The following is a 72,089-nucleotide window of genomic DNA, read 5'->3' as shown; positions in this document are numbered from 1 at the left end:
TGTTGTTAACCTCTTTCATTACTGCATCAAATTTGTCGGTGATGAATGTTCTGAGTTCTTTCATTGCTTGTGCCAAGTTTTGCTCCCCTTCGTGCTTATTGGTTTGTTGATTGGATTCAGTCATGTTTTCCTGATTATTGGTTTGGTTTGTAGATTTTTGTTGCTTTCTGGTCATCTCTTTATTTTGACGAATTTAATCAGTTCCTTAGCTTCTTTGTCTGCTTTTTGAGGTTAATTAGTTGTTATTTTTGCATAGGTGTTATATCTTCTCTTTGTCACTTTTTTCTTCTTACTCAAGTTACTTGTTGTTGGTTAAGTTCACTTTAGAAGAAAGTATTAGTGTTGGGAAAAGGCAATTGTGTCAGCAAGGGTAAAGTGTAAAGTGGTATTGGTAATGTATGTTAACAAAGCAAGAATATGGGATCTGGGAGGATGGAGGTTAGATTCATGTAGATTGTATAGAGTTATAGCTGTAGGTAGAGTATCTTTTATGAAGTAGATGACTGAATATAGGCGGAATATGGTATGAAATACAAAGCTATTGTTTTCATGAGAGAAGGATAAAGAAAAGAAAGGTAATAGTTTCAAGAGTGGATAACAGACAGAAAACAGAACAAAGGTATTAGAAATTAAGAGTTAGACACTTTGTGGATCAAAGAATGGGAGGTGGGGCGTGGAATATAGGAGAGTCAGTAGATGATAGTGGTTATCAAGATGCAGGGGAAGAGGGATAGTGTAGGTAGCCTAAATCAGTTCACACAGAAATGAGGCAGTGGAGGATGGGAAAACCCAGCAAATGTGAGGTGTTCCCTGTAGCAAATATTGTGTACTTGAATTAAAATAAAATAAGTGGAAAATGAGGGACAAGAGGGAAAGAGAGAACCGAAAAAAAAAAACACTAATTATAATAAAGAAAAAAAGAAAGACAAGAAGAAAGGAAGAAAGAAAAAGAGGATAGGCAAGCGGTGGGGAACAGATGGGGGGAGAGAGATACAGGTATACACGTGTCACAATTGCAACACTATCTAAAACAACAACCAAAAAAAAACCCCTAAATATCTGTATAAAAAAAAAAAAGGACTTTGGGGGAGACGCTAGGAGAAAAGACTAGGGGATAATGCAATATTAGCAATCAGGGTGTCAAAAAGAGTAAAAAATAAGATAAAGTGAAAATAAAAACAAAACAATATGAACCATTAAAGATAAAACGCAAACGTTGAGGTCCAGGGCACTCAAGGACCCCAGGTAGACCCCAGAGCGTGATGGATTCAGGGGTGGAAATTCTGAGACACTGAAGACTCAAGAGGTGTGAGTCTGGGGTGTGGACCGCCAGAGTTCAGGGGACCCAGACCTGACAAGCTCAAATCTGGTCCACAGAAAGCTTAGGAGCCCCACAGTGCAACACAGCCCTCAGGGATCCCCGTAGCTGGGTGCCAGCCCTGTGGGGGAAGCCAGATCCGCGAATTTTATATTGAATTTCTGATCCCTGAAATTCACCTAACTCCTCAGGGTATCAGCCTTTGGACAGCTCCCTCCCTGTGCTCCCTCGCAACGGCCACTTGAGGGCGCCTCTACACCACGGCCAGTTCAATGACCCAGATCCCAAGTCCCGCCGGGTGGGGTGGGCTTCAGCTGGAAACGCGGAAAACAGACTCTAAGATCCGAAATCCCAAACTTCGCAAAATATCCTCCAATCAGCTTCCAGACGTGTCCTCCTCCCTCACTGCACCCTACAACAGTCTCCCAATTGTGTCCCCTTATTGTCCAAAATCCAATTCCGTTGCAGATCGGCAGCCGGACCTGTGGGGATGGGGCTCCAGGCGGAAGCACAGCGCCCCCTGTCCGGCGACCAAAAACGTCCCCCGCTTCACAAGAAAACACCGTCTGTCTCCCCAAATCAATCTGCAAAGGAGTCTTGTCCCAACAATCCCTCACCAGCCAGCCCAGTATCCGCGAATTTCTCAGCACCGCAAAGCCTCTAGTAAAAGGAAAAAAAAAACAAAAACCCTGGCCGCCGTGGCTCCGGAGCTGCAGGAGCGCCTGCTACCGCGGCTCCGCCCACCCAAGGAGGGAACTTTCCGAGCCCAGCTGGGACCTCCGTTTATATATTATAGATGTATCCTCTCTGTTACCTTCCCACCTTATTGACGTCCAGACACCTTCCAACCAGCAAAAATCCCCGAAACAGCGCGGTCTCAAAGAGCCTTCAACGCTGCCCAGCCGCCCCCTGCAGAGACACTACCAGGCAAGCTCACGCAGCCACCATCTTGCCCTCCATTTTACTTTATTAACAATGTTTTTTGAAGAACAAAAGAGTTTAATTTTGAGGAGGTCCCATTTATTATTTTTTTCTTTCATAACTCATGCTTTGCGTATAAGAGTTAAGAAACTACTTGGAGTTGTCCTGGGTGGTGCTTCATGGACAATTACAGGACATTGTAGATCCCCCCAGGGCCCACTGGATGGAACATGGTAGAGTGTGGGCTATGATGTGGACCATTAACTATGAGGTGCAATGATGCCCAGAGATGTACTTACCAAATGCAATGGATGTGTCATGATGATGGGAGAGAGTGTTGCTGTGGGGGGAATGAGGGGTCTATTTCCAAACTTCCAATTTGATTCAAATGGTCAATCTCTACATTTTTAAGCAATACTATGCTGTTTATATTACTGTAGTTAAATAATATGCTTCAAAGTAGGGAAATGAGAATGCTCAAACTCTGCTTTTCTTTTTTTAAGATATTTAAGGCTACTCATGGTCATATGACCTTCCAGATAAATTTTATAATTTCATTTTCCATTTCTGCTAAAAGGCTGCTAGGACTTTTATCGATATTGGATTGAACTTTTGATCCATTTGTGTATAATTGACATCTTAATGATATTTAGTCTTCCCAGCCTTGAAAACCAATGCCCATCCATTAATTTAGGTCTTTTGTTGTTTCTTTTAACAATGTTTTGTTTTCTGAACACAGGTCATTTATGCCCTAGGAGAAGTTTATCCCTAAATATTTGATTTGTTTAGTCACTTTCATAAATGGATTTTTTTTTTCCTGAATTCCTTCTCAGATTGCTCATCAGTAGTGTTTGGAAATGTTACTGATTTTTTCATTTTAATCTTCTATCCCTCCACTGTCTTGAATTTGTCTATGAGTTCTAATAGCTTTGTTCTGGATTTTATATATATATATATATATATATATATATATATACATTTTTTCTACATATAGAATCATATCAGTGAATAGTGAAAGTTTTATTTCTTCCTTTTACATTTGGTTCCATTTAATTTCATTCTCTTGCATAAACTGCTCTAGCCAGAACATCTAGCAAAATACTGAAAAACGGTTGTGATCATGTGCATCCTTATCTTGGTTCGGATCTCAGCAGGAAGTTTTCAGTCTTTCACTGTTGAGTACAATGTTAGCTGTGGGTTTTTAAGATATTCCCTTTATCATGTTGAGGAAACTTTCTACATTCCTATTTTTGGAGTGGCTTTATCAATAAAGTATATTGTATTTTGTCAAATACCTTTTCTTCATTAGTTGATAGAACCAAGTGATTTTTCTTCTTCTATTTATTAATATGGTGTATTACACAAATGGATTTTCTTGAGCAGAGCCACCTTTGCATACCTGGGATGAAATCCATCTGATCACGTTGTATAATTCTGCCAATATGCTTTCGGATACAGTTTGCAAGTATTTTGTTCAGAATTTTTGCTTCCATATTCATTTGAGAAATTGATCTCTAATTTTCTTTTTTCCTATTATATTTATCAGGTTTGGTATTAGGGTGATGTTAGTTTCATAGAATACGTTTGGTAGCATTCCTTCCTTACTAATGGTCTTCATTGTTGACTCTTCTTCATGTCTCTTGCCCTTGTCTTTTCCTTTCAGACTATAGCACTCCCTTTAGTATCTCTTATACATCTCATCTCTTGGTAACATACTCTCTCAGTTTTTGTCTCTGAAGACTTTATGGTCACCTTTATTTTTAAAGGACAGTTTTCCCAGATAAAAAAATATTGGCTGGCAGTCCTTCTCCTTCAGTATCTTAAATACATTATACAATTTTCTTGTTGCCTTCATGGTCCTTGATGAGAGAATGGAGCTTAGTCTTATTGTGATCCCTTGAATGTGATACTTTGCTTTTCTCTGTCTGTTTTAGAATCCACTCTTTATGTCTGGTATTTGCTGTTCTGAAGAGTAGGTGTCTTAGAGTAGGTTTATTCAGATTTATTCTGTCTGGGGTGTGATATAAGAATTTCTTTCTTTCATAAGGATTGGGAAGTTTTTAGTAATTATTTCCTCTAATATTCTTTCTGCCCCTTTTAAGATTTTTTCTCCTTCTGGGATACCAATAACACATATATTTGTGTGTTTCTCTTTGTCATTAAATTCCCTGAGACCCTTTTCAATTTTCTCCATTCTTTTCTCTTTATGCTCTTCAGTCTTTTTGAGTTCAGATGCTAAGTCCTACAAGTCATTAATTCTGTCTTCCATAAATTCAAGTTTGCTATTATACGATTATGATGAAATTTTGTTTTTTGTTAACATTCCAAACATGTATAATGAGTGAAAATTCATCACTTGATGAATAATCATCAAAATTATCCCTTCTAAAGTACCTGATTTTCTTCCCAGTCACCCCTAGTACTCTGTATCATGCTTCCCATGTAGCAGCTCTCCCATTTCTACCATAACTCAATGTAGGGCTTTTTCAGTTCTCCTCCTCCTAAGTTGTAGAAGGATTTGGGGCAAATTCTCAGGAGTAATCTTGTCTTCTGGATAATGACTCGATGCATCTACATTTCTAGCAGACAGACCAAAGCTGGCCAAATATTACTGCTCTTCTCTGTATCTCCATGCTGTTAAGAAGTCAAAGGGAGTGGAACTATAATTCCATTCTTAAGTACAGTTTGCAAGTCATGGGAAGAAACACTAAGAGAGGACAGTGCTTTTTGTTGATTCAATGAAGAAATCATTCCAAGGTTCATTAAACTATCAATGCATGCTGTACTTTGGTTTATCCTTCCAAAGAATGCTGGAATACCTAAAGACTGGGTAGCAGCAGCAAGAAGTCCAATTCCTGTTGCAGACAGGTCATATCCATGACCTTTGAGTCCCCACCAAAAGATGACTGCTGAAATGACTTGGACCTTGTAGATCTATGTCTTTTCTAGTTCTTGGATTTGAAAAAAAAAATTCTTGAAATTATTCAAAAAGAAAGTTCACACTAGAAAGCTAGGTTAACTTTGCTTCAAAAAATAGTAGTGCCAAGGAAAAGGATTAATGAAGACTATAGAATCTTCTTCAAGCAGAGAATCAGTGGACAATTGAAACCTGAAGGGAAGCCAGATCAGAAATTTGGAACAAAAACAATAGCTTGGACATGTGATATACCTCAGCAGTTTACCCCATTCTGGCTATTCTGACATTGCTGCCCTTAAACTTGATGAGCCCTATGGGGAAATAAAGAATTATACACTATGGAATGAAAAGTCAGGTCTTTATTGAGAAGGAGACTACAGAAGATGCAATGGCAATGGATGGTCCTTGTTTGAAAAAGGGCCTTTGGTTTCAGGGGAGATGTATGAAAGATGATCTGTCTAAAAAATAAGAAAAGCTGGTACTAAGAATTATATCAGTTGGTGCGGTCCCACATAATGAGCAGCATGTTGAGTTCCCATCCTGGGGAGGCTGGCTATATTCTCTAATAGAGGGATGGGAGGCTCTCAAGAGAATGGATGATGTATATAGAAGAGGAGGGGCCAGAGTGTCAAGCCCTCAGTGCTGATACAAGTAACTATGAATCTTGTCCTTCAAGAACTGAAGCCTGGTGTTTGCCTTGAGTCCCAAGGGAAGGGGGAGGGGGGAATAGAATAGATGGAACAGGGGGCATTTTGGGGGTAATGGAAGTGGTGTAAGATCTTGCAATGATAGATGCAGGCCATGTTAAATCTAATAAAAATGTATAAAAGTGAAGCAGACTTGGTCAAATGGATAGAGTATCTGCCTACCATGTGAGAGGTCCATGCTTCAAACCCCGGGCCTCCTTGACCCATTTGGAACTGGCCCACGTGCTGTGCTGATGCGTGCAAAGAGTACTGAGCCAAGCAGGGGTGTCCCCCACATAGGGGAGCCCCACGCACAAGGAGTGCACCCCATAAGGAGAAACTCCCATAATGAAAGAAAGTGCAGCCTGCCCAGAAATGGCACTGCACACACGGAGAGCTGACACAACAAGCAGATGCAACAAAAAGAAACACAGATTCCTGTGCTGCTGACAACAACAGAAGCAGACAAAGAAGAACAAGCAACAAATAGACCCTGAAAACAGAAAACTGGGGTGGGGGGAGGGGAGAGAAATAAATAAATAAAAACAAATCCTTTTAAAAAAAGAACAGAAAGGGGGCAAAAACTCATAGACTCCTAATCAGAAGAAATCTACAAATAGTCAACCTGCCCTAAGGAAAGTGACTGGTATAGCTGTCTAGTGATCTGACCCATTGAGAAACTTTAGCTCAGTGGAGGAGTCTCCACTTTGAATATCCAAGTTCCCAGGTTGAATCCCCAGGTCTCATTAGAGTAGTGATCCACTGGTTTATCCAACACCCAGCGGATACTTTAGAATAGGGAACACGCTGATGTTAATTTTGCATTAGCTTCTCTTAAGTCCCTTTTTTTCTGAAAAATGTTCTGTTTTAAAATTTAACTTTGCTTATTCATTAAACTTCATTCAAAACCTGCAGATAGCAAACTTCAGGGTAATTGATTAAAGAACACTGATAATCTTAGAAGCTCTTCAGGGGCTAAGAAGGAAGGCAGTTTTTCCTGTGTTTTTGTTTGCTTGCTTAAGTGTTTGTTTTTTTGTTCTTTTTTCATGTCTTTCTCCCTCCTCCCACCTGTTTTTTAATTAGGTGTCACCGACTTGTTTCTTGTTTACTGTTTATCTCATCCTATTTTGTTTCCCCTTTTCTCATATAAAATTTTTGTTTACCTACATTATTCATTTTATTTTCTTCATCTTTGTATATTCTACATTCTATTTTGTTCTTACATTCCAACTCTTTTTGTTTAGTCTTCAATTTTTCTTATTTTAATTTTTATCTCTCCTGTTTTCTTTTTAAACTTTTTTCATACCTTATGTTCTTTTCTCTTTTCCTCTCTACTTATTATTCTATCATTTTAATTCATTCTAGATATGTTTATCAAATTAGTTTTTCATTTCATTGTTTGAACCCCAAATTTTTATTCTTATTCTTCTGCAGTTCTTATATGAGTTAATTATATATTTTCTTAGGTCTTCTATAGTTCATCTTCTACATATTTATTGTTACTACTATCCTTTTTCTCTTCATACCGCTTTCCTTTCTCTGGCCCTAATTATTTTTCAAGGGAACATAGAAAACAGTAAGGACATAGAGTATAAAGAACAAAGTTATATAGAGAAAAATTACCACAAACACAAAACAGCTACAAAATAAAACCCTAGAGTAGTGAGTAAAACTAATCAAATTGATTACCCCATAGAGATAGAGATGCCTAAACACCAACAAATATTATAAACCATACTAAGAAAGAGAAGCACATAGCCAAGTCCAATGAACAAACTAAAAACCAGGAGTAGATGCAGAACATGGAAAAACTACTCAGAGTTCTCCAAACAAATTTCAGGAACCAACTTAGTGAAGTAAAGGAAGACATTAAAGATATTGAGAAGACACTGGGAGAACATACAAAAGAAATTGAAAACAAGCATAAAAAGATAATGGATATCATGGTGATGACAGGCATATTCCAAGAAATTAAAAATACCCTTGAAGCACATAACAGCAGACTTGAACAGGTGAAGGAAAGAATTAGTGATGTAGAGGACAGTACATTTGAAATCAAGCATATAAGTGAGCAGATAGATAAAAAGGGGGAAAAATCATCAGGGACATAGGGATCTGAACAACAACACAAAACACATAAGCATATACATTATAGACATCTTAGAGGAAGAAGAGAAGGGAAAGGGGACAGAAGATGTGTTGGAGGAAATAACAGCTGAACACTTTGCAATCATACCGAGGGAAATGGATGTACCTGTTCAGAAAGGGCAATCCAACCCAAAAAGTATAAATTCAAATAGTCTTACTCCAAGACATATAATTGTCAAATTTTTCAATGCTTAAGACAAAGAAAAAATACTGAAAGCAGCAAGAGAAAAGAGAACAATCACATACAAGGGAAGCTAAATAAGATTAAGTACTCATTTCTCATCTGAAACCATGCAGGCAAGAAGATAGTGGTATAATATAATTAAGGCACTGAAAGAAAAAAAAATAAACTCCCAGCCAAGAACTCTCTATCCAGAAAAATTGGCATTCAAAAATGATAGAAAATTCAAAATATTTACAAGTAAAGAGAATTTAAGAAATTATGCCAATAAGAAAACTTTACTTCATGAAATTAATAAAGGGAGTGCTGAAGATTGAATGGGAGAAACAGGAGAGACAGAGTTGGAGGAGAGTGTAAGAAAAAAAATTAAAAAGGAAAAAAGAAATAACAATATGTTACATACATAAATCCCCAAAATAAGTGTAATGTAAGCAATTCCTTGAACAGTAATAATGCTGAATGTTAATGGAGTAAACTTACCAGTCAAGAGACCTCGATTGGTAGAATGGATAAGGAAATACAACTCATCTATACATTGTCTACAAGAAACTCACATTAGACGGAGGGATTTATGGATGCTGAAAGTGAATGGATGGAATACAATTTTACAAGCAGGCAACAACAAAAAAGGGAAGGGGTAGCTAGAGCAATATCCAGCAAAATAGACTTTAAATGAAAAACTATTTTAAGAGTCAAAGAAGGGCACTATTTTTACTAAAATGGGTAATCCTACAAGACAAAAGAACAACCATAAACATTTATGCATCTAACCTGGGCAACTCAAAGTACATGAGGCAAACACTGGAAAAACTAAGTGGAGAAATAGATACTTCAAAAATTATAGTGAGGGACATTAAAAAACTTTTTCACCACTAGGCAGATCATCTTGACAGAGAATCAATAAAGAAACAAAGACTCTGAATAATACATTAGAGGATATGGACCTAATCACCATATAAAGAACATGACAGCTAAGTACAATGGGATATAGTTTCTTCTCAAGTGTACATGGATCATTCACCAAGATAGAAAACATGCTGGTCCCCAGTAAACTTTCAATGAATTCACAGAGATTGGAATTATGCAAAATAATTTCTCTGTACACAGTGGAAAGAAGATGGAAATCAGCAAGGGCCAGAGAATGAGAATTGGCACAAAGATATGGAATTCAAGCAACAATCATAGGCAAACACTGGGTAAAGGGGAAATTTTTTTAAAAAATTCAGCAACTGCCTTGAAATGAATACAAATGACAACACAACATATCAAAACCTATGGGTAGCAGCAAAAAGTACACTGAAAGGAAAATTCATAGCCTTAAACACATATATCCAAAAAATGCAAAAGTTAAAATCAAAGACTTAATTGCACACCTAGAAGAATTGGAGAAAAAACAATAAAATAACCTCACAGGAAGTAGAAAACTGGAAATACCAAAGATTATAGCAGAAGTAAATGAAATAGAAAATTTAAAAGGCACTAGAGGAAAAAACAACAACAAAAGTTGGTTGTTGATAAGCTCAATTTTTGGAGATTTGGACCCAAAGGGTATCAGGAATGAAAGAAAGAGAAAAGGGAGAAGGAAACAAAGAGAAAGAATGAGCAAGCTGGGATCAGGGGGTCTTTGAGTAGAGACTCCTCAGACAACTTTATTGTTTACAAGGGGCTCTCTATATACCCCAGTCTACGTGACAATAAGCAGCAACATGCAGTCTAAGTGACAACAAGCAGCAACATGCACTTAACTATCAGCATTACTCATAGTCTAAGGAATTTAAAAATCTTATCTCAAGGTACAAAGTCTAAGTGTTCTATTTACTACAAAAGGTATGTGCTCATCTTTTCTTTCAGCCTTTAACAGCTTCATCTCCTTTGCTGGGAACTTAATTACAGCATTCTTTAGGTTGCAAGTATAGCCATGGAGACAGCACATCTCTCCTTGTGAGGCCACTGTGCCTCAGTTTCCAACACGCAATTTAATTGAAAAACCCTTGCCTACACCCAAAAAGAAAGGAAGAGAGAAGATACAAATACACAAAACAAGAAAAGAGGAAGGTGATGTCACTACTGACCCCAGAGTAATAAAGAATACTGTATGAGGATACTTTGAAAAATTATATGCCAACAAGAAAGAATTTAGAAGAAAGGGAAGAATTCATAGAAACACACCAGTAAACTACACTGAGAACAGAATAAATTGGTGAACTCAACAGATTAATCAAATGTAATGAGATTGAATTAGTCATTAAAAACCTCTCAACTAAGAAGAGCTCAGGACAGATAGCTCCACAGTTGAATTCTACCAAGAATTCCAGAAAGAACTAACACAAATCTTGTCTAAAATTTTCTGAAAAATTGAAATAGAAAGAACATTGTCTAACTCATTCTATGATGGCAATACTACCCTAATACCAATGTGAAACAGACACCACAAGAAAAGAAAGTTACTGATCAATCTCTCTAATCAACTTAGATGCTAAAATCATCAACAAAATACTTGCTAATCATATTCAACAACACATCAAATGAATTAAACACCGTAATCAAGTGGGTTTCATTTCTGTTATGCAAGGACGGTTACATATAAGAAAATCAAACAATGCAATACACCACATAAACAGACCAAAAAGAAAAAGAAATCACGATCATCTCTATAAATGCAGAAAAAACATTTGATAAAATGCAGCACGCTTTCCTGATAAAAACACTTCAAAGGATAGAAAGAGAAGGACACATCCTCAACATGATAAAGAGTACATTTGATAAACCCACAGCTGGCATCAAATGAAATGGCAAAATCCTAAAATCTTTCACTGTAAGATCAGGAAAAGACAAGGATACCCACTATGTCCTCTCCTATTTAACATTGTGAAAGAAGAACTTGCCTGGACACTAAGGCAAGAAAAAAATATAAAACACATCCAAATTGGAAAGGAAGAAGGTGAAATTTCACCATTTGCAGATGACATGATTCTATATATAGAAAGCCCTGAGGAATCTACATCAAAGATTCTAGAGCTAATAAATGAGTTCGGTAAAGTTGCAGGTTATAAGATCAAAGCACAAAATTCAGTAGCTTTTCTGTACACTAACAATGAGCAATCTTGGAAGTAAATCAAGAAAAATGCCTGTTTACAATAGTAAATGAAGGAATCAAATACTCAGGAATAAATTTTACTACAGATGTAAATGACTTATACACAGAAAACAACACAATACTGTTAAAGCAAATCAAGGAAGACTTAAGTAAATGGAAGAATATTCCCTGTTCATGGATGGGAAAACTAACCATCATTAATATGCATATATTATTCAAATGTATCTGCAGATTTAATACAATCACAATAAAAATCAACACAGCATTTTTTTACTAAATTGGAAAAACCATGAAATTTATTTGGAAGGGCAAGAGGTCCTGAATAGTCATACACATATTGAAAAAAAAATTAAATTCGAGGAATTACACTATCTGAATTTGAAACATACAACAAATCTACTGTGGCCAAAGCTGCATGGTATTGGGACAAGGATAGAAATACCTACCAAGGGAACTCAATTTAGAGTTCTGATATAGATTCTTGCATATAATGTCATCTGATATTTGACAAGACCACCAGGTCCACTCAACTGGGAGAGTATAGCCTCTTCAACAAATAGTCCTAGGAAAAGTGTAGATCCATTTCTGAAAGAATGAGGGAGGAACATCAACTAACACCTTATACAAAAATCAACTTGAGATGGAACAAAGACCTAAATATAAAAGCCAAGACCATAAAGACCTTGGAAGATAATGTAGGGGGGCATGTACAGGACCTTGTAATAGAAAACGGTTTCATGAACTTCACAAACACAGCAAAGGCAGTGAAAGAATAAAAATAGAAATGGGACCTTCTCAAAATTAATAACTTTTGCACCTCAAAGTAGTCTTTCAAGAAATGGAAAAGACAGCCTACCCAATGGGAGGAAATATTAGATAAAATATATTTGATAGGAGCCTAATATCCAGCATATGCAATAAAAACCTATTTCTTGAAAATAAAAAGACAAAAATCACATTTAAAAACTGGGCAAGTGATTTGAACAGACACTTTTCCAAAGAAGAAATACAACTGGCTAAAAAAACACATGAAAAGATGTGCAACATCACTAGCTACTAGGGAAATGCTAATCAAAACTTCAGTGAGATACCATCTTACACACATTAGACTGGTGGCCATTTGAACAAACATAGGACTACCAGTGTTGGAGAGGATGTGGAGTAATGGAACTCTAATCCACTGCTGGTGGGAATGAAGAGTTGTCTGGCCATTGTGGAGGACAGTTTGGCAGTTCCTCAAAAATCTAAGTATACAGTTGCCATTTGATCCAGCAATTCCACTGCAGGGTGTTTCCCAGAAGAATTGAAAGCAAGAATACAAAGAGATATGCACACAAATGTTCATAGCAGCATTATTCTCTAGTGCCAAAGGTTGGAATCAACTCAAATGCCCATCAACAGTTGAATGGATAAACAAAATGTGGTATATACATACATATTGGCTGTAAGGAGGTATACAGTACTAACACACAATATAAAATGGATGAATCTTGAAGACCATATTTTGAGTGATGCAAGCCAAACATTGAAGTGCAAATATTACATGACCGCACTGATATGAATTAAGGAAATCAAATAGACTCAGAAAGTTAGAGTCTGTTATATAGGTTTTAGAGGTAATAGAAAGTGATAAGAAGGTTTTAAGCTATCACCCACACAGGCAAAATCTATGGTAAGTTGTAAGTAAGTAGTTGTACAGTGAAGGGATATGACAGGGGTATAGTGATACTATTGGTATGAGCAGTACAAGTTTGACAGTGCAGTAGGATGTGGAGGGTACATTGGATTGGCCATGGAATTTAGAGAGGTTTGGGTGAGGGAGCAGTTGAACACTTGGGATTGATGGCTATGAGGTTGAAACCTCAATATTGGAAAAGTTCTTTGGGAAAAATATCAAGGAAGGGTTACTGGTTTTTGGTGTTGGGTGGGGGTATATTTGGAACAGGTAGCACCTGGGGCAGTCTCTTAGAGGATGTATGGGTGACCATTTTGTCATAGTATGTTTTACAGTGGCTAGAGACCCACATGAGCAGTAAGGAGTTAAACTCTCATCCTGGGGAAGTCTGATATATTATCAAGCAAAGGGTTCTCTCTTGAGAACATGGGCAGTTCTTAATAGGGGTGGACAGACAAGTATGTCAAGCTCTCAGTTTTTTGCAAGTAATTTTTAATTTCATCCTTCAAGGAGTGAAACCTGGTGGTCACCATAGGTACTGAGGGGAGTGGGAGAGGGGAAAGGAATAGATGGAAAGGGTGTAATTATGGTGCAATGAAAGTGTTCTTCTTGATCTTGCAATGATGGATACAGACCATGTTAAATTTAATCAAAATTTATAAATGTATATGGTCTAAAATGTAAATCATAATGTAAAGCATTGATCATGATTGGTAGCTATGTTCCTATATGTGTGCATCAGTTGTAACAAATGTAACATCCACATATAAAAAGGTTGTTAATATGGGAAGGGAGAGGATTTTGGGTACATGGGAGGCCCTATCTCCTTTATGTGACTTCCCTGTTACCTAAAACTTCTTTGGAGACAAAACAAAAAAAATTAAGGCACTGGGAAAGAAATGGAAGAAAATTCACTGTACCTACAGGAAAACAGATATTATTTTGATGACAGGAAAAGTGTCAAATTTTTGAAAAATATTTTTAAATTATTTTTAGTATCCCAATTTTTTAATTTTATTTTTAGTTTTTTTTCTAAATTATGTATTTTATTTCTTATGTTTAAACCTATCATTATATCATTTTCCTATTAATGGTGTTTGGTGATATACTTGGCTTCATTACTTAAAATGTTTTGTATCACACAACGTTTACAACTGTGGCAGGGGAGGAGCAAATGTGTGGTGTGTCAGTGATTATGGATACATGGGAGAATGTATGTACACCTGGGCATACATATAAGGTATATAAATGTGTTCAAATATTCATGGGGCATTGTCACAATGGGTAGAGAGTCACACAATAGCCAAAAAAGTACTGAATTCCCGTCCTGGGGAGCTCTACCACATCCTCTAATGGAACAGCAACAATCTTCCAAGTACAGGGGCACTGACTAGTGAAAGAAAATGGTTCATTGATGGGCCCTTGATATTGACAAGTATCCTTATGAACCTTTGCTCTTGAAATTGCAACTTAGCCTGGTTGCCTGAGAGTTATCTCCCAAGAGCTTCCGTGTTGCTCAAAAGTGGTACTCTTTAAGCCAAACTCAGGATATAAACGCATTCCCTTCTCCCCATCATGGGACATGACTCTTGGGGATGAGTCTCCTTGGCACTGAGGTATTACTACCAAGCACCAACTAGTAATGTATGTTTAAACGGGATTTCATAGACTTCAAAAGTAGATATTGCCCCAAATAGTGGGGCTCCTAAGAGCTCTGGGGACCCCCAGGTCCTATAGTCATGGCAGATAGCTCCAGAGTCTGGTGCCCTCCCAGTTGACCCTACTTTGGAGATTGTGCTCTCAAGTGTGACAGAGATAAACTCAGTCATGACTCCTGACATGCCTCTTCTGACCCTTATATTGAACATATATTTGATGCTGGAGTTTGTGGGTGTATATCCAAGAGGTGTGAATCTGTGGGCTGTCCATGTGTTAGCTGGGCCTTGAACCTCAGCAGAGTTGCAACACCTTCTCTATAGTTCATGGAAGTCACCCAGGACAACTAATGAGGATAAGGAGGTGAAGATGGACAACCAACATGACAAGGAACTGTGAAAGCCTACAATTCCATGTAAGAGATTCCCTTCCACTGGCCATATGGGATCAAAACCCACTCTTACTTAAAGGTGGAGCAGGCATTCCCATCCCAGAATCCTCAGGATTGGGGAATAAATTATGGACTGGACTGGACTTACTGGTATTCTACTGTAGGCTTATTGTGATACTAGCAGTGCAAGAACGTTTATCACTTATGTGGATGCAGTGGCCACTGGACAAGTTCCTAGAAACACAAAGCAGCTTCCATTGTCAAAAGAAGAAACTGATCTCAACAAACCAATCACATGGAAAGAGATAGAATCAGTCATTGAAAACCTCCAAAATAAGAAGACCATAGCTATGGCCAGACCATTTCACAGGAGAATTCTACCAAACATTCCAGAAAGAACTAACACCAATCTTGCTTAAACTCTTCCAAAAAATTGAAATAGAAGGAACATTGCCTAACTCATTCTATGATGGCAACATAACCCTTATCCCAAAGCCAAACAAAGATGCCACAAGAAAGGAAAATTACAGACCAATCTCTCTAATGAACCTAGAGGCTAAAATCTTCAACAAAATACTTGCTAACCATATTCAACAACACATCTCATGAATTATACAACATGACTAAGTGGGTTTCAGCCCTTGTATGCAAGGATGAAACAACATAAAAAAATCAATCAATGTAATGAACCATATAAAGAAATCAAAAGAAAAAATATTCATGTTCATAACTATAGATGCAGAAAAATCATTCAACAAAATGCAGCACACTTTCCTGATAAAAACACTGCAAAAGATGCTCAGAACATGATAAAGGGCATATATGAAAACCCCACAACTAACATCATATACAATGGCGAAATCCTAAAGAATTTCGTTCTAAATTTGGGAAAAGACAAGGATACCCACTAACACCCCTCCTATTTAACATTGTGCTAAAAGTACTTGCTGAAATACTGAGTTAAGAAACAGACATAAATGGCATCCAAATTGGAAAGGAGGAAGTCAAAATTTCGCTATTTTCAAGTGACATGATCTTATACATAGAAAGTCCTGAAAAATCTACAACAAAGCTTCTAAAACTTATAAAAGTTCAGTAAGGTCGCAGGTTATCAGATCAAAGTGCAAAAAATCAGTAGCATTTCTGCACACCAATAATGAGCAATCTGAGTAGGAAATCAAGAAAAAAAATACCATTTACAATAGTAAATTAAAAAACCAAATACACAGGCATAAATATAACTAAAGATGTAAATGACTTGTTCACAGAAAAATACACAACACAGAGGAAATCAAAGAAGACTTAAATGAATGGAAGAATATTTCATGTTCATGGATAGGAAGACTAAAATTCACAGAGATATCTAACCTATCCAAACTGATCTACAGATTTAATACAATCCCAATGAAAATCAACACAGCATTTTTTCATGAAATGATAAAAACTAACTGTGAAATTTATTTAGAAGGGAAAAAGGCCCCAAATAGCCAAAGACACACTGAAAAAGAAAAATTAAATTGGAGAAATTACACTACCTGACTTTAAAACATATATGCAAAGCTATAATGGTCAAAATGGAATGGTATTGGTACAAGGGTAGGCATACTGAACAATGGAACCGAATTGAGAGTTTGGATAAAGATCCTTGCATGTACAGTCATCTGATATTTGAGAAGGTCTCCAAGCCCACTCAACTGGGAGAGAATGTCCTCTTCAACAAATGGTGCTTGGAGAACTGCATATCCATAGGCAAAAGAATTAGAGAGTAATTCCATCTCACACCTTATACAAAAATTAACTCAAAATGGATCAAAGACCTAAATATATGGGCCAAGACCATAAAGACCTTGGAAGACATTGTAGGGAAGCATCTACAGGACCCTGTAATATGAAATGGCTTCATGAAATTCAAACCCAAACCACAACCAGCAAAAGGAAAAATAGATAAATGGCACCTCCTCAAAATTAAAGCCTTTTGTACCTCAAAGGAGTTTATCAAGAAAGTTAAAAGCAGCCTAACCAATGGGAGAAAGTATTTGGTAAACATGTATCTGATAGGAGCCTGATATATAAAGAAATCCTGTATCTCAAAAGTAAAAACACAAACAACCCATTTACAAAATGAGCAAGAGATTCGAAGAGTTGCTTTTACAAAGTAGAAATACAAATGGCTCAAAAGCACATGAAGAGATGCTCAACATAACTAGCTATTAGGGAAATGGAAACCAAAACTACAATGAGATACCATCTTACACCCATTAGACTGGTGACTATTAAAAAACAAAAAGAACAGCGGGCTGCAAGTGTTGGAGAGGATGTGGAGGAATGGGAACCCTCATTGACTCCTGGTGGGAATGTAGAAGTAACCAGGAATTGTGGAGGAGAGTTTGGAGGTTCCTCAAAAAATTAGCTATAGATTTGCCATATGACCCAGCAATTCCACTGCTGGTTACATATCCAGAAGAACTGAAAGAAATCAAGGACACAAACTGATATACGCACACCAGTGTTAATAGTGGCATTATTCATTATTACCAAAATTTGGAACCAACCCAAATGCCCTTCAACAGATGAAAGGTTAAACAAAATGTGGCATATACATACAATGGAATACTACTCAGCTCTAAGAAGGAATACAGTACTAACCCACATGACAACATGGATGAATCTTGAGGACCTTACTTTGAGTGAAGAAGCTAGACATTGAAGGCCAAATAATACATGACCGCTCTGATATGAATAAAGCAAACCAAGCTATCTCAGAAAAATAGAGACTCGATGATAGGCTTACAGGAAATGGGGTGGGAGGCAGGTTGTGAGCCAATGCACACACATGCGAAATCTATGATAAAGTGGAAATAAGTAGTTGTGCAGTGAAGGGATAACACGGGGGTATTGGGCTACTTTGGGATGGGTTTTCAGGCTTTATTGGGCTAGGGTTGGGAGGATGGGTCATACTGTTCATGGAATTGGGGGGAGGGCTGGGCGGGAGCACTTTACTGTAGGAGATCATCAGGTACGTGTTTGAAACTATAATGTTGTGAAATCTTTGTGGAAAATACAATAAAGGAGGGTGGCTGGTTTAAGGTGTTTGATGGGATACAACTGGCACAGGGTGCACCTGGAGCAGGTTTCTAGGGAGTGTGTGAATGCACATGTTGTCATAGTGTGCTATATCAGTGGATGAAGATCCATACAATGAATGGGAAGGTGTTGTACCTCCATCCAGGGAGGCCTGATATTATCAGAGTGGAGGGTGTCTCTCAAGAGCATGAATGACTTCCATTGGAGGGGGGCATACTAGTGTGTCAAGCCCTCAGCATTGTTGCAGGTTATCTATGGATCCTGCCCTTCAGGCAGTGGAGACTGGTTGCTACTGTGGGCCCTTGGGCAGGAAGACAGGAATAGAGTAGATGGAAGAGGAAGTAACTGGTGGGCAATGGAGTTGTTCTGCAGGATTGTGCAGTGATTGATACAGGCCATCTTAAATTTGACCAAAATTTGTAGAGCTGCATGGTCTAAAATGTAAACCATAATGTAAATCATAATGAAACCAAAATTCTATAAAATTGTACACTCTAAACTGTAAAATATAATGTAAACCATAATATAAACATGGTTGGTGGCTATGTTTCAATATTTTTACATTAGTTTTAGCAAATGTAACATCTGCATGTAAAATGATCATTGCTGGGGAGGGGGATGAGGGGAAGGATTTTGGGTATGTGGAAGACCCGCATTCTCTATATGACTTTACTGTGACCTAAAACCTTTTTGAAGACATAATTAAAAAAAAGATGTAAGACACTGAGGAGGAAATGGAAGAGATTGCCTTGGCACTGTATATACACATCAACACATATTACAATGTAGAAAGGAAAAACATCAGACATATTTTTATGATATTTTTAATTTTTTAGTACCCCAATTTATTTTTTACTTTATTTTAGTTTTTCTCAATTATTACATATTTTATTTCTTACCTTTAAAACTATCATTACTATTTCATTTTCCTAGTAATTGAATTTGGCAATATATTAGACTTCATCTTTGAAGAAGTTTTGGATCACAGAGGGGTTCAACTATGTCAGGGAGGATCATTAGTGTGGGGTGTCATTGATTGGAGATATATGGGTGGGAGGAAATTTTCCAGGGTATGCATATAAGGTATATAGATATGTTCAGAAGTTTGTTGGGTATTCACATAGTGGGTAGAGTTTCACATGACAACTCAGGGAGTGCTGAGTTCCCATCCTGGGGAGCTCTGTTGCATTCCCCAATGGTAGAGCAACAATCTCCTTTGAAAGGAAAAAGACCAGTGAGGAATGTTGGTCCAATATTGCACACCTGATACTGATGACTATATTTAAAATATGAACTAGGCCTAGAACTGCAGGCTACCTAAGTGTTACCTCCTGAGAGCTTCCATGTTGCTCAAATGTGGCCACATTTTAAACCAAACTATCATGTAAATGCATTACCTTCCCCCCCAGCATGGGACATGACTCCTGAGGATGAATCTTCCTGGTGCCAAAAGATTACTATCAGGTACCAGCTGGTGATGCAACTAGAAGGAGATCTTGAATAAAAGGGTGAAATGGTAAAACAAATGCATTTACATGGCTAAGAGACTGCAAAATGAGTCCTTAGATCATCAGAAGGGTCACAATTATGCACATCTCAGCAGGATCTCTGAGACAGCCAAAGTAGAAATAACCCCAGTTAGTGGTGCTCCTGTGGGCTATGGAAACATCCAGGTCCTACGGTCATAACAGATGGCTCTGGAGTTCAGTGCCTTGCCAGTGGACCCTACTTTGGAATTGGTGCTCCGTAGTGTGATGGAGTTGTACTTATATGTGTCCTCTCTAACCATGCCTCTTCTGTCACTTTTACTGACACTTTTTTGTCACTTTTTATTGTCACATTTAATAGCTGGCATTGGGGTTGTTGTATGCTCAAGATAATTTAATTTCTGGACTGTGTATGTGCAAACTGGGCCCTGAGCCTCAGCAGAGTTCTAATACCTACTCTCTGATTCATTGTACTTACCCAGATCAGCTAACAGGGAGGTGAGGATGGTCAACCACCACACCAGGGAACCAAGAGTGTCTACAGCTGCAGGCAGGAGAATCCCATCCATCAGCCATGTGGGATATAAGCCCCCTCTCGATTTAGAGGTAGAGTGGACATCACCATCCCAAGGTTCTCAGGATGGAGAACTAAAATATGGATTAGAGTGGACTTAATGGTATTTAACCATAGAATTATTTTGACTTTAGCAATGGAAGAATTTTTATATCATTGAGTTGGAGGCAGTGGCCACAGGAGTTGATGAAGGCAGGGATAGGGAAAAAGAGGTGTGATTTGGGGGCATTTTTGAGACTTGGAGTTTTCCTCAATGACATTGCAGGGACAGATGCAGGACATTATATATCTTGTCATAACCCACTGAATGGACTGGGAGTTAGAGTAAACTACAATATAAACTATAATCAATGCTGTGTAGTAATGCTCCAAAATGCACTCATCAAATTTAATTACTCTATTACACTAATGAAAGAAGTTGTCAATGTGGGAGGAGTGGGGGAGTGTGGAGAAGGGTTATTTGGGAATCTCTTATATTTTTAAAGGTTACATTTTGTGTGATCTATGTATCTTTTAAAAAGATAATGAATAAAGTTTATTTCATCTAAAAAACTTATTGGGAGTGATTCTCAGAAAGTGCCTTAAAAAGAGGTCAAATAGGGAAAGCAACCTTCTCCCTGCTTTAAAACAAAAATTTGCTTTTACCTCTTTGACTGTGGATGCAATTTCTGGTGTTCCATTAGCCACATCAGAATATGAAATGACTTTGGTGTTAAACCATGCATGAACGTTTGTGAAGCAGAAATAGATAGGAATTGTATACTCAGTGCTTTTGTATAAATCAATATTTCTCTAAGTGTGGCTCTTCGGCATCTCCTAAATCAGAATCTCTAGGAATCTAGTCCTGGAAACTGCTTTGACAAGCTTTTGAGGTAATTTTTATGCACCGTAAAATATGAGAACCACTGATATGAGAGAAACTTTATCTCCCAAAGGAACTTTTGTTTCCCAATTGTTATTTGGGTCACATAATCATTAACAGTTGCGAAGGATTTAGTCGTTCACAACTCAGGCTGAATACTTAAATCACTAGAGGATCATTTTATGTATTACCTGTGCCTGGCAGTGTAAGGTGTTGGACCACCTCTACTGTGTTTTTAATCTCATATATTGTATCTTTAATTCCCATAAGCTATTTTTCTATTCTTCTGTTCAGGTTTTCAAATTCTTATTTGTATTCACCCAGTGTTTTCTTGATGTCCTTTATCTCCTTTGTCATATTGTCTTTTAACTCATTGATTTGATTTAAAAGTTTAGTATGAACCTCATTGATTAGTTGTCTCAAATCCTGTGTTTCATCTGGGACTTTAATATGTTTGTTTGCTTGAACCATATCTTCATATTTTCTTAGAATTGCCTCTAATAATTGCCAATCTAAGCTTATGATTATGATGCTGAGTTTATAATGATGCTTAATTTTTCTTTCTTGTATAAGGATTTAGTAGCAGGAAACTGTGTGCTACTGTTGATGTTTGATTCTTGGTTGAATCTCTTCTCTCTCTTTAGGATTGTCCCTGATTACTTATTCAAATCTGGGCCATGGACCCAGTAATTGTTCACAGATTCACTTCCAACAGCCTTGATGAGGGAGGTTGTAAAGGACTGAAAAATCTCTTTTATTTATTTACTTTTATTTTCATTGCATTCACTTTCTTTGGACTGCTGGGAGATGATACTATTTGTAAAACCTTGCAGCTCAAACTCTGGTCTGAATAGGTTCACTGTAACCACACCAGAGCAATATGACAGAGAATCTTGCCTCATGGCTATTCAGAGATTTGTGATTCAAACTTTCTCAGAAGCAATCTTCCTTCCTCTGCCAGCAGCCCACTCCGCGCTGCCTCCTCTACCACCTGTCCTAGGCAGTAGGGAGGGTTTTTGAGAAAGTTGGATCTGTTTAGTTCCTTGCCAGCTCCCAGGGTAAGCAATGCTGGAGTCCCATTCGGCCTGGAAGGACTTGTGGAACACCTGCAGACCAAATTTGTTGCCCAAAAGCTGAATCAACATTACATTGCATCTATCTCTCACTTCTTTACTGAAGAAATGGACCCTTTGTTTGCAGCCATTGGCCAAAGGCTGGAGTACTTAAATTTGTCTGTTCTGAGGGTAGGGAGATGGGTACTGACAGCTGCAGCTGCAGCTCAGCTGTGCTTTTACTCACAGACTTTCTCACATCGAGATTCAATTATTTTTCTTTGCTGCTTTCTCTTCTGGGGAATGTTTAGCCTTCACTTGGTGTCCAAAGCCTTATAATATTCTTTTCAGGCTGTTTCTGCCTGTCTTTTAGATACTTTTTTCTGAAAGAGAATTGAGTCCTTTATCTCTCTAATCACCAATCTTCTTGGAAGTTTCTAATGAGTTATATGTGCACATATGCACTCCCTTGGAATTCTTGAGTCCCTTGTTCACTTGATATCTTTAGCCATGTACAATCCTTGTTTAATTCTTCAGTTGCTTGATTTTATTGGATTTCCTACCAACACTTCATATAAATGTGTGTGTGTGTGTGTGTGTGTGTGTATATATATATATATATATATATATGGATGGATATATATGTGTATATCATGGAAATCTGATGCTGTATATTTAGTTTTCTATAACTGAAAACATGGAAAACAAGAAAGAGACAAAAAGCAGAAACATGAAAAGGGTATTAGTCCTAACAAGCTGAAACCCTACTCATGAAACAGAGTACACTGTGTAGATCATTTATATTACTAAAAGGACACTTCAGTAATTAGAAACGTTTCTGGTTCTGTTATTCAGATGCCCTTCCAGATGCCTTTAATTGTTTCATTATTATTTCATTTACTAAATCGTTTTATTCAGTTATTTTGTTGGCTTTATTTTTGGAGAGTTCTCAGATCAAAGAAGGGTCACCGTGGTGGTGGCACAGGATCACTGGTGTGTGATATCAGTAATGTGGGTATGCATGGGAAGGGGTTCACCTGGGGCCTACCTCTAAGACATACGAATATATTCAAGTGTTCATGGGACATTGTCACGGTGGGTGGAGACCCAAACAATAACCAAAATCATTTTGAATTCCCATCCTTTGGGGGATCTGCTCCATTCTCTAATAGGATGGCAAGAATTTCCCAAGTACAAGGGCAGTGCCTAGTGAAGGAAGACAGACCATTATGCCAGGCCCTTGATATTGATGTTTGTACTTATGAAACTTTTCTTTTGAAATTGAAACTTAGCCCAGTATTATATATTGCCTAAGAGTTACCTCCTGAAAACCTCCCTGTGGCTCAAATATGGCCTTTCTCTAAGCCAAACTCAGCATATATATATATATATATTTATATATTTATATATTTATATTTATATATTTATATATATATATTATATACACACAAACACATATATACACACACACACACACACATATACACTACCTTCCCTCAGCATAGGACATGACTCCTAGGGAGGAGAGTCCCTGGACTGACAGATTATTACCAAGTGCCAACTGGCAATGCATCTGGAAAAAGGGGAAAATATTAAATACAAATGAGTTTTGATGGTTAAGAGATTTCAAAGTGTGTCAGGCGGTCATTCCAGAGGTTATGATTATGCACATCTCAACAGGATCTCATCTACTGCCTCAGTAGACAGTTTCTAAAATAGTGGGGTTTCTGAAAGCTCTAGAGACATCCAGACATTATAAGTAGGACAGAAAATCTCAGGAATTTGAAAACATGTCAGTGGGCCTTACTTTGGAATTTATGCTCCCCAGTGCAACAGAATTAGACTTTTATAGTTTCCTTTAAAAAGACTCTTCTGCCCTTCTTATTTGAAACTGTAATTAGCACTCTAGTTGTTAAATATATGTCCCAGAGATTTAAATCTTTGGTCTGCACATGTACCAGTTAAGCCCTGAATTTCAACAGAATTGCAATACCTACTCTCCCGTTTATTGAATTCACCCAGGATAACTAACAAGGAGACAATGATGGACAACTCCTATCCCAAGAAACAGAGAGTTTCTCCAACTTCAATTAAGATAATTCCAATCATCTACCCCATGGGACCTAAGCCTCCTCTCAATTAAAAACAGAGTGTGCATCAACATCACAAAACCTTCAAGGTTGGGGAATTAATAATGGACTAAAGTAGACTTATTATTATTCTATTATGGACTTATCATTTTAGCAAAGGAAGAACTTGTATCATTGTTAAAGTGGCCACCGGAGGTTCTGAGGGAAAGGAGAGGAAAGAATATACACAATATAGGGGCATTTTCAGGACATTGGAATTGTCCTGCATGACATTGCAATGAAGGATACAGGCTATTATACATTCTGTCATAACCTACAAAATTGTGCAGGACAGAGTTTAAACTATAATATAAACTACAGTACACAGTTAGTAACAATTCTTCAATATATGTTTATCAATTGTAACAGATTTGCCATTGTAATGAAAGATGCTGTTAATGTGGGAAACTGTAGGGGGGGAGGCAGTGGGCCATATGTGAATCATTTATATTTTTATGTGATATTTATATAACCTAAAACTTCTTTAAAAAATAATAAAAAATCAGTGTGTTTGTTTTTGAATAATTAGAAAATAGAGTAAACAAAATAATAATATTCAAAATCCTTTTTAAAAACCTTTCAGGTCTATTAGGTTTGAAAATGCTGTACGTGTTCTTAAGAAATTGAAGAGTTCAGGCTTTTCATATAATCTCAGGCGAGAAGTAGCTTTGAAAATTCTAGGAAGAAAATATATAAAAACATATAAAATTCATATAAAAAACAGTTCATCTTAATCATTCCAGAGTTAATTAGCTATTCATTGGAAATGAGGCAAGGAAAAGAATTAAAACGAGTGGGAAGCCAGAGGGAGAATAGAAGCAAACCAAGCTGGTAATTTAGTCACCCAGGTATAGTGTAATCTTTTTCCATCCCTTTTTGTGTATTAATGTATCTGCTTCTGACTTAGGATAAGAAAAATGAAGGTATATGGGAAAACAAAAAATAGCAATTTGTGGCCTTATACCTACCTAGTGGAACTATTTAGTGACAGACGAGTGGTACCTTATAAGAGGAAGTATCATGCAAACAATTGTTCATATTGATCCAGGCTGCACTGAGTGACAGCAAGCTTTGGATAGGTGAAATTACGTAGACTAGTATAGGGAGGTCATTTTTAAAAACGTCAGCATCAATCCTGGATGCACCTGAAGCAAGGAGGAAGAAGTGTGTCAGTTTACATGTTTTCTTGCTTTTGCTGTTCTGTAACTGTAAGGAATTGTGCAAACAATGAGGCCAGCCCAGAATGACTTTTGACCCTGGTAACTGAATCAAAATCAGAACATCGCATCAATTTCATTAAGGCAGGAAATTTAGTCATGCCAATGAGGTCTGGGTTTGGCTATGAATACATCAAATCAAAATGACTTAAATAAAATGCTATTTATTTATCTTGTATATAAAGAAATGTCCAGGGTGGGTATGTCAGCTCTCAGACCATGAAAGATCTGATCTGCTTCTATGCTTTTTTTTGTCTCCAATATGAATATTCTTCCACACAATTCCAGGTGGCTATTCAACTCAATGTGATTAGAGGAATAAGTCCTTTTTTTTTAAGGACACATCACGGAATTTCCACACAGCATTTTATATGTGTGGAAATTCCGTGATATATATATATATATATATATATCCCAGTAACCAGAATATTACTACACAGCCACTTCTAGCTTAAAGAAATACCAAATTTTACATTTTTCCTTTGATGCAGTCACATTCCCAACTGAATATCAGGGGTTTAATACCAAAGGAACAGAAGGAGAAAAGAAATTGGGCAAATAAAGAGTCTCTTCTGGTTCCAACACTAACACACAGGATTGAAAGATATCTTTTTTCTTCTGTGCTGTAAATTATAAAATACAAATTAGGGTAATCTTTAGTGTTTTTTGTTCAGTTCAATTCAATAATTGTTTATTTAGCACTCAAAATTAATAAAGAAGTGTTAAATACAGAGAGGAGGAAGGGTAGAAAAAAAATAAACTACAAGGCAGAATGTGTTAAGCATTGTAAGAAAGACCTAAGCAAAATACTCTACACCCTAGAGGGGGGAAAGATTAATTCTAACCAGCATATTAGGTCAGGAATAATCTAAGATAAGGCTAGACAAATTATGGTCCTGGGAGCCAAAGTAGTCCCACTGCTTTCTTTTGTAAATAAGATTTTATTGGAACACAGCCATACTCATTTGTTTATGTATTGTCAATGGCTGCTTTCATGCTACGAAAGAGTCGAGTTGTTACCACAGAGACTCTATGGCCAACAGAGCTTACATTGTACTATCTGTCCTTTTACAGAAAAATAGCTTTTGATATTGCCTTAGAAAACTTCTAACAGGGAGATGATTAGTGAAGGCCATTAAAAGCAGAAGATAGTATGAACAAAGGCAAAAGAATTCTGCAATAGAGTTCCAGGTATTATCTCATGGAAAGGTAATTACAGTAAAATTTATCATATAACATGAGTGGCATCTCAAAAACTTAATTTCATAAAATACAGTATTACATTTTTAGAAGTTAATGGAAGGACCAGAATTGGCTTATCAGCTAGACAGCCAAGGGTCCAGTTAAACAATGCAAGTCCATCCAGGCTGTTGTGGTTTGGCATACCTGGGGAATGGCTGGATTATTCCATAACAGGAGCAGTAATTACAAGAATTTCCCAATACTTGGCGTATGTTTCATTGGGCTGATCCAGGGGGATTAGTTTGGGAGAATGCCAGGGACATGGGACCCATTGTACATCTCTTTGCTTCCCTAAATTTGATTGTCTGCTTGTTCCTCAACTAATCTATCCTTTGAATTTTTCCAGAAAATTTATCCCTACTGCATTACAAGTGGGCCTGTACAGAAGATGGGAGCCAATCACCAATTAGGTTTGATACATGTTTGCTTTATTATAGGGCACATTACAACAGGGGTTACATTATTTCAGTTTGGTTAGAGCATAAGGTATTGAAAACACATTGTGTAAGGCATTCAATGGCATGCTAAGGAGTTTGGACTTCATTCTGTAGGTAAGGGATAAGGTCTTTAATTTTTTTTAGCCAGGGCATGGCAAGTGTTCTTATAGTCAAAGTTAACCAAAGCCATGTCTGTTTTTTTAAAAGATATTTATTTTTTAAACAATTAAAGGTCATCTTCTATGTATAAAGTTTGAGTTAGATGGTCATTATTCAGAAAAGAACAACACCGTACCTTAGAATGGCAAGAACACCAGACTATGTTCTGTACTTTCAAACCTAGGGCATTTAGGAACATTTAGAGGACAGTAAGGGACTACAGGCATACTGTTGGAGCTGATGAAGAAACCTAAGAGGTTGGTCTCCTGTCCTCTAGACTATTTGCTACATGAAGGCAGAAACTGTTTCAAGCCTGAATCCTCAGCACCTAGTAGCATACCCTGAATATCCTGATAATATGTCAGGGTATATAAAAGGTGTACATCATTGTTCCATTATCAGTTCATGGAACTTCAATTGACCCCATGTTGTTTACTTTCCTTAACAAAAAGCAAGGAATATCAGCACATCTAATTAGTGAGGTTTTTTGTTTTGCTGGATATGAATTATTGAACCTAGAAATCATCCCATGTATACTTTCATTGTATAACTCTGGAACCCACTGATGACAGAGGCATTTCCTGAGTATGTGTGTATGTGTGTTTTAATTGGAAATATCCCATTCCTTCATTCACCTGATGTTCTCTGCTCTGGGATTTTAATTGTGTGAACTCTTTTTTGTTAATACTACACCACATACAGTAAGATATATTTGACATCCTTTCCTACAATTGAGCATTGGGAATATTTGTGAAACTGAGATTTTTTTTGCCTTACCTGTATATTTAATGACTGAAAATAGACTCACTTGGCATTATTGAGAGTTGTTGTTGATATTTGAGAGAGACCTTTGACCAATACTCTTTGCCAAAAACATGTGATTTTATCACTCACAAATCAAAAAGTGACTATCCCTGCTTCTTTAAGCTTTTAGATGCTTCTTCAGAGCAATATAAAATCTCTTTTAGAATTTACCTTTTAATGTGCCCCTGAAAGGCAAAGCAAGGTTCTTACACTAGCTTCATATTTATAATTCTGTTAGTACTTTTATAATAAACTTGAATCTTGTCAAAATTTCAAAATATGAAATTTAACTCCAGGATCCTTTAATTGCTCCCTTTGTAACAGTTTTCTCCAACTCCTTTCAGTTCTTAGTGCCCTCATGATGACACTTGGTTGTTTGAAAATCCTGAAATTGTTTGTGCCACTAGACTACCTGGGCATTGGATCATGCACCTGCCATCTTGTGGCCCTGGGGGAAACACCAAGAGAATTACAGGAGTGTTCCCGATATCACTGATCAGTCAGACAAATGCCGGTCATCATGCTAGTAGCAGCGTAATCCCAGGTATTTTGCTTAATGAGAAAAATAATCTTGCATTTGTTCAAGCAATTTAACTCAGAGTTTCTGTTACCTGTAGGTGACAACAGTGTCAATTGATGCAAATAGTGCAAACACAGTAACCAAGAGTTTATGTGCTATCATAGAAGGTTATGTGGCATGATAAGGGAGCAAAAATGAAGGGTTAGACAGTTCTAACTATGGATTTCTGCTCACACCTTGGTGAAAATGGTAGTCAGATGAAATAATAGCATCAGTTAATCAAAAGAGCATAGGTCATGGCATAGAAGGAACTAGGGTTTAATACCAATTCTGCCACATGCTGGACACTTAATCTTACACCACCACCGAGATGTTTTTGGAGGTTTGAATTTGTGAATAGCTCTAGTGGAAATTGGGTCAGACATTATATATAGTCTTTCCAAGGCAAAATGCCCTGGTTCTGGAATCTTCATTATATTGCATATTTCATTTATCCCTTCTCTTCTTCAGGCCCATTTGCCAGCTTCTAGTCTGAGATTCCCTACTTTGTGACACCTGCTGTAAATCATTTTAGGAAAACACTGAATTTTTTCTTGGGACCAAATGGTATAGGTTTCTCTGGTTTGGGAGAGTTAATGTACAAAAGTTCTAATAAAACACAGTTTTTAAAATTTGAACTTGTCATTCAATGTATAGTAAACAAATTTCTTCAAACAGAATGCAACTTGGGACTGAAAGGCATATCCACCATCCACCAACCAAACACACTTAAATGAATAAATGGAAAATGAAGGCTGATTAATGATTTTCATCCTTCAGTAATTGTCACTAATATTAGCTGCTAGTATATCCTTTGTTCACATGCTTTCAATATCCCTTGCTGCCAAATATGTTTAACAAAATGTTCAAAGTCATCCACAGGCAAGTAACAACAAATGACAGATGGCATATAAGTAAGATGTATGCAGATTTTAAACTTAAATTCTGTACAAAGCTTGATTCACATCTTATGGCCATTTTAAAGACATAACATACCAAGATAAATGTGAGGCTGCAATTAGTAGGGACACCTTAATTAGCAGCCCATTCTTACTGGAGAAGAAAGAGAGAAGCAGCCTCAGTTCTTTCTAGGCTTCCTTCATACATTTTAGTCTCTTAAGAATCAAGGGGCTGTATTGTAAGTATATTTTTAAAAGACCAAAAGTCACAAACTGTGTAAACTTAATCATCCTTTTTGGGTAGCACATATTGTGTTCTGAGTCACAAGTTTGGTCCTCAGCAAAATTTTCAAGTTACAAAGTCAGAGAAATTCCCATTTTACTCTTTTTGTTTCCATTTCCCTCTTTTGACACACTCCCCCTAAATATACACAAAGAGTTCACACAGGGTTTTCCACTGCAGAATCTGACATAGGTTCTCTCCTTCACTTATCCTCAATCCGACTGTACCCTACACACCAGAGTCCCGTGTGCCTGGGTCTTGCTTCTCAAGTACTGGGTGACAGCTTCCCGGGAACATAATGAATGTTTAATTGCAAATGACTAGCGATGACTTCATGTGTGTTTACTTTCTTACACAGCTTGCATTTTCTCTCCTGCGTCAATTTGTCCAAGTTGTGTATATTGAGAATGATTATTAAAGGTTATACCATATTAAAAATAAATAAATAAGTGAATAAATAAAATTATTTGGTTGCACAGCAATCAATAGCCTATAATTTGAAAGCTAGCTTCTCCAACATTTCTTTCTTACAATAGAAATTCCACAATGAATATTCATTTATTCAAAAATTATTAAGCAACTCCTGGTATATGCTGGAAAGAATGGAAAGAGATGACTAAGACATGAATGCTGGCCTTGAGGAGCTCACACTATAATGATATTGTTGTGAAATAAATGCATAATGAATGAGAATGTGATAACTTCCTTTATAGTAGGTATGGGAGCTCAGAAGAATAAGCTGAGCTTCTGGCCTTTGGTCTTACCAGAAGGAACTGTAGTGTTATGAAAAAGCCAGTGTTTAGAGACTGTAAGGAAAAAGAGCATAACTGGTTTTGCAATGAGATATAACTATATTATATTAGTACTTTGAGTCCTTTCTCCCTCACTACAATGGAGATAAAACCTATGTGTAAGTTACTCTTTTATTTTTTTATTTAAGCTTTTAAATTGGAGAAGTTGCAGGTTTACAAAAAAATCATGTAAAAATACAATATTCCCATGTTCCCCCATTAAAATCACTTTCCATTAGTGTGGTAACTTTGTTACAATTCATGAAAGAATATTATAATTGTACTATTAAGTATAGTTCATAGTGTACATTAGGGTGTATTTGTCTCAATATACCACCCAATTATTAGCACCTTGAATTAGTGAGGTACATTTATCATAATTTATGCAAGAACATGTTTATAATTATACTGCTAACTATAGTCCTTCCTATCCAATAAGATTGACTGAGTTGTACAGTCCTATATTTTACTTTATAATTTTTATTCTAGTAAAATATATATGCTTTAACTTTTCTTCTTTTAAACACATTCACATTTGTAATTCAGTATTTTTAAGGGCAATCACAATGTTATTCAACCCTCACCAGCATCCATTACAAAACTTTAAAATCAACCCAAATAGAGATTCTGTATAAATTAAGCATTAACTCCCCATTCCATACTCCCAAACCAGCTCCTTGTAAACTGCATTCTAGATACTTACTGTTTGCTTATTTTAATTATTTCATATTATTCAGATCATGCACTATATTTCCTTTTGTGTTTGACTTATTTCATGAAATATAATGTTGTCAAGGTCATCTATGTTGTTACATGAGCCAGAATATGATTTCTTTGTAATAATGAATAATATTCCATTGCATGCATATACAAAAATTTGTTTATCTATTCCTTGGTTGATGGATATTTGTTCACATCTGTCTCTTGAGAATGGTGCATTATGTCACTATGCACGTTGGTCTGCAAATCTCTGTTTGAGACCCTGCTTTCAATTCTTCTGGGTATATAATTACTAGAAGAATTAATGGATCATATGTAATTCTATATTTAGCTTTCTGAGGTACCACCAAACTGCCATCCACAGTGCCCACACTATTTTACATTCCCACCATCATTGAAAGAGTGTTCTTATTTCTCATACACTCTTCAACACATGAATTTTCCAATTTTATTTTTTAAAAGTAGCCACTCTAGTGGATGTGAAATGGTATTTCATTGTGCTGTTGATTTGCATTTCCCTAATAGTTAATGATTTTGATAAGTGTCTATTAATACTCTTGCCTATTTTTGAGATGACTTGTGTGTCTTTTTAATTGACTTTAGGATTTGTTTATACATTCTGAATAATAAATCCCTATTGGATATATAGTTTCCAAATATATTCTTTCTTTGAGTAGGTTGTCTTTTCAAATGTGTGATAAAGTTATTGGATGTACAAAAGTTTTTAATTTATTTTCAACTTCCAGTATCTTTTCTTTTTCCTACAACCTAAATACAATAAACTTTCAAATATAGATATAACTACACAGAATTAAAATTCTATTCAAAATGAGGCCTTTATAGAACTTGGCCTTCTAAGGTAGCTAGTAAACATTACAAATTACTCTTTTTTCCATCCTAACCTAGATTGCAACCTTTAATACTAAGTACTTAATTTATCCCACCTCTCAGCAGGTAAAAAAACAAACAAAACAAATCATAAAAAACCGTTTCTTACTGTCTGAAATTTTGTTAACTCTGAACTACCAAAAATTCTTAACAAATTTCAGCAGATAGAACATCAGAAATAATATATGGGCACCTCAGTCTTTTCTGTAAAACAATTAAACCTCACTTTTCAAAAAGTCACAGGTTTTTCATGAAACTTTGTTTAAATGGGTCTCAAAATTCTGTGACAGGTTTTGGTCAAGTTGTTTCCATTTAAGAAGTACTGATTTTAAAAATTAATAACTTAAAACTGCCACAAAAAAGCAAATGACCCCCCATACATTCCTTTTGTTCTGAAGGTTTTACAATACATTGTTATCATTAACTAGTTTTTTACTATTAAACTTAAATGGCCAATTGAGACAAACAGTTCTGATACCATTTTTCCACCACTGATTAAGACAGGGGTGGCAGGTGTGGATAATATTCATTTTGACTTCTGACCTTTCTGGGCAGACTTGCTGACCTTGCCAGCATCAGCAGCCTCTTGCCCACTGCCTTGATGATACCCACAGCAACTCTGTGTCTCACATCATGAGCAGCAAAACAACCCAGAGGAGGATAATCAGAGCAGCTCTCAATACACGTGGGCTTGCCAGGAACCAGGTCAACGATAGAGCATCACCAGATTGCAGGAATTTGAGGCCATCTTCCAGCTTCTTACCAGAACAACAATTAATCTAATCTTTTCCTTCAGCTCAGCAAATTTGCAAGTAATGTAAGCTGTGTGACAATCCAGCACAATTACTTTGCCAGCACTGATTTGACCAGGATGGTTCAGAACAATCACCTGAACAGTGAAGCCAGCTGCTTCCATTAGTGGGTCATTTTTGCTGTCACCAGACACATTGATCATCTTTACAGGGACATTCTTGACTTTGAAGCCCATATTTTACCCAGAAAGAGTTTCACTCAATGCTTCATGATGCATTTCAACAGACTTTACGTCATTGTACCATTGACTAGAGCAAAGCTGACCACCATGCCCTATTTGAGAACTCCAGTCTCCACCCAGTGCACAGGGACAGTACCAAGACCACCAGTGTAGAAGGAACTTGAAAGGAAGATGCAAGCATTTGTTAGTTGGATGAATAGGTAGCATGTTGCAATCCAGAGTTTCAAGCAGCATAATTCCGCTGGCTTTGCTGTCCTTATGGGTGACTTTCTATCCCTTGAACCAAGGCATGTTAGCACTTGGATTCAGCATGTCATCACAATTCCAACCAGAAATTGACACAAATGCTACTGTGTCATGGTTGTAGCCAATTTTCTTATTTTAGGTGCTGATTTCCTTAACATTTCCTCACGTCTCTTCTGGCTATAGGGTGGCTCAGTGAAATGTATTTTGTTAACACCAATGATTAGTTGTTTCACACCCAGCATGTAAGCTAGAATGGCATGCTCATTCATGGGTGTGCCCATGCTTCAAACTTACCAACACCATCAGCAACAATCACAACAGCATGGTCAGCCTGAGGTGTGCCTGTAATCATGTTTTTAATAAAGTCTCAGTACCCTGGGGCATCAGGGATGGTCACATAGTACTTGCTGGTCTCAAATTCCCACAGGGAGTTATCAATGGTGATACCGCTCTCACGTTCAGCTTTAAGTTTATCCAAGACCCTGACATAATTTAAAGAATCCCTTTTCCATCTCAGCAGCCTCCTTCTCAAATTTTTCGATTGTCCTTTTGTTGACTCCACCACATTTGTAGATCAGGTGGACAGTAGTAGTGGACTTGCCCAAATCTATGTGTCCAATGATGACAATATTGATATGAGTCTTTTCCCATTTAGGCTTAAGTTATAGCAATGATTTTCATGACACATATGTTCTGGCAGCAAACCCATTGCACACAAAAAAAGTTTTTAGCTTTTATCAAGTTCCATTAACCTATTTTTTTTCTTTTTTTGCTTATGTTTCAGGTATAAAGTCTAAGAAACCATTACATAATACAAGGTCCTGAAGCTGCTTCCCTATATTTTCTTATAGAAGTTTTATAGTCCTGGTTCTTATATTTAGGCCCTTGATCCATTTTGAGTTAAATTTTGTAGATGGTGTGAGATTGGGGTCCTTCATTATTTGGTTGGTAGATATCCAGTTCGTCTAACACCATTTGAAGAAGAGCCTAATCTTTCCCAATTAAATGGCCATGGAATCCTTTTCAAAAAGTCAATTGGCCATACATTTGAGGATCCATTTCTGAACTTTCAATTTGACTCCATTTGTCTATAAATTTTTCTCTATGCCAGTACCATCCATTTTTGACCACTGTATCTTTGTGATAAGCTTTAAAGTCAGAAAAAGTGAGTCCTGCAAATTCTTATTTCTTTTTCAAGATGGTTTTGGCTGCTTGGGGACCCTTACCTTCTAAATAAATTGAATTGGCTTTTCCATTTCTGCAAAGTAAGATGTTGAAATTTTGTTTGGAATTTTGTTGAATCTGCATATGATTTTGGGTAGAATTGACACCTTAATAAGAGGTAGTCTTACAATCCATTAACATGAAATGCCCTTCCATTTCTTTAGATAATTTTTGAGTTATTTTGGAAAGTTATGTAGTTTTCTGTGCATAAGTCCTTTACAACCATGGTTAAATTTATTACTAGATATTTGATTCTCTTTATTACTATTCTAAATGGAATTTATTTCTGATTTCCATCTCAGATTGCTCATTACTAGTGTATAGAAATCTTACCGAATTTTATGTGTTAATATTGTACTCTGCCAGTTGCTGAACATATAGCTCTAGTAGCTTTGTTTTTTTTTGGAAACTTTTTAAAATTTAGAATCACTTAAAATCCAACTACTGTAAGTTTACTATTTTTCCAACTTGGAGGCATTTTATTTCTTTTTCTTGCTTAATTGCTATGGTGAGAACTTCCATAGTGAATAACAATGGTGAGAGTGCACATCCTTGACTTCACTTTTGAGTATGATCTTAGCTGTGGGTTTTTCATATATGCTCTTTATCATGTTGAACAAGATTCCTTATATTCCTATTTTTTCTAAGTGTTTTTGTCAAGAAAAGATCCTGGATATTGTCAAAAGCCTTTTCTGAATCAACTGAAATTTTCTTGTGGACCTGTTCCTTTTCTAGTTAATGTGGTATATTGCATTAATTGTTCTTCTTATATTAAACCCTACTTGCATCAGTGGGATAAAACCCACATGGTCACTGTGTATAATTACTCAAATGCACTGTTTGATTTAATGTGTGTTTTGCAGAGGATGTTAGAATCTATATCCATAAGAGAAATTGGTCTTTTATTGTATTATTTTATTAATTTTTGGAAGTATATCATTCATGCACATACATAATAATAAGTGTATTGTAATATTTGAGAACATACAAAACAAACTTACATAATATCATACAGAGCTCTCATACCTCAAACTACCACCAATACCTTGCATTGTGAGATATTTTTAAATATGATTGAAGAACACCCTCAAAATATTACTCTAGCCAAATTATTTCTGCCAACCCACTTATTATTATTAATATTTTATATCTTGTATACATGAACATACATGAACAATAAATATATAATAAAAGTTGTAAACTTACAAAGCAAATATGCATAACGTCATATAGGGGTCCCATACATCAACCATTCAACAACACTTTGCATTGTTGTGAGACATTCATTAGAAATTATGAGAGAATAGTGTCAAAATCATACTACTAATTGTAACATTTATCTTACATTTAGTGTATTTTCCCTTAAATCCACCCTATTATTATTTTTTAAATATATTTTTATGACAGAAGTTGCAGACTTACAAAACCATCATACATATGTGTGGAATTCCCAAACAAAGTCCCTTTATTAACACACAACACCATGGTGGAACATTTGTTGCACATTATGAGATATTATCATCCAATTATTACCATGTCCATAGTGTATATTTAGCACACATTTTCCATCTCATTGAATTTATTAAAGAGATATGTTTAAACACCTATGATTAGTTGTCTAAACTCCTTTATGTCATCTGGAGGCTTATCTTCTTCAATCAATTAGGCCATATCTTCCTGTTCCTTGCTATGGATTCTAATTTTTTGTTGGTGTCTTGACATCTGGCTTACTAGATTATTTATTCTGGGTGCAGTTTCTCTCTTTAGTTTAGGGCTTCTTGTCCTTTCTCCCTTGCTGATTGTGTAGTAGGAGCCAAGGATGTATTTGGTACTATAAGCTGGGGAAACTCAAGCTGCCCTCATTGCCCCAGGAAGCAATGAAGCTTCTCCAAACTTTCTCCTTTGCCAGGTGTTAGAGGTAGAGGTACCACCATGTGTAATTGTCAAATTCTTTCAGACCTAGATGGTAATTGCCCAGATAGACTGATGAATCTTCGCACCTCTTTCTCCTCTGCCTGGGGTGGTGATGGAGCTGCAGCTGTTGGCAGCAATCTATGCTTTGTGGGTCTAAAAGGACTTCAGAGTCCTGATAGACTTCTTAGTATTCAGTCTGTGCTATCTGGGTGTACCTGCCTTTACCTGGAGTGGCTGGTGCAAGGCCCACCAGCTTCTTCCCTGCTAGGCATAGAGCAAAAGCTTAAGCTATGTCTGCAGGCCAGTCTGCATGAATGAAGCTGGTCCCTACTGTCGCTGTGATTTTCAGTTGACCTGGCTTCCCCCAATGCTGTGAGTGGAGTTAAAATGTTGGCTACCAGCCTCTTTCTTATTTGGATATGTTCAGACATTAGCTGTTCTTAGGATTATACTTTAGCCAGTCAAATTTATTAATCAGTAACTGAAATGAGTGGTCAGTGAACTCTTCCTCCCATTTTTGGGATATGGGGCTTCCTCTTCCTGTCACAGAATAGATCCTGAGGTGATCTGCACCACCAAAGTAGGATAATCACTGGCCTCCATGGCATGATCTGTATTTTCCTGGCGTGTCTGGTGTATATCCTCTCAGTTTCCTTATTGCCAGAAGTGGGGCTGGTGTGTATGTTAGAGCTGCGGTATGATCTGCATGGAAAGCAGCCAGTCCCTACCTGCACTGTGACTTTCAGTCCACCCTGCTTCCCCTCATGCCAGGGAAGGAGTTAAAACAAAGGCTATTCCCCCTCTTTCTAACTTGGACAGTTTCAAACTTCAGCTCTTCTTAATTATACTTTAGCCTATTGACTTTACTAATCAGTAGCTGAAGTTGGTGCCCACCCATATCTTTCTCCTCCAATTTTGGGGAAGTGGAGCTTCCAATTCCAGGAATGGAATAGTACCCAAGGTGACTTGTGCTGTCAGTGAGGATGGAACTGGCTTTCACGGCATGAAGTGCTCTACTTATGGAGGGGTGGGACTCAAGGTCCTACTGATGTGGCCCAATCAAAACCTTACTTGTTATTTAATCAACTAAAAGTGAAACCTCTGAATCCCATATAATCTATGCCCAAAGGAAAAGAGCAGTTCACAAGCATAATCCCATATCTATTTTTGGAATTCATGAACAATATCAAACTGCTACAATCACAAACATCAAATAAGCATTCAATATTGTGAACTATCATTCAATAATTTCCTAGCTTCTTTTCAACTCATCTAAACATTTATTTCACATTTTCTCCCTCTCTTTAAGCTTCAACATGATCTCTTCCATGTTTACTCTCAGATCATGACATTACTTCTTAGTTCATGGAGAATGTTGAAGCAAATGGAAGAGAACTGCCATGGATGACTATTGCCCTACCTTCCTGCTTGTCAGGATTTAGATCCCATCCAATTTAGCTTAATCAAGGACATTGCTCCAACAATTGTCCTCACTCTCTTTCCTTTTTCTTAGAGATGACATTGAGGATTTACAGAGGAATGACACATTAAATACTGGATTCCCACATATCACCCTATTATTAACACCTTGCATTGGTGTGGAACATTTATTACAATTGAAGATAGCACATTTTTATATTTATATTATTAACTATAGTCCATGATTTAATGTAGGGTTCACAGTTTGTGCAGTGTAGTCCCATGTACTTGTTTAAAGATTTTCATTCTGTTAACATATACACAATTTAACATTTTACCTTTTAATCATATTGAGATATTTATTTAGGTGTTTTTAATTACATTCACAATATTGTGCTACCATCACCACCATCCATCTGAAGAGAATTTACTTGATTCCAAATAGGAAACCTGTTCATTTTAAACCTTAACTCCCATTCCCTATCTATAGCCTATCTCCTAATGATCTCTATTCTAGATTCTGACTCTGAATTTAGCTATCTAATTATTTAAAATCAGTGAAATCATGCATACATCCCCCTTTTGTGTCTGAATTATTTCACTCAACATGATGCCTTCAGGTAAATGCAAAGCAAAAACACAATGAAGTAAAGGAAGGTGTTAGCAGAAAATGTTAAGTTAGGAACTGAGATAGTCCCCAAATGGAAATGGTCCAAAATTCTAAGTACTGTGTGTCAAAGTTGGTGGCTCAGAGTACTGAGATACTGGGCAGTATATCTTCTCAGGTACATAGGGAATTAAGTGACTTGCTCTGGACAGATGGTCCAGGCCCCTTTTATGTTGACAACAAATTTAGTGGATAATAATCTTCCAGCAAATCATTTAAATAAAGATGCTTCAAGGACTGCTTTCATATTGTTCTACCTGTCTACATTATTCAGAGAGCCTCTTGGAATTCTTTCACTCTCAGCTGGTGACACCTTTCTTTTCCAATAGTAATGAGCCAGTGGAGAGTTGATCAAATAAACTTAGGATTCTCCCTTCTTATGGGCCTGTGATTCTCCCAGATAAATAAATGAGAAAGAAGGAAGGGCAAAAAAGCACTTGTTTAGACAAGTCACAAACCTTTGCTTTTATGGTTTATTACTAAATATTACCATTGCTAGCTTTAGGATGAAACTGATATAAACTTGAGTTAAGAAATCTTCGTTAGGTTTTGGAATTTAACTACAGAGTAGTACTTGGTCAAGTTATGTATGTGTGTTCTCTTGATGGTGGTGGTAGAGGTCAGGGCAAGAGAACCACAAAGGGATGAACCATGTAAGTAAGTATTCTTGCTATTACAATGTGCACTGGAAGCTGTAAAAGACAATTCAAATAATGTACTGTGAAGACAATAAGAACTACACCTACCATTGACCTATACAGCAAATAAGGAAGAAACAAAAGTTTCTCCCAAGGACTTTAAGGCATTGTCAGTAAAACATTACATTGTTGTTAAGTTTTTATTTCCAAATTCGTTGATAATATAGAGAACTACACAAATTCTAAAGATGAAGAAAGAACAACAGTAACCAGAACCTAAAACATTTTTCATAATCAATATGCTCCCATCCCTGCTGTTGAAATGAAAACTCATATTTTTCATACTGAAAATGGAACAGTAGATTTCTATTTGAGGAAATGTTTGTAGGTACATCTTTTCAAAACCACTGAAAATTTTCTGACAACACAGCTCTAAATGCAGTTTTAGAACAATGATTTCACACTAGAATTGTAGAATTGAAAAGATCTTAAGGTGCATTATAGCAAACTCCCCTCAAATTGACTCCTGAGACCATCCCCCAGTTGAGAAGCTCCTTTCCTTTATCAAAACTGATAACTCTGCACTTTGTAACTCAGTCTGCCACTCCTGTACCTGCTGAATGCTCTGATGTTTATACTTTATATTCAAATATCTCAGCAGGTACAGTGTGACATTATATATATGTAACCCAACTTAAGCTTCGATTTTAGTGGCAGTTGGTTGTTGAAATTAAAAATCCACAGTTTTGGGAAGCCGACTTGGCCCAGTAGTTAGGGCGTCCATCTACCACGTAAGAGGTCCGCAGTTCAAACCCCAGGCTCCTTGACCTGTGTGGAGCTGGCCCATGTGCAGTGCTGATGCGTGCAAGGAGTACCATGCCACGCAGGGGTGTCCCCGCATAAGGGAGCCCCATGCACAAGGAGTGTGCCCCATAAGGAGAGCCGTTCAGAGCGACAGAAAGTGCAGCCTGCCTAAGAATGATGCCGCCCACAGGGAGAGCTGACACAACAAGATGATGCAACAAAAATAAACACAGATTCCCATGCTGCTGACAACAACAGAAGCAGACAAAGAAGAAGACGCAGCAAATAGACACAGAGAACAGACAACTGGGGTGGGAGTGAATGGGATAGAAATAAATAAATAAATAAATAAATAAATAAATAAATAAATAAATCTTTTTAAAAAATCCACAGTTTTCAGATCAGGGCAGAACTAATTCACTAGTTTCTCTCAGAAAGGACAGACTCCAGAGCCAGATTTTTCAAGTGTTTCTTTAATTCTTTTTCTAATATCACCTGAGATGTTTTGCTAATTAGCATCCAGTATGTTAGAAATAGGCTTTTATTGGTAAAAATCATTGTTCATAAATTAGCATGACGGATTGTTAGTAATGGGCTTTCACTGGCGAAACTGAATACATTCAAAATTCAAATCCAAATATTGACTTAGGAATTATCATCTTGCCCCAAAGTTTTAGGATCCAATAAGGCTTCACTGTTAAGTTAATCCCTAAATGTCTTGATCAGCCACCATCTGGAAACTATTTAGTCCCCTGGTGTTGACTGGGATGATAATACCATTATTGCTGTAGAATAGTATTGTGTCTGCCTTGACTTTCCTTTCATGCAGGATACTTGTAAGAACACTACAAGGATAGAAATCTAAGCCTTTATTAAGCTTACAGAACAATTTTATAGCCAGTTTGGCACCTGTTTATGAAAGTGTTTAATTAATGTATGCATGACATAATTTGGCTGGAGACTTGCTTTCATTATAACCTGGCAGTGAGCTAAGCCTCGATAACCTCAAATTTATTAGTGATAACCCTTAACTACCAAAGGAAAAAAAAAACTGGAGCATTGTGCATGATATAATTGGCTTATGTCAGTTTGCCGCAACTACTGTCTCTCTATAGCTGGATCTTGTATAACTCTGTGAAGCAAAAGCTTCATGCAAAAAGAAAATTTTAGCCCAAACTACTTGCCTTATTTCTGATCCCAGTCTCTTTTTTTGGCATTTGTTGAGATAATAACTTTAGAGTTGGCTTGTCAGAGGAAGATAAAAGCTTTCTTGCAGGGCATGAAAAAATGCTCTCCTTTGCCTGTGAATCCTTAATTAAAGACTTTGAGAAAAAGGAGTGTATGGGTTAGATAGAGGCTGGATTTTTCCCAAGAATGTAGTAAATATCAGAGATTTCTGCTGATTTCTTCTCTCTCTGATTTAAAACAGGATAAGAACACTAATAAAAGTTAGAGAAACAGTGAAATGTCTTGAGTTGCTAAAATAAAATCTTGCTTCATTGTGGGGAGGGGAAGCAAGGGAAGCAGGCTGAGATGGGTTAAAGCTAAACAGAAACGGAAAGAGTGAGAATTGTCCTCTGCATTGACTCACTGCATGTACCTGCTGGACTTATGTACTGCAGGAAAATCATTTATCAGAGAATAAGTTGGTACTCTAATTTGATTCCATTCCCTTGGAATTCCTCCAGGGGTCAATTTGAAAAACAAATTAAATCAATAATAAAGGGACATTAAGAGTGATAGAACAAATTATTCTGGAGTGTATCCAGAATAATGCTTCAGAGAAAAACTGAAGAGATGTAGAGTCAGGTGTCCACAGAAAAACATGTAATTTCAATAACCTGTGTAATTCATTCAAAAGTAGGAAATAAACAAAATATTGAATCCTTCAGCCTTGCTTATCTCTTTCTGTAAACAAGGAAAACTCTCTGTCCTCTTCAAACCAAGATCTGTACTAATCCCTCTATGTGTATTTCCTAATTTGCTCTGACTTTTCACTGCCTTCACAGTTTATTCCCTACTATCACCATTTTTCAATTATTTGTATTCTAGACCCTTCAGCCCTTTTATTTGAGTTTCTTTCCAGCTGTATTAGTTTTCTTTTCCTTTTTTATGCTTTATCTTTTAATTTTTATTCTAGTAACATATATATGACCTAAAATCACCCTTTTTATTATCTTTTTTTAGACATACATAAATCACACAAAATGTTACATTAAAAATATAAGAGGTTCCCATATATCCCACTCCCCACAACACCCCACTCCTCCCACATCAACAACTTCTTTCATTAATGTGGGACATTCATTACTTTTGATGAGTACATTTTGGAGCATTGCTACACAGCACCGAGTATAGCTTATGTGGTAGTTTACACTCTCTCCCAGTCCGTTCAGTGGGTTATGGCATTGTATATAATGTCCTGCATAGTCCCTGCAATATCCTTCAGGACAACAGCAAGTCCCGAAAATGCCCCCATATCACACCTCTTTTTCCCTCTCCCTGCCTTCGGCAACTCCTGTGACCACTGTCTCCACATCAATGATATATAAATTTTTCCATTGTTAGAGTTACAATAATTCTATAGTAGAATACCAATAAGTCCACTCTAATCCACATTTTATTCCTCCATACTGAGGACCCTTGGATGGCGATGTCCACTCCACCTATAAATCAAGAGGGAGGTTAGATCACACATAGCTGATGGATGGAATTCTCCTGTTTGCAGCTGTACATTCTCTCAGTTCCCTGGTAATTCAGTGCAGTGAATTACATTCATAATATTCCGTTATCACCACCTCCATTACCAGCAACACATAGTAACCATTCCAAATAGGAACACTTTATTTTTTGGTTTTTTAATCTATTTTATACATATTTTTATAAAAGATATTTAGATTACATAAATGTTACATAAAAAATAGTGGGGATTCCCATATGCCCCACTCCCTATACCTCCTACATTTTGTCACATTAACAACATCCTTCTTGAATGTGGTACATTCATTAAAATTGATGTATATTAATACAACTTGTACCATTGTCACTAAGCATGGATTATAGTTTACATTGTAGTTTTCACGCTCTCCCACACAATTCTGCATGTTATGGGAAGATACAAAATGGCCTATATCTGTTGTTGCAATGTCGTTCAGGATGATTCCCAATTCCTAAAAGGGCTCACATATTACACCTGTTTTTCCCTCTCGCTGCCCCCAGAGTGCCCTGCGCTTTGAATACAGGTGAATGGAAGCATGTCAAGAAGTTCTCAGAATTATCTTCAGGGCAGCAATTTTGCTTGATTAAGAATGTAGGCTTCCTATCCTTGTATGTGAGCAATTCTATTGTGAGCTATAGCTTATTTTCATTTGCTGAAAAATATTTAAATACATATCTTATGCTGATAGTTTTCATGAATATCTGTGGTCATTATCTTAAATTTAGGATCTTACTTGGTAAAATTTTCAGTTACATTTACTCTTTACCAGGAGATGCAAGGTGAATTTTGTAGGTTATGGCAAGTTATATTAATATAATGGCTTTCATCTGTATTAGTTTTCATTTGTTATCATATAAAGAGCTTTTCAAATATTGTTGAATTTTCTTCTCAGATTAGATTGAACTATTAACATCATCTTGAAGTAGAATTCTTTCTAATTATTTGTCAGAGAACCTGGAATGGGTCTCTAGTTTACTTGCTTTGGAATTAAAAAAGGAAAATATTAATTTAAGATTCCTTGACCAGACTTGGTATATATTATTTTACTATCAGAATAATGAGGAATAAAACAGAGATTAAAATTATGCTATTTTATATCTTCCCATAACATGCATAATTGTGTGGGAGAGAGTGTCAACTACAATATGAACTATGGTCAATGCTCAGTGGCACTGCCCCAGGACGTGTTTATCAATTGTAATGAATGCGCCACACTAATGAAATATATTGTTTATGTGGGAGCGTATGGGAGGTGTGGGGAGTGGGGCATATGGAAATCCATAAATTTTTGGTGTATCATTTATGCAATCTCAGTATGTTTTAAAAATTAAAAAAATATATATATATATATATTTAAAAATCCAGTGGCTTGTACTTCTGCAGTCTCCAAGAGGCTCTATTGTTCCCCTAAAGCAAGCCCAGGTAAACAAAAACGATGAAGGAGAGAAGAGATAGATGTAGAGATGAGAGAGAGAGAGAGAGAGAGAGAGAGAGAGAGAGAGAGAGAGAGAGAGAGAGAGAATATTTTTTCTGATTTGCTTGATACTAGAGAGAGGAGAGTATTCCTTTGTTGTACACAATGTTTCTGGACACTCTTGACAGGATTTTCATATAAGTGCATACTAGGTATAATTCTGTTAGATAGTCTGATAGTCCACCAAACTGCCCTTTATTGGAATAGTTTGTTCAAAGTCATTGTGTTGAACCATGAAACAGGTTATTGATATTTGTTCTATTTGCTCCGTTTTGGAATCTCCAACTTTGACAGGGATACTATCCTGAGCATCTGCCCTTGGAGCTCACCTAATCCATATGCTGTATAGTCTGAGACATTGACCTTTACAGATTCTGGTTTTCATTTGATAGTTCAAATAACTTTACTCTGGGCACTATTTCCAAACATCTTATACTTTAACTTCAAATCATTGAAGAGATGGTTAACCTAATGTGGCAGAATGGCTAGGTTATGACACCCAATTGTTTTGGTCAAGCAATCACTGGCCTGATTGTTACTGAGAGGGTATTTCATATATATGAATAATTGGTCACTTGATTGCATCTATGGTGGATTACATATACAATCAACAAAGAAGATAGCCTTCAGCAATGAGAGAATTTGAAAACCTGCACGGGAGGCTAGATGATTTCATCAATCAGAAGGAAGAATTTCCACCTCTAATTCAGCTAGCCAGCTTCTCCTGGGGGATTCATTTAAATCTTCATTAAAGTTCTTAACTTTTGGCCTGCCCTACAGAATTCAGACTTTCCAATCCTCAAGGTCAAATAAGCCAATTTCTATAATGGATCTCAATATGTATATATAGAATATGGAGAAAATGCAAATCTATAAGCACAATATAGAATATTTACATATAGAAGTCTCAGCACAAATTAAACATTCATTTGTCAAATGAAACATACATTTCAGTTGAAGATGTTACTAGGAAGTCTTACATTACCAGCATATTCGCTACATGAGAGTCTAAAATACCAGAACAAAGAAAGCCCTATTTTCTACTTAAGAAGCTCTCTGGTCACATGCAAAACAACTGGATATTTGAGAGGGCAATTATTGGAAATGTAAATACATCAGCATTATTGTGTCAATGCCAATTCTTTCAATTGCACATCTGTTTTATGCATGTTTTAGCTGCATGTTCCTCCCTGGTACAGCATTGTTAGTTTATTGTTTATAAAGAGATAGCAGCCTGTATTTGCAGCATATCAATCCATTACTTTTCATCATTTTAAATTACATTGTGCCACAATATCTTATCAGATGAACATTTAAAATCCATTAATTTGGATAATAGCCTTTGTAATAATTTGTAAAAAGATTGTGCAGGAGGTTTATTTATCCTCACATTTAAGGAAAGAAACGTTTCTTAGCAAATGAATGGAGTGAACAAGATTGGAGAGGGACTATTTAAACTGTTCAATAACTTAAGTTTATTTTTAAAATGTTGAAGTTCTTATGTGAAATCAAAACTTGGTTTACTTCTTATGATTAATTCTTATCTATACACTGAAACGGATTCCCTAGGTACTACTAATTCACCAATTCTTTAGGTTCATTTATGTTACTGTGTTTATCTGAAATAATGGCACTGCATTTTCTTCAAAATATTCTGTTATTAAGAAGCTGTTTGTCCCCCCAGGGCCCACTGGATGGAACGTGAGAGAGTCTGGGCTATGATGTGGACCATTGACTATGGGGTGCAGTGATGCTCAGAGATGAACTTACCAGGTGCAATGGATGTATCACGATGATGGGAGAGAGTGTTGCTGTGGGGGGAGTGGGGGGGCGGGGGCGGTGTGGTTGAATGGGACCTCATATATATTTTTTAATGTAATTAAAAATAATAATAATAAATAAATATTTAAAAATAAATAAATAAATTAATTAAAAAAAAAAAAGAAGCTGTTTGGTCAAAAAACAGAAAAAAAAAACACAAAAAAAATATTCTGTTATTTCTGACTTACCATTCCAGTTTCTTTTATTGTAATAAGTTACATTATAAAATATACTTCATTGTAAATCAGATAACCTGGGTTCTAATTATAGCTATATTCAAAAACAACTAATTGACCTTAAGCAAGCCATATAACACCTCTAGTTCTCTGTTTCTTAATTTGGTAAATAATGGGATTCTCTTTCTAATTTAAAATGCAATAATTATCTATAAGTACATGACTTAATCAGTGATTATACATATTTGTGATATTTTAGATATAGACATTATATTAATATATTAGACATGCAAATCACTGTTTACTTGCCAAAACCTCAGATAACGTTTTCCATCCATAACACTAAAGTGGGGCATTCTTACTAATGATATCAAACCATGGAGATTAGCTGATTGGATCAGAGATGGACACCTCACGCAAGGTAAGTCCATCATGTAATAAGAGCATTTTTCACTTAGAATTTGTAATTGAGGTATTGAGAGAGTAGGACAATTAAACAGATAAATGCTTGAAGAAAAAGAACATAAGGAATTTGGGCCAGAGTTACCTCTAAGACATATCAAAGCCATTGTGAGGCACCAAAGTGGAGAGCCGGAAAACCATGCACAGAAACAGAAAATAGGTCTACAAAACAAGTAGCAGAATGGAGTAGATGCCCAGATAGAAACATAGATGAGAAAACATATGCTGCATGGAAGATAGGGAAAGTAACTTCAGTTTCTGATTTTTCATTTTCATTCTAGTTGGCCAAACAGTACTGGGCTTTGATCTTTGACTGTCTATAAGATAGCTTGTTATATGTATACAGTAAAACTGACTGGACTTATTCTACTATTTTTGTAATTCTAATCTTTGTGTAAGAAGGTTGTGTAATTAATCCTCTACCAATTTTTATTTATTGTTATATATCAACATTCTACTGAATGCTATGGGGAGGAAACAAAACTTAAAATGAAATTGAAGATGTGACATTTTAAAATAAAATATTAAAGATTGTTTTGATGTGAAAAGAGTAACACACTCATAAGATGAATGAATAATACTTAATAGTATTTTCTATATTTTCTATCTCAAAAATGAAAATATGTGCTACAGATAAAATTACAGAATATTCTGGACATGTTTCAGTCATAGTAACCTATATTTGTTTGTTTTATGAAAAGGATAATTTATTAAAGCATGTTCTCAGGATGATATAGTGGTTATGAATTGTTACGGGTATTTCTTGGAAGATTAGCTGTCATTTCTATTGATACATATTTCAGTCATTAGGAACAGTGCTTTGGAAAGAAACTATATTTTCTTTCAACTCTAGCATTTTTACTTCATGTAGAAATTAAGAAGTTAAATTGTTACTTTCATAATCCTTATTCTCAATAAGGAAACCTGAACTGATTCTCATATTATTGTGAGATAAAAGCTGAAATTCCTAACATACATTAGTCAGTTCAGAAAGTAGAAACAATTGCTGATTATATATATATACTGTAAGAAAAATGACAGAAAGATGAAATACCCAAGGTGTTGGCTAAAAAAAATTTCATTACTTTAGCGTCTGAGGAAGTCAGAAATGACATTTTGTTAACTAACCATATGTATTAATTATGTAACTTGATAATCTACCTATAATTCTGTGCTCATAATTCTTTCTTGAAGTTAAAATCTTGGAATCAAGATTTGAAGAGGAGGAAGAAGGTTTAAATGTCCCCAAACAAAATGGTAAATTACATACTGTTGACTTTATAATTAAGGTTTGTCTCAGATTTCTTTTTGATTTTAAGCAGGAAAAATATACTTAGAAAATCTTAAGCTGGAATGATAATGCATTATTTTATATTACTAAGGTAAACCTATGTCCAAGTTTAAAGTACTTGGTACCAGAGATAGTACTGGTTTAAAGATATTTTAGATAAAATATTAATAGTGTTTTTTTGTCCTGTTATGGACAATAACTTACATGGTTTTACTGATACAATCTAATGGCAAAAATGGCAGGCAATCCTCAAAAGGGAATGGAAGCAAGGAATCAAGGACTTTAAGTGTCATAAATCATGCTGTATACTGTGTTCCACCTCTCTATTTATATAAAAATGCCTTTGTATGCTAAAGTTGCTATGACAAATACCACAAACTGCATGTTTTAAAAAACAGGAATTTTTTGGCTCATAGTATAGATGCTGAAAGTCTAAAATCAATTTATTACCATGATCAGAATTTCTCCACAGTATGTAGCATTCTGATGGTGGATTGTCAGCAATCTTTGGCATTTCTTGGCTTTGTAGATGCATCTTTGATACCATAAAATGGTCATCTGTCTTCTATATTCTCTCGCTTATAGTGACTGCATTTGAATTTCCTCTGCTTAGAAGGACACCAGTCACAGCAGATTTAGGTCCCACCTTCAAGCAGATTGACCTGTTTACAAATGAGTTCACATTCAGAAGAACAATGGTGAGGATTGGATATGTCTTTTGGGGAAATAATTCAATCTACCATAAATAGACGCCAATAATATTCAACCTTTTAAAGTGTACATTTCAGTAGCTTTTAGTCAATTCCAAATATCGTGAAAACATCTCACAGATTTTTAGAACATTTTCATCATCCTCCATAAAATACCCATTCATTTGCTGTTACTTCTCATTTCTCCCCTTTTTTCCAGTCAAAGCTTTAATTTATTCTCTGTCTTATAGGTTTGCCTATTCTGGGCATTTTGTATTAGTCAGCCAAAGAGGTGCTGATACGAAGTACCAGAATCTGTTGAGTTTTATAGGGGATATTTATTTATGGTAAAAGTTTACAGTTACAAGGCCCTAAAGAGTCCAACTTAAGGTTGGTTTCTCACCAAAGTGAGTTGCACATGCTGAAGCAAGATGTTTGTCAATCTCTGTGAGGGTTCATCTTTCCTCTCTCTCAGATACAGACTGGCAAAAGTCTTGTCTCTCTCCTTGGGGCACACAATCAAAGTTCTCTACTCTTCTGTCATGACAAAGTTCTCTCCTCTTGCATCTATGGAGCTATTTCTTGCCATGTATCTTTATCTGTGTGTCTCTGAGTGAGTATCCATTTATATCAGCCTACCAAGGGCTCAGGCACTGATGTGGTCAAATCAAAGTCCTAATATAACATAATTTAATCAAGGATATCTCAAGTGAATCTAATATTATACAGCAAAAGGGTATCATATCCAGAGGAATAGACCAGTTTAAAACATAATCTTTTCCTTTTTTGGGGTTCATAAATAATCTAAAACTGCCACGTTATGAATGGAATTATGAAATATGTAGCCTTTTTATCCTCTCGGTTCTTTCATTTAGCATGTTTTCAAGATTCATCCATATTTTAACATATATCAGGATTTAAATCCCTTTTGTGGCAGAATATTCAATATAAACTAATGCATTGTATGGATAGGCCACATGTTGTTAACCCATTCAACCATTGATAGATTTTTGGAATATTTCTTATTTCTGAATGTTATGAATAATGCTGTTATGAACATTAGTGTAAAGGCTTTGAGTGGACATATATTTTTCAATGCTCTTGGGTATAGGCCTAAGAGTGGAATGTTGTAACATATAGTAACTCTGTGTTTGAACTTTTAAGGAACTGCCAGATTATTTTATGAAATTGCTATTGATTAGTGGATTCAGCCGGCTGAAGTAGAATCCTAGGAACAAGTAAACTTTGAGTCTGTCTAGGTCAGAGGAAGCCGGTGGCTGCCATTTTGACTAAGCCCCAGGCATGAATGAAAGTGGCGCTGACTGAAAATCATGCTTGTAAGAACAAGCTTCTTTCCAGCCAGGTTCGATTGCAGGTCTAGCCTAAACCCCAGTCCCACCTCTGGCAAGGAGGAAGCTGGGGGGACCTGCACCACCTCTCTGGGAAGCTGCAAGCCACACCACAGAGGCTGGTGCCCATCCTACTCTAGGGACACAAGCACCCCAGGAACTATTCCGTGGCTGGAGTAAAAAAAATCCCATAAATGGTGGAGGAAGAGACAGATGTCCACTGACCTCAGCTACTGATTAGCGGACTTGGCTTGGTAAAGTATAATCCTAGAGCCAGCTAGGTCTGAGCCTGTGCAAGTGGGAAAGAGTCCGGTAGCTGCCATCTTGACTCTGTCCCCAGCATGAGGGGGAGCCTAGCTGACTGAAATCCAGTGAAGTTAAGGATGGGCTTCTTTACACCAAATCAGACTGCAGTCCTAGACTAGGCTTCAGCCCTACCTCCAGCAGAGAGGTAGCTGGTGGGACCTGCAACGGGATCTCCAGAAAAGTGCAAGTTCTCTCCACTGGCAGAGGCTGAATAGTTGGACACCTGGGGCTGCATACCCACAGCCCAAGAGAATAGGAGAGGAGCTAAGTATCCTCAGCTTCCCCAGGCAATAGCAGGAGTTTTCAGCCAACACAGATTTGTTGAATGCCTCTTCACCTCTGTCCCCCCACAGGATAGGAGGGAGCAGATGTTGCCTCAACCTCTCAGGGCAACAGTTTTGGACTGCACATGTCTGCCTGTTGGGCACCTGTGGTTGCACTTCTAATTCCAATAGGACAAGAAACAGACTGTGTTTGCCCAGTCCCTTTGAGTAATTGCAGGTGCTTTTGGCCTACACAGCCTGGTCTGGGCAACAGTAGAAGTTCAGCCTGCATGGACTGGACTATTGGATGCCTCTGAATTCATCCCCAACCCCAATTGGATAAGAGGTTTTGGTGTCTTCACTGCCTCTCTGGACAATGGTGGGTACTTTCAGTCAACAGGCATTAAACTATCAGGAGCCTGTGGCTCCAGCCCCATGCTTTAAGAGGATAGAAGGGGGCTGGTGTTTCCTCAAACTCTTCAGGCAGTGGCAGGTATTATCATCATAAACAGTCTGAATTGTTGAGCACCCATAGAACCAACCTATGACCCAGTAGGACAGGAAGAAGCTGATGCTTCTTCAGCCTCTCTGGGCAATGGTGGGTACCTTCAGCCTACAGGACTAAACTGTTGAGCACTTGTGGTTCTGCTCCCACACCCTAAAAGGCAGAAGGGACAGTACTTCCTAAGCCTCTCAGGGCAACTGCAGGCATATTTGGCCCACAGAGATTAGATTGTTGGGCAATCCAGTGGGTCCATTCCCACCCATGGCAGGGAGAGAGTTTGGTGCTACATCAGTTTACTGAGCAACTGTGGTCATTTTGGACCAATGGCATAGATTGCCGACCAAAACTATAGCTCCATCCCTGCCTAAGGCAGGGGAGGAAGAGGTGTGAAGTTTCATCAGGGTCTCTGGGTGACTACATACAGTCTTTTGCCCAACTGAAATTTTTATACACAGCTACCACTCTGTCCCTACCCCTCATAGAGACTAAAGGTGGGAGAAACTTCATCACATCCTGGGGCAATGTGGGCAGCTTCAGCCTCCACAGCTTGCAACACGAATTACATCCTTGGTTCCTACTACACAACCATCAAGGGAGAAAAGATAAGAAATCCTTAAACTACAGGGAGAAACTGCACCCTGAACAAATGCTTCTAGCAATCCAGATGCAGAAATACCAACAAAACATTGCAATCCATACCAAGAAACAAGAAGAGATGATCCAATTAAAGGAACAAGATAAGCCTGCAGATGGCATAAAGGAGATGAGACTACTAATCTTATATGTTCAAACAAATCTCTGTAATAAATTCAAAGGAATGGCTAAAAAGATTAAGGATATTAAGAATACATTGGATGAGCACAAAGAAGAACTTGGAAATATACATAGAAAAATAGCAGACCTTATTGGAATGAAAGGTACAATAAATGAAATGAAAAATACACTGGAGGCATATAACTGCAGATTTGAGGAAGCAGAAGGAAGGATCAGAGAGCTTTAAGACATGGCCTCCAAAACTGAAGAAACAAAAGAAGAGATGAAAAAAAGAATGGAAAAAATTGAACAGGGTCTTAGGGAACTAGATTACAGCAAGAGACATGCAAACATACATGTCATGGTTGTCCCAGAAGGAGAAGAGAAGGGGAAAGGGCAGAAAGAATATTTGAAGAAATAATGGTGGAAAATTTCCCAACACTATTGAAGGACAGAGATATCCATTTCCAAGAAGCACAATGTGCTCCTATCCAAATAAACTCAAATAGACCAACTCTGAGACACATACTAATCAGAATATCAAATGCCAGGGACAAAGAGAATTCTGAGAGCAGCAAGAGAAAAGCAATGCATAACATATAAGGGATACCCAATAAGAATAAGTGCCAATTTCTCATCAGAAGTCATGGAGACAAGAAGGCAGTGGTATGATATATTTAAGATACTGCAGGAGAAAAACTGCCAACTAAGGATTATATACCTGTGAGGATTATCTTTTAAAAATGAGGGTGAGATTAGAATATTTACTAATAAACAGAAACTGAGAGAATTTTTAACAAAAAGACCAGGTTTGCAAGAAATACTAAAGGAGAGTTAAAACCTGAAAAGAAAAGACAGGAGAGAGAAGCCTGGAATAGAGTCTGGAAATGACAACTCTATCAGTAACAGTAACTAAAAGTGTCAAATATAAAATGACAAAGAAAATGGAAAGATCAAAATGGATGAAATAAGAACTGCCTTTCCAGCAACAACATTGAATGTTAAAGGATTAAACTCCCAAATCAAGAGACAGACTGGCAGAATGGATAAGAAAATGTAAGCCATCTATATGTTGTCTGCAAGAGACTCAAATTAGATGCAAAGATAAAAAATAAATAGAAAGTGAAAGGTTGGGAAAAGATATTCCATGCATGCAGTAACCAAAAAAAAAATGCTGGGGTAGCTATACTCATATCAGATGATACAGACTTTAAAAGCAAATCTGTTTTTAGAGACAAGGAAGGACATTAGATATTAATAGGACAGAAATAACATTCATAAATCTATATGCACCTAACTAGGATGACCCAAGATACCTGAGGCAAACAGTGGCAAATCTGAAGGAAGAAATAGACATCTCTATAATAATAGTTGGAGACTTCAATACACTACTCTCAGCAATGGATAGAAAATCTGGGCAGATCAGTAAAGAAAAGGAGAACTTGAATGATGTGATAAATGGACTAAACCTAATAGACATATACAGAACATTCCACCCCAGAACAGCAGGATATACATTCTTTTCAAGTGCTCATGGATCATTCTCCAGGATAGACCATATGTTGGGACACAAAGCAGATCTCAATAAATTTAAAAAAAATTGAAATTATACAAAGCACTTCCTCTGAGCATAATTGTGTAAAGCTGGAAATCAACAAGCAGCAAATAAAGGAAAAATTCACATATATATATGGAGATTAAACAACATGCTTTTAAATAATCAGTGGGTCAAAGAAGAAATTTCAAGAGAAATTAATGACGGTCTCAAGATGAATGACAATGAGAATACAACATATCAGAATCTATGGGATGCTGTGAAGGCAGGGTTGAGAGGAAAATTTATAGCCCTCCATGCTTACATTAAAAAAGAAGAAAGAGCTAAAATTAAAGACCTAACTACACAGCTGGAGGAATGAAAGAACAGCAAACTAATCCTAAAGCAAGTAGAAGGAATGAAATAACAAAGATCAAAGCAGAAAGAATTAACAAAAAAACAATAGTGAAAATTAGCAAAACCAAAAGGTTCTTTGAGAAGATGAACAAAATAAAAAAATCCTTAACTAGACTGACTAATAATAAGAGAGAAGGTGGAAATAAATTAAATAAACAATGAAATAGGGAACATTACTACTGACCCCACAGAAAAAAGAGAGATCATAAGAGGATGCTATGAATAACTTTATGCTAAATAAACTAGACAATGTAGATGAAATGGAATAATTCCTAGGAATGTACAAACAACCTACACTGACACTAGAAGAAATAAAAGATCTCATCAAGCCAATCACAAGTAAAGAGATTGAAACAGTTATCAAACAGCTCCCCAAAATGTAAAGCCCAGAACCGGATTGCTTCACAGGTGAGTTCTACCAAGCATTCAAAGAAGATTTAATACCAAACTTACTCAAGGTCTTCCAAAAAATTCAACAAGAAGGAATGCTACCACACACATTGTATGAAGCCAATATCACCCTTATATCAAAGCCAGGTAAAGACATTACAAAAGATGAAAATTAGAGACCCATTTCTTTGAAACACAGATGCAAAAATCCTCAATAAAATACTTGCCAAACAAATCCAAAAACACATTAAAAGAATTATCCGTCATGATCAAGTGGGTTATTTTTTTAAAATTCTACTCAATTTATTATTTTTAAAATATTACATTAAAAAAATATGAGGTCCCCATTCACCCCCACGGACCCCACCCCACCACTCCCTCCACAGTAACACTCTCCCCCATCATCATGACACATCCATTGCATCTGGAGAGTACATCTCTGGGCATTGCTGCACCCCATGGCCTCTGGTCCACACCATAGCCCACACTCTCCCACGTTCCATCCAGTTGGCCATGGGAGGACATACAATGTCTGGAAATTGTCCCTGCAGCACCAACCAGGACAACTCCAAGTCCCAAAAATGCCTCCACACCTCATCACTTCTTCCCATTCCCCACACCCAGCAGCCACCATGGCCACTTTTTCCACACTAATGCCACATTTCTCGATTATTAACCACCATAGTTCATGAATATGATATCATTAAGTTCACTCTAATCCTTAATGTATTCCTCCTTCCTGTGGACCTTGGCTTGGTTGGGTCCATTCCACATCTATGTCAAGAGGGGGTTTAGATGCCACATGGATACTGGATGCAATCCTCCTGCTTTAAGTTGTAGGCACTCTAGGCTCCATGGTGAGGTGGTTGATATTCTTCAACTCCAAGTTAGCTGAGTGGGGTAAGTCCAATAAATCAGAGTGTAGGAGCTGAAGTCTGTTGAGGCTCAGGGCCTGGCTATCATATTGTCAGTCCAGAGATTCAAATCCCGTAGATATGGCTTAAACCCCAGCACCAACTACAATTCCAGTAAAGTAGCATCAAAGGCTTGTGTAAAGAGATCCCATCTGAGTCCAGTTTCATCACGCAGAAGCACCAGCTCCAAAGAAGGGCCAACTGACATGGCAGTGAACCCCATCTGCCATGACCATAGAACCTGTGGGTCTCTTTAGCCCTCAAAAGGACCAGTACCTGTGCCTGGGAATTTCCTCCTGACAGCCTTCATGTTACTCAAATGTGGCCAGTCTCGAAGCCAAACTCAGCATGTAAATGCAATTCCTTCCACCCAGTGTGGACATGACACCCAGGGATGAGACTCCCTGGCACCGAGGGATCACTATCAACTACCAACTGATGATGCAACTGGAAAATGACCTTGAATTGAAGGTTTGAAGCGGATCAGCAGAATATCCCTGTCTACATATAATAACATGACTTTAAAATGCTCTTTGACCTAATGTAAGGGGGAAAAGGAAAGGAGAAATGAGATTATATGGCTACGAGTCTCTAAAAAAGAGTCTGGAGGCTGTCAGAAGGATTGCCCTTATGCACAACTGAGCAGAATCTAAGAGACAGATAAAGTAGATACAATCCCCAGGTATTGGTTCCTTGGAGGGCTAAAGAGACCCACGGGTTCTATGGTCATGTCAGATGGGGTTCACTGCCATGTCAGATAGCCCTTCTTTGGAGCTGGTGTTTCTGCATGATGAAACTGGACACAGATATATTTAGGGGATTTGAATCTCTGGATTGACAATATGATAGCCAGGTCCTGAGCCTCAACAGACTCCAGCTCCTACAATCTGATTTATTGGACTCACCTCACTCAGCTAAGATGGAGTTGAAGAAGGACAACCACTACACCATGGAGCCTAGAGTGCCTACAACTGAAAGCAGGAGGATTGCATCCAGTATCCATGTGGAATCTGAGCCTCCTCTTGACATAGAGGTGCAACGGACACAACCAATCCAAGGTCCACAGAGAAAAGGTGGCATTGGAGTGGGAAAAGTGGACATGGTGGCTGATGGTTTGGGGATTGGCAGGAAGAGATAAGATGTGGAGGCGCCTTTGGGACTTGGAGTTGCCCTGGATGGTGCTTAAGGGGCAATCACCAGACATTGTAAATCCTCCCAGGGCCCACTGGATGGAATGGGGGAGAGTGTGGGCCATGATGTGGACCATTGACCATGAGGTGCAGTGATTCCCAGAGATGTACTTAACAATTGCAATGGATGTGTCATGATGATGGGAGTGAATGTTGCTGGGGGGGGGGAGTGGTGGGGTGGGGGTGGTGGGATGAATGGGACCTCATACATTTTTTTTAATGTAATATTTTTACAAAATCAATTAAAAAAAAAAAGGACCAGTACCTGTGGTTGTATCTCCTTTGTCTGTCTCTGAGTCTGTGCTCAGGTGTGCATAAGGGCAATCCTATTGACAACATCCAGACCCTTTTTTAGAGACTCATAGCCACATGAACTCATTTGTCTTTTCCATTTTTCCCCTTACTTTAGGTCAAACAGCATTTTTAACTCTTGTTACTATATTTAGACAGGGATATTCTGCTGGTCTGCGTTGAACCTGTAATTCAAGGTCATTTTCTAGTTACATCATCAGCTGGTACTTGGTAGTGATCACTCAGTGCCAGGGAGGTTCATCCGCGGGTGTCATGTCCCACGCTGGGGGGAAGGCATTGCATTTACATGCTGAGTTTGGCTTGGAAACTGGCCACATTTGAGTAACACGGAGGCTGTCAGGAGGAAACTCTTAGGCACATTGCTGCTCTAGGCCTTGTTCTTATTTCAGGTGTATAGGCTCACAAGCATAGTTATTAGTATCAGGGGTTCACTGTTGGACCCTCATTCCTTCCTGGTCTTTACCGTTGCACCTGGGGGACTGCCGCTGCTCCCCTAGGGACCACAACAGAATCCCCCCCAGCCAGGAATTCAGTACCCCCCCAGCTGTTGTTTTTAATTGTTTCCACTATGAGTATATCCAAACATTACCATGCACCCTGGACACATGCCCTGTATAACTCACTGTCAACCATATGTCACCTGTCAATAACATCCCATACCAGTATTCCTCTGCTGCCATTGTTGAACCACTCTGTGATCCCAAACTTCCTGAAAAGTGAAGCCCAATATAATGTCAGGTTCCCTTACTAGTAAAATGGAATATAGCGATGAATTTAAAGGTTAGATATAGAATACATATTGATCTGGAAAAATTCTACATCCTATCTTTTTCTTTCCTTTTTTCCTAATTATTGAGCTTCTCTTCACAAGAGCCTTAGATCACAGTAATTCATATATACAATATACAGTACTCCCACATATTCATTATAAAACCTTTTCCCTTCCACAGTGATAATCTTTTAACTTATTCATATCTTATTTACTGAAACTGATGTACAGATATTGAGACAATAGCTTTTAAACAAGGTAATATTTGTGTTTACATTGTGGTTTATACTTTAGGCTATACAGTTTTCTAAATTTTTTAGTTATCCTATGTTTTACATTATGGTTTACATTATTAGTCTGTCATCCCCTATATATTTTTGGTGTAATATTACATGTTTTATATCCATCCTTGTGAACTCTTGTGAAACACTTCTTTTGCCCTCACAGTTACTTTGGTTCCATCTATTCAATATCAATTTCCCCCTCCCCTTGGGCCCCACAGTGACAGTCAATCTTCATTTCTTGAGGAGCCATGTTCAGAAATACTTGCAACTGTGTTGATGGTGTAACTTGCTCAACTGCCCTAATGCCCTGGGAGCCACCATTTCTCTTGAGAGATACAGTTTCCTCTATTTGATGGCATTAGTCCTTCCCAGGATGTGAGTCTACTTTCACTCTCATTTTATGGGTCTCTACCCAATGGTATAACCCACTCTGGCAAAATGAGCATTCAGATATTCCCTAGGAATCTGTCCTGCATCAGATTATCCCTTTTGAGTTTCTTAAACAGGTAACTTTCCTAATTATATTTTGAAAAGTTTTTCTCAGCATTATACTCTCAACCAACAACTGACAATCTCCTATGATCATATGTTGCCCCAAACTCGCCCCAATTTCTTGGGCAATATTACCCATCTGCGAAACCCTAGCCCCCTCAAACCCCCAAAGCCCCACCTAAAGGTAACACTATATCCCCATTTTATACCTTCTTGTACACATACTTACCTCCAGCTTATCATAGATTTCACCCACGTAGATGTCAGCTTACATCCTTCCTCTACCCCCCGATTTCCTGTAAGTCTATCTTCCAGTCTCTAGCTCTCTGAGGCAGCTTGCTTATTTCATATCATTGAGGTCATGTAGCATTTGTCCTTCAATTCCTGGGTTGCTTCACTCAACATAAGCTTCTCAAGATTCATCCATGTGATCACGTGTGTTTGTACTATATTTGTTCTTAAAGCCGAGTAGTATTCGATTGTATGTATATACCACATTTTATTGATCCACTCATCTGTTGATGGGCATTTGGGTTGATTCCAACTTTGCGATAGTGAACAATGCTGCTATGAACATTGGTGTGCATGTATCGGTTTCTGTCCTTGTTTTCAGTTCTTCTGGGTATATACCCAGCAGGGGAATTGTTGTGTCATATGGCAAATCTATGGGTAGTTTTTTTGAGAAACCACCAAACTATCCTCTGGAATGGTTGGATCCTTCTGCATTCCCACTAGCAGTGGATGAGTGTTCCCATTTCTTCACATCCTCTCCAGCATTTGTTTTCTGCTTTTTGCATAGCTGCCAATCTTATGGGAGTAAGATGGTATCTCATTGTAGTTTGGATTTGCATTTTCCTGATTCCTAAATATTTGGAGCATTTTTTCATGTGCTTTTTAGCCATTTGTATTTCTTCTTTGGAGAAGTGTCTGTTTAAATCTTTTTCCCATTTTTAAATGCGTTGTTTATCTTTTTATTTTCAAGATACAGGATTTCTTTATATATGCAAGTTATAATTCTCTTATCAGATATATGGTTGCCAAATATTTTCTCCCATTATGTAGGCGCCTTTTTTACTGCCTTGACAAATTCCTTTGAGGTGCAGAAGGCTTTAATTTTGAGGAAGTCCCATTTATCTATTTGTTCTTTTGTTGCTCGTGCTTTTGGTGTGATGTTCATGAAGACATTTCCTATTACAAGGTCTTGTAGATGTTTCCCTACAATGCTTTCCAAGTTCTTTATGGTCTTGGCTCTCATATTTAGGTCTTTGATCCATCTTGAGTTGATCTTTGTATAAGGTGTGAGATGGTAATCCTCTTTCATTATTCTACATATGGATATTCAGTTCTCTAGGCACCATTTGTTGAATAGGCCATTCTCTCCCAGTTGAGAGGGTTTGGTGGCTTTATCAAATATTATATGCTATATATATGAGGTTCTATATCAGAACTTTCAATTCAATTCCCTTGGTCTGTGTGTCTTTCCTTATGCCAATACCATGCTGTTTTCACTACTGTAGCTTTGTAGTATGTTTTGAAGTCAGGTAGTGTGATTCCTCCAATTTCGTTTTTCTTTTTCAATATGTCTTTGGCTATTCAGGGCCTCTTTCCTTTCCAAATAAATTTCATAGTTAGTTTTTCTAGTTCCTTAAAGAAGGCTGTGTTGATTTTTATTGGGATTGCATTGAATGTGTAGATTGGTTCTGGTAGGATAGACATCTTAATAATATTTAGTCTTCCTAGCCATGAACAGGGAATATTCTTCCATTTATTTAGGTCTTCTTTGATTTCCTTGAACAGTCTTGTATAGTTTTCGGTGTATAAGTTTTTTACATCTTTAGTTAAATTTATTCTTAAATATTTGATTTTTTTTATTTACTATTGTGAATGGTGTTTGTTTCTTGATTTCGCCTGATTCTGCTCATTATTGGTGTACAGAAATGCTACTGAATTTTGCACATTGATGTTATAACCTGTGACTTTACTAAATTCATTTATGTGTTGTAGAAGCTTTGTTGTAGACCTCTCAGTGTTTTCTACGTACAGGATCATGTCATCTGCAAATAATGAAATTTTGACTTCTTCATTTCCAATTTGAATGCCTTTTATATCTGGTTCTTTCCTCAGTGCTCAAGCATGTACTTCTAAGACAATGTTAAATAGAAGGGGAGAGAGTGGGCATCTTTGTCTTGTTCCTGACTTTACTGGGAAGGATTTTAGGATTTCACCATTGTAAATGATGTTGGCTGTGGGCTTTTCATATATACTCTTTATCATGATCAAAAAATTTCCTTTTATTCAGATTTTTTGGAGTGTTTTTTTTCAAGAAAGGGTGCTGTATTTTGTCAAATGCTTTTTCTACATCTATAGATTTAATCATGTGATTTTTTTTCTTCAATCAGTTTATTTGGTGTATTACATTGATTGATTTTCTTATGTTGAACCATCCTTGCATACCTGGAATGAATCCCACTTGGTCGTGACGTATAATTCGTTTAATGTGTTGTTGAATACAATTAGCAAGTATTTTGTTAAGTATTTTTGCGTCTAGTTTCATTACAGAAATTGGTCTGTACTTTTCCTTTCTTGTTGTGTCTTTGTTTGGCTTTGGTACTAGGGTGATGCTGGCATCATAGTATGAGTTAGGCAATGTTCCTTCTGTTTCCATTTTTTGGAAGAATTTCAGCAGGATTGGTGTTGGTTCTTTCTGGAATGTTTTGTAGAATTCTCCTGTGAAGATGTCCGGCCCTGGGCAATTTTTCGTTGGGAGGCTTTTAATGACTGTTTCTATCTCTTTACTTGTGATTGGTTTGTTGAGATCATCAATTTCTTCTTTCCTCAATGTGGGCTGCTTATGTGTTTCTAGGAATGTGTCCATTTCCTCTGAATTGTCATTTTTGTTGGAATATAGTTTTTCAAAATATCCTCTTATGATAGTTTTTATTTCTGTGAAGTCACTGATGATATCTCCTTTCTCATTTCTTATTTTGTATATTTGCATCTTCTCTATTTTTTTCTTTGTTAATCTCACTAAAGGTTTGTCAATTTTATTGATCTTCTCCAAAAACAACTCTTGGTTTTGTTTATCTTTTGAAGTGCTTTCTTATTTTATATTTCATTTACTTCTGCTCTTATCTTTGTTAGTTCTTTCTTTCTTCTTCCTGTGGGATTACTTTGTTGTTTTTTTTCCCCCTAATTCCTCCAAATGTGTAGTTAGTTCTTCAATTTTTGCTCTTTCTTCATTTTTGATGTAGGAATTTATGGCTATAAATTTTCCTCTCAGTAGTGCTTTTGCTGCATCCCATAAATTTTGGTATGTTGTGTTATCATTTTCATTTGTTTCAAGGTAGTTATTAATTTCTTTTGAGTTTTCCTCTTTGACCCACTATTTTCTGAGGATGTGCTGTTTAATTTCCATATCTTTTTGTGAAATCTGGGTCTCTGGTCCTTGCAGATTTCCAGCTTCACTCCACTGTGGTCAGAGATATTATTTTCTATAATTTTGATCTTTCTGAATTCAGTAATCCTTTCTTTGTGGCCTAGCATATTTTCTATATTGAAGAATGATCCATGTGCACTTGAGAAAAATGTATATCCTGCTGTGTTTGGGTGTAATGATCTGTACATGTCTATTAGATCCAGCTCCTCTAATATACTGTTCAAATATTTCATTTCCTTTTTGATTCTCTTTTGAGATGTTGTCTGCAGAGTTGATAGTGGTTTATTCAAATCCCCCACTATAATTGTAGATGCATCTATTATTTCACTTAGTTTTTCCAGTGTTTTCCCCATGTATTTAGAAGCACCCTTGTTAGGAGCATAAATATTTATGATTGTTCATTCTTCTTGAGGTAATATGTAGTATCATTCTTTGTCTCTCACAATTGTTTCACATTTAAAGTCCATTTTGTCTGATATTAATATAGCTACTCCTGCCTTTTTTTGGTTATTGTTTGCTTGTAAGATTGTTTTCCAACCATTCACTTTCAGCCTCAATGAATCTCTGGGTCTAAGATGTGTCTCTTGTAGACAGCATATAGATGGGTCATATTTCTTTATCCAATGTCCCAGTCTGAATCTTTTGATAGGTGAGTATATTCTGTCGACATTCAGTGTTATTACTTTCAAGGAATTATTTATGTTAGCCATATTTTGATTGGACTTGTGTTTGTCATATTTTGTTTGATTTTTTTCCTTCTCTTTTTGTCTTTTTTGTTGCTCTTACACTCTCCTCCAACTCTGTCTGTCCTGTTTTTTCCTTTCTTCCTGCAGAACTCCCTTTAGAATTTCTTGAAGGGGAGTTTTCTTGTTGGCATACTCTTTCAGTTTCTGTTTATCTGTGAATATTTTGAAACTCCATCATTTTTGAATACTAATTTAGCTGGATAGAGTATTCTTGGTTGGAAATTTTTTTCTTTTAGTACCTTGACTCTATCTTACCACAGCCTTCTTGCCTCCATGGTTTCAGATGAGAAATCAGCGCTTAATCTTATGGAGCTTCCCTTGTATGTAATGTTTTTTTTTCTCTTGCTGCTTTTAGAATTTTCTCTTTGTCTTGAGCATTGGATAATTTGACAAGTATATGTCTTGGGTTGGGCCTGTTGGTGTTTATGATGTTTGGGGTGAGTTGTCCTTCTTGGATATGTACATCTGTCTCTTTCATTACATTTGGGAAGTTTTCAGACATTATTTCCCACAACACTCCTTCTGACCCCTTTCCCTTTTCTTTTCCTTCTTGGATGCCTATAATACCTATGTCTGTGCATTCTGCATTGTCATTCTGGTCCCTAAGTCCTAGCTGGATTTTTTCTATCTTTTTATCAACCAATTCTACTATCTGCTTGATTTCTGATGTACTGTCTTCCACATCACTAATTCTCTGCTCTGCCTCTTCTAATCTGCTCCTATTTGCTGCGAGTGTATTTTTGATTTCTTGAACTGTGGTGTTCATTCCCATCATATCTGTTATCTTTTTGCATATGTCTACAATTTCCTCTCCAATTGTTGTCTTTATATTGTTAACCTCTTCCTTTACTTCATTAAATTTGTCTGAGATATATGTTCTGAGATCTTTAATTACTTGTGTGAAGTTCCGTTCCCTTTCCTGGTTTTTAGTTTGTTCATTGGATTCAGCCATGTTTTCCTGACTCCTGGTTTGCTTTGTAGATTTTTGTTGCTGTCTGGTCATCATTTTATCTTGATGGGTTTAATCAGTTCCTTATCTTCTTTGTCTAGTCTTTGGAATTAATTAGCTGTTGTTTTTGCATAAGAGTTATATCTTCTCTTTGTCACTGTGTTCTTCTTATTCTAAGTTCTTATTGCTGGCTGAGTTCACTTTGAAGGAAAGTATTAGGGCCATGGAGGGGCAATTTTGTAAGTAAATGTGTAAATTAGTATTGGTAATTAATGTTAACAGAGCAACAATATGAGATCTGGGAGGATGGATATTAGATTGATTTAAGTTGTGAAGAGTTATAGCTGTAAGTAGAGTACCTATAAGAGGTAGTCCACTGAATATGGGAGGAATATGGTATGAATTAAAAACTAGTGTTTTCATGAGAGAGGGAAAGAGAAAAGAAAGGCAGTACTTTCAAGAGTGGATAAAAGACAGAAAACAAAACAAAGGTATTAGAAATTAAGAGTTAGACAATTGGGCCATCAAAGAAATGGAGGTGAGAATATAGGAGAGACAGTAGATGATGGAGGATAAAAGATGTGGGTGAAAGAGTATAGTGTAGGTAGCCAAATTCAATTCACACAGTAATGAGGCAGTGGAGCATGAGGAATCCCAGCAAATGTGAGGTGTTCCCTGCAGCACCTATGGTATCATTAAGATAAAATAAAATAAGAAGAAAATGAGGGACAAGAGAAAAGAAAAAAAGAGAGAACAAAGAAAGAAAGAAAAAGGGGGGTGGGTAAAGAAAAGGGAGGGGAACAAGTAAGGAAAAGAAAAGAAGATATAGAAAACAACAACAGCTACAACAAAAGAGCCTCTAAATAAATGAAAAAAAAAAGACCTTAGGTGATACAATGGAAGAAAAGACTAGGAAATAATGCAATATTAGCAACCAAGACAATTAAAAATAAAAAATTAAAATTAAAAAAATGCAAACGGTGAGGGATAGGACAATCAAGGACCTCAGATGGACCTCAGGGCGTAGTCAATTTGGGGATGGAAAGTTTGTGACATTCCAGACTCAAGAGGTGTGAGTCTCTGTGGTGTGGGCCACCAGGGATTAGAGGACATAGACCTGGCAACCTCAAATCCAGTTAACAGGAAGTCTGGGAGCACCGCAGTGCAACACAGCCTTCAGGGATCCCCACAGCTGGCTGCCAGCCCTATGAGGGAGGTCACATCCGCAAACTCTGACCTATGTGTCAGAAACCCACAATTCCCCTTCTCACTAGGGTCTCTTCTGTGGCTTTATCACCAATTCAACTTCAGTACACCTCCTGCCCTGTAAGCCCCTGAAAGAGCCAGTTGGTGGTGCCTGTATATTGCAGCCAATTTAAGGGCGCTGCAGATCTGCAGCCAGGCCTAGGGTGCTGGGCTGTAGCTGGAAGTGCTGATATCAGTGTCTGAAACCAAATATCCCATGCCTTGCAAAAGATTCCCCTAATTGGCTTCCAGACGCCTCCCACCCTGCAAGCCCCCGAAACAACCTCCTGGTGACGTCTCTTTATTGCAAGCGATTTAAGGCCTCTGCAAATTGGCAGCTGGCCTTGGGGGCAGGGCTCTAGCCAGAAACGCTTTTATTCATGTCAGAAATCACAAATTCCCCACCTCGCAAAAATCTCCCGTCTGTCTGACCAAATCGGTTTGCGAAGGCCTCCTGCCCTGCAAGCCCCTGAATATCCCGCTCCATTCTTATGAATTCCCCATTACCACAGAGCCTCTAGAAATTGCCACCACGGTGCTGGTGCCACAGTTCCACCCGCCCCAGGGGGGAGCAACCCACGTGCAGCCTCTAACTCTGTGTAAGAGAGCCTCGATTTTATCTTTTATATGAATTTTCTCTGTTACCTTCCCACCAAATCGATGTCCAGACACCTCCTGCCCTGCAAAATCCCAAAACAGCCTGGTCCTGAAGAATTTCTAACGCTGCCCAGACACTTCTTTGCAGGAGAGACTATAAGGTGCACTCACTCAACCACCATCTTGCCCCGCCTCCCCCATTATATAATTTGTAATTACTTGCAGAATTTCCTGGGACAGTGTGTAAAGCATAATGTAAACTATAAGCTATGGTTATTGGCAACTCTTCAATATGTGCTCATGAATTGTAACAAATGTACAACACAAATGAAGGATGTTGCTAATGTGGGAAAGGCTGGGAGAGAGAGGGAGCAGGGCATATGGGAATCACCTTTATTTTTTTATGTAACATTTATATAAACTAAAGTTTCTTTAATATGAATAAATATTTAAGGAAACAAGGAAATCACTAAGAAAGTAAATAAATAAATAAATAAATAAATAAATAAATAAATAAATAAATAAATAAAAGCTGAAGATTAAGTGAAGTGCAAGGTCCTCTGCATCTTTTCTGAGCCTGAATTAAGACTGTTTCCTGTTCTGGGTTTGTGTTTCCTTATGATCTTTATATTATTCCCATTTACAAGAATGTGAATGTTCCCTTAATACTTTTAGCAGTTTGGCATTATCTATGAATTCCAAAAATAGATATTGGATTAAATTTTTAAACTGATCTTTTCCTCTGGTCATATTAGATTATATTTTATTCAGAATTTTACTTGATAAAATAAGGAATAAGTCTTTAATTGGCCCATGTTAGTAAAATCTTGAACCCCCACTCCATTGGTAGACAGGGACTCACAGAAAATCCACATCACAGAGAAGAGAAGTTGGAATTTTAAGCTGGAGCCTGGGGAGTGAACATACAGGAGAAGAACACTAGGAATAAAGGTGGCTCCTTATACACAGCAGAACTCCCAAGGAGAGAGATATTTACTTGATAGTCTATAGCTGGCCTTGTGGAGATAGCTCAGCAGATGAACATAGAGATAAAAGGAGCCCTAAGAAGAGAGGAACCAAAGAAGCCTGACCTCTTGGGAGACATTTTCAGCCATCTTGCCCAACACAAGGCAGTACAGTTTGGTGAAGGAAGTAACTTATCCTTTATGGCCCAATAGCAGTTAACTTCTAACCCAAGTAAATGCCCTTTATAAAAGCCAACAGAAGCTTGGTCACCATCCAGATGTTAGATGAGGTCAGAAACAAGAAATTGGCCATTGGGCAAGCCTGTGGAAAGGTTGGGTTCCCATAATGCCCCAAGAAGAAGAAACCATCACCTTTGGAATGACCATGAGACATTGACATCTAATGAATTATGTCCTGTAGGTTTACTGAACTGTGGAATACCCATTACTCATGTTTCCCTCCCAATTTCTCCTTATGATAATAAAATTGTTTACCATTCATCCATTTGTGTATTGGAAGCAGATAAATGTTTTTCTTTTAAGATTCAGAGTTCTAGAGCAGATGGGAATTGAACCAAGATAAACTGAATTTCTTTAAATTATGATATGATTTTCTACTTAATATTGTTGCTGAATTTTTTTTTTTTTGATTATTGCAATGTCTTTCTGGAACTCAGAGGGTGAAGTGAGAAGTTTGGCATTATTGATGAATTTCAAAAATAGATATCGGATTATGTTTGTGGACTGGCCTTTTCCTCTGGGAATATTAGGTTATATTGGATTCAGATATTTATTTGATTAAATAAGGAATGCATGAGGGCAACCACTCTGATAACCTCCCGGCTCTTTTTTGGTGACTCATAGCCATATAAAGTCATTTGTCCTTTCCATTTCCCCCTTGATTCAGGTCAAAAAGCGTTTTTAACTCCTGGTATTATATGTAGACTGAGATATTCTGCTGGTCCGAGTTGACCCTTTTATTCAAGGTCATTTTCTAGTTACATCATCCACTGGTACTTGGTAGTAATCCCACAGCGCAAGGGAGGCTCATCCCCGGGAGTCATGTCCCATGCTGAGGGGGAAGGCATTGCATTTACATGCTGAGTTTGGCTTTGAGACTGGACACATTTGAGCAACACAGAGGATCTCAGGAGGTAACTCTTAGGCACCCTGCAGCTCTAGGCCTTATGCACACCTCAGCAGAGTCCCAGAGACAAATAAATTAGATACAAATCCAGATATTGGTTCTTCTGAGAGCTACAGAGACCCATAGGTTTTATGGTCATAGCAGATGGAGTTCAGTGTCATGCCAGTTGGCACTTCTTTGGAGTTTGTGTTTCTGTGTAATGGAGCTGGACTCAGATGTGATGTTTTTTCAAAAGCATCTCCTGTTACTTTTACCAGAACTGTAGTTGGTGTTGGGGTTTAATATATAACCAGGGGATCTGAATCTCTGGACTGACCATATGATAGCTAGGCCCTGAGCCTCAACAGACTTCAGCTCCTACACTCTGGTTTATTGTACTTACCCCACTCAGCTAACATGGAGTTGAAGAAGGTCAACCACCATACCATGGAGTCAAGAGTGATTACAACTGAAATTAGGAGGATTGTATCCAGCATCCATGTGGAATCTAAGCCCCCTCTTGATAGAGATGTGGAGTGGACACAACCATTCCAAGGTCCACAGGATGGAGGAATACCATATGGATTAGAGTGGACTTACTGATATTCTATTCATGAACCATTCCAAGGTCCACAGGATGGAGGAATACCATATGGATTAGAGTGGACTTACTGATATTCTATTCATGAACTATTGTGGTTAGTAATCGAGAAAATGTGGCATTGGTGTGGAAAAAGTGGCCATGATGGCTGCTGGGTGCAGGGAATGGGAGGAGGAGATGAGATGTGGAGGCATTTTTGGGGCTTGGAGTTGTCCTGGGTGGTGCTGCAGGGACAATTACCAGACATTGTAGATCCTCCCATGGCCCACCAGATGGAACGTGGGAGAGTGTTGGCTATAATGTGGATCATTGACCATGAGGTGCAGCGGTGCTCAGAGATGTATTTGCCAAATGCAATGAATGCCTCATGATGATGGAGGAGACTGTTGCTATGTGGGGAGATGGGGGTCATGGGGGTGGGAGATTTATGGGGACTTCATGTTTTTTTAATGTAATATTACAAAAATAAATAAAGACAAAAAAAAAAAAAAAGGCCATCAATACCATATGTAGGGTTCCTGGCAACGGGAAGGTGCTCTCTTTCAAGAAATTAAGACTTTTTTTTCTGAAGTGAGGCAGTTCATGAGGGACCCATTTGAATTTCATACAGGAGCCCTCATGCAGCTTTCCTGCTTTCCTGGGAGAGAGGAAACTGAGGAAAGAAGAAAGGGGTAAGTCAGACCCCTAAGTAGTTTATTCAAGTGAAAATAAAGACCTTGTCTGAGGTCTTATCTGTTTTTTTTTGCTGGTCTGTATTCTTATTTTTCTTTCACCTTTATTCTCCCCCCTCCCCCAGGCTCTTTTTTTATTTCCTTTTATTTCTTTCTCTTTTTCTTCCTTGCTTTTATTTTATTTTTCCTTTGAATTTTCTTTTCTTCTATTTTCCTTTTTTTACATTAGGTACTGCAGGCAACACTTTTTTTTCTGTGCTTCCTCATCCTCAATTTCCTCTTTTCTGTGCATACTGATTTAGGCTAACAATGCTATACCCTTTCCTTTACATCATTCTATCCTCCATCATTTATTTTTCTTTTATATTATGATTTACTTTGTTTACACACCAATATTTCTGAATTTTTGTCTCTAATAACTCTAAGCTTTTTTCTATCTTTTATTCACTCTTTATATTACTGTCCTTTCTTTTTTCTTTCTCTCTCTCCTGACCACACTGGCCTTTTATTTCATACTATATTCCTCACAATATTCAGTTTACTATCTCATTATAGGTACTTCACTTTTTTATGGTTATAACTATACACAGCTTATATGAATTCAATATACATCCTCTTGGATCTCACATCATTTTTCTGCTAATATTCACTATCAATACTATTATTATATTTTACTTTCTTAACCTTTTGGCTTTCACTAGCCATATTTTCCTGCAAGGGAACTTAGCCAAAAACAAGGAAAGAGAATAAGAAGAACAAAGCGACAAAGAGAAGACTTAACATGCACACAAAAACAACAAGTAATTAAACCCCAAGAAGAAGCTAATCAACTGAATAAACACAAAAAGATAAAATGATGACCAGACAGCAACAAAAAAACTACAGACCATACCAATAATCAGGAAAACATGGCCCAATTCAATGAACAAACTAAAAACCAGAAAGAGAAGTGGAACATTGAACAAATAATTAGAGCTCCCAAAACACGTATAATTGAACAAATTAAAGAAGTGATGGAAGAGATTATGCATATTAAGAATACCCTTGGAGAGCATACAGAAGAAATTGTAATCATGCAAAAAAAGATAACAGATATGATGGGGACTAAGAGCACAATCCAAGAAATCAAAAATACACTCTCAGCAAGTAACAGCTGATTTGAAAAGACAGAGGAAAGAATTATTGATGTGGAAGAGAGTACATCTGAAATCAAACAGAGAGTAGAATTGATCAATAAAAAGGTAGAAGAATTCCAGCAGGGACTTAGAGACCTGAATGACAATGCAAAGTGCAAAAACATACGCATCATAGGCATCTCAGAAGGAGAAGAGGAGGGAAAGGGGACAGAAGGTGTGTTGGAGGAAATAATGGCTGAAAATATCCCAAACCTATTGAGGGAGCTGCATGTACAATGCACCGCAAACAGCATAAGTCTCAAAGGCATATGACAAGACATATACTTGTCAAATTATCCCATGCATAAGACAAAGAGGAAATACTAAAAGCAGCAGGAGAAAAGAGAACCATCATATACAAGGTATGTTCCATGAGATTAGGTGCTGATTTCTCATCTGAAACCATGGAGGGAATAAGGCAGTGGTATGACAAAGTGAAGGTACTAAAAGAAAATAATTTTCATCTAAGAATACTCTATCCAGCAAAGCTAGCCTTAAAAATAATGGATAGTTCAAAATATTCACAGATAAACAGAAACTAAGAGAGTATGCCAACAAGAAATGGGCCCTTCAGGAAATAAAAGAGGGAGTTGTGTGAGAGAAAAGAAGAAAAACAGGAGAGACAAAGTCGGAGAAGAGTGTAAGATCAATTAAAATGACAAAAAAAAAACCCACAAAAAACAAGTAGCATATGACAAACACAAATCCAAAGAAAATATGGCTTCAAAGTAATAACACTGAATATCAATGGATTAAACTCACCTGCTAAGAGACACAGATTGGAAGACTGGATAAGGAATTAAAATCCATCTATATGCTGTGTACACAAAAACACATCTTAGACCCAGGGATTCAAGGAAATTGGAAGTGAATGGCTGGAAAACAATCTTACAGGCAAAAAATAACCAAAAAAGGGCAAGTGTAGCTATTCTAATATTGGACAAAATAGACTTTAAATGCAAAACCATTGTAAGACACAAAAATGGACACTACATATTAGTGAAAGGGATAATCTTGCAAAAAGAAAGAACAATCATAAACATTTATGCCCCTAACAAGGGCACCTACACATAGGTGAGGCAAACACTGGAGAAACTAAGTGAAGGAATAGATGCCTCTACAATTATAGTGGGGGACTGTAATGCACCACTATCAACTTTGGACAGAATATCCCAAAATAGAATCAATAAAGAAACAAAGACTTTGAACAATATGTTAGAGGAGCTGGACCTAGTAGACATATACAGTACATTACACCCAAATACAGCTGGATATACATTATTCTCAAGTGTATACAAGGGTCAGTCTCCAAGATAGACCATATGTTAGGCCACAGGAAAGTTTCAATGAATTCAGAAAGATTGAAAACATACAAATAATTTCTCTGACCACAGTGGAAAAGAAGCTTGAAATCTGCAAGGGCCACAGACTCAGGTTAGGGATCAAGATATAGATGTTAATCAATGCACTCTTAGGCAAACAGTGGGTAAAGGAGGAAATCTCAAAAGTAATCAGTAACTACCATGAAACTAATGAAAATGTCAGCACAACATATCAAAACTTATTGGATGAACCAACAGCTGAAAAGAGAGGGAAATTCATAGCCATAAATTGTTACATCAAAAAAGAATGAACTAGAATTGAAGACTTAACTGAATACTTGGAGGAAATTGAAAAAAAAAAAAAACCACAAACTAAGCCCAAAGGAAGAAGAAAGAAAGAAATAACAAAGATCAGAGAAATCTAAATGAAATAGAAATTAAGGAAACACTAGAAAATAAAAGCAAAACAAAGAGCTGGGTCTTTGATAAGACCAATGAAATTCACAAACACTTAGCTAGACTAAAAAGGAAAAAAGGAGAGATGATGCAAATACACAAAATAAAAAATCAGAAAGGGGATATCACCACTGACCCACAGAAATAAAGACTATCATAAGAGTATACTTTGAAAAACTATATTCCAACAAGAAGGATAATTTACAATAAATGGACAAATTCCTAGAAACATGAAAGAAGCCTACATTGATGAAAGAAGAAATTGATGATCTCAAGAAACCAATCTCAAGTGAAGAGATAGAATCATTCATTAAAAATCTCCCAACTGAGTTGCTGAGGGCAGGGAGAGGGAAGAAGATATGTGAATTGAGGGCATTTTCAGGACTTGGATTTGTCCTGACTGATATTGCAGGGACAGATGCAGGACATCCTATATTCTGCCATAACTTATTGAATGGGTTGAGAGAGTGTAAACTACAATGTAAACTATACTCCATGTTGTGTAGCAAAGCTCCAGAGTGTACGCAACAAAATCAATGAATGTGCCACCGTGATGTAAGAATTTGGTGATGTCTGAGGAGTGGGGAGGTGTGAGTGCAGGTATATG

The 72,089-nt window shown here is 37.2% G+C and overlaps 1 pseudogene; it reads right to left on the bottom strand.

Annotated features, from left to right (window-relative positions):
- Positions 1-32,703: 32,703 nt before the first annotated feature.
- Positions 32,704-63,327, bottom strand: LOC101430691 (elongation factor 1-alpha 1 pseudogene; annotated as a pseudogene).
- Positions 63,328-72,089: the final 8,762 nt, after the last annotated feature.

The sequence above is a fragment of the Dasypus novemcinctus genome, chromosome X (assembly GCF_030445035.2).
Source record: "Dasypus novemcinctus isolate mDasNov1 chromosome X, mDasNov1.1.hap2, whole genome shotgun sequence".
NCBI lineage: Eukaryota > Metazoa > Chordata > Mammalia > Cingulata > Dasypodidae > Dasypus > Dasypus novemcinctus.
This window is presented reverse-complemented; position numbering and strand designations above follow the sequence as displayed.